General features: G+C 41.9%; 1 protein-coding gene and 1 non-coding gene across 2 annotated transcripts; one reads left to right on the forward strand and one right to left on the reverse strand.

Annotated features, from left to right (window-relative positions):
• The first annotated feature begins 7,847 nt into the window (after positions 1–7,847).
• On the forward strand, positions 7,848–7,954 carry LOC115674238 (small nucleolar RNA R71). The gene has a single exon (XR_004004915.1). It is a non-coding gene; the product is annotated as a small nucleolar RNA R71 (small nucleolar RNA).
• A 27,639-nt stretch (positions 7,955–35,593) lies between these two features.
• LOC130134503 (vegetative cell wall protein gp1-like) lies at positions 35,594–41,897 on the reverse strand. Its single transcript, XM_056316397.1, has 2 exons — positions 41,630–41,897; positions 35,594–36,615 (listed from the first exon to the last, which is right to left on the reverse strand). The coding sequence occupies exons 1-2, from the start codon at positions 41,895–41,897 to the stop codon at positions 35,594–35,596; spliced, it is 1,290 nt and encodes a 429-aa protein (XP_056172372.1).
• Positions 41,898–72,089: the final 30,192 nt, after the last annotated feature.

Genomic DNA, 72,089 nt, shown 5'->3' on the forward strand with positions numbered 1-72,089 from the left:
GGCGTGTGATTTGAGGCAAGGTAAGTACATTATGTGAAATTTGTTACGTGGATAGTTAGATTGCATGTTTAGACTCGTCTGGGTACGCATTGGCCTATATGGGGTTTAGGGTGTCTGGTTATTGAGAAGTGTTCTCATGGTTGTTTAATCAAACCATTTCAGATCCGCGACCGTGATTAATTGGAGACGCTGCAAGGATAATCTCGGGGATCGAGGACGGGTCAAGTACCCTATATTTTGAGTGCCCCTTTTTGTAGAGTAGTTAAGTTTACGAACCACGGTCTCTTTTGATGAAAGTGGTTCTGTCGTTTGTGGCCTAACTGGCAGTTGTCTTTTGTGAACATTGTATGTATCTGCCAAGTGTATGAATTGCAAGTATAGATTTGTGCTATTGCTATCCCTTCGTCATTATTAATTGTCTGGGTTGTTTCATTTCGTTTCCGCGTGTGCCTAATCTCTGATGTTTGGGTTGGGTCGGCGACATGCCTGGGATGTCGCATTCAATGATCGACTATCGAGGGATGTCGCGCGCCCGTGAGAGTTCAGGGCGTGACATTGATAATTTTTAAAAACGAAATTTTATAAACTAAAGGTAGATAATCAATCAGGTAAAATATGTTAGAGCATCCGATTTCACCATAACCACTAGATATGAATTTCGGATTATTATGCATACAAGAACAATATCAAACATGTGATAGCGGAATTTCCTAGTCTATTTACTATCCTATCTCTAGGTATAGCAAACCTACTCAGTTTATCAATTCACTATATTTCTATGTGAATTTAAATAAACATAAGCGCATTAAAATCTGTGAATATTCCCGATTTACAATAAATCTTTTGGACCACCTTATCACCGAAAGCTACACAAATAACATGGTATATTTCTATCCACATTTAATTCATGGTTATATATTATAAGGAGTAATTGCATATTATTACTTCTCAGTCTCAAACATGCACATCAGATCATTCAAGTGGTGGCCAATCACCTAAACGCATTAAGCATAATAATATATAACTCACATGAATGAAATTGCTTGCAAAGCATAAAAAGCATGAAATTCATATCATCATGGTTAGGCTACATCGTAGCTCTAACAAAGAAAATTAGAACATAATAGAAGAAGAAACGACAATAGAAATTAAACCAAACATCATGAATCAAAGAACAAGGATTCTATCACCACTTTTGTCTTCTCTTCAAAATACTTGAAAAACTCTCAGAACACTGAAAATAAAAATGATCTAAAAAGAAAAAAAAAACTCCATGTTCCCCCAAGTTATCCTATTTATATAATAACATCCAAGACTCCTCTCACAAGGCAATTGCTTCTTTTTTGCATAAAATTAGGGAAAAAATCGCAGAATTCCCAATGTGATATCTATCTTCTAACTCTTCTCTGGGTCGCATATTCCTTTCCTTCTTTTTGCCATATTTTCCTTATTTTCTCCATATCTCAATATTCTGCATAAACAAGGAAAAATTAAGTAAATAAAAGGAAATCCAAATATATTCAAACAAATATTGCATTATTTATTGCCTAGAGTAGATAAAATAACTCTATTTTTATAGAGTTATCAAACCCCAAACTTAACATTTTGCTAGTCCTCGAGCAAAAGCAAGATATAAGACATACTCAAGCTAACCCCCTCCATGACTTCCTTCCATAATTGCTCGAAATCACAATTCAAAGAAAAACACAAATTTCATCCAAACATTGAAATAGATTCATAAGTTAAAACCGACTCTAACTATGTGATCCAAGTGTGTGTGTGAGTCCTCATCTTTTCGAATTATATGCAATCCAAATAAGTTCACATTGGTATGCAACCTTTCAAAACTCTTTATAATTATAACCAAATCTCATAGGTTTGCTTTTCATTCCTCTCTCCACTAATGTAAGCTAATCATCCAACCAAAAATCAATAGGACTTTTCTCAGGTTGTAATGTAAGGCTGGGTTAACAGTGAGATAATGGTAAATTTAAGCTCAAATCACCCATGAACACATTGATTTCTAGGATCTAATTAGAGCACATGCCACTATCCCCAATTTCACATCTTGAAAATAATCTTTCTGCCACTACGGATCATCATTCTTCCTCTCTTTTTTTTCTTTTCTTTTTCTCTTTTTTTTTTCATTGCTTTATGGTGGAGTTCCTCCCTAAGTCCCTCCTAATATAACGTGAATATTCCCAACCCATTGAGTATCCAAAAGGCTCACTCAATTGAAAGTTGGATAGGGAACCATAAAAGCAATTTTTTCTTTTTTTCTTTTTTTTGAAGAAGAAGATACACCCCAAACAACCATAGCAATCAAATTATTTCCATGCTCCACCCTTCCTCCAAAATTGCTATTATGCTCAAATAAACTTTTATCCTAAAAAAAATCAACATGTTCATGGGGCGTGGGACAATGATATAATTTGGCAAAAGGTAAGCTAAAAAGTACGTGGGTGCCAATAAAAGATTGGATAATAATTAAGGCTCAACGGGGTGACTATGGATAAATAAATAGGGTTGGCTTGAAAGGCTCAATCGGTCCAAAAATTGCCTAAATCATTTTCTCAGTTAGATGTAGCCTAGGATTTCGCCTCAAGAGAAAATCAAACAAATTCTAAGATTTGGGTGAGATCTAAGAAAATCACATACTTCACATGAATGTTCTCTAGATGTACACACTACTAAAAAATTAAGGACTTCTAGTGCTCAGTAAGTGGATCGACATCATCAGAATCAGAATTAACTCACATATCATTCGCAAGTTTGAACAAAATTTAAATTTTCCTAAGAATCGCAAAAATTCACAACAAGGAATGCAACAAAAAAAAATTCCAGATTTAGCAAAAAAATTTTGAGCAAAAATTTTGTCTCCCCCCAAACTTGAATGAAGCATTGTCCTCAATGCGAAAAACAAAAGAAACAAAAGAAAAATAGGAACAAGAAAACTCCCCTTGCTGTAGGATGTGTCTATGGATGGTCTTGATGACTAAACTCCAAAAAGGTGATCCTTCAAGTAAGAAAATTAACCTGGATAAAAATTATTAATCATGTTTTTTTTTTGAAAAAAAATGAACGTAAAAATTAATGAAGAAACATAATAAAAATGCTCGGGTTGCCTCCAAGAAGTGCTTGCTTTATAGTTTTCAGCTAAACTATCTCAGATGTCGCTATTCTGGAGGATGAAGTTCAATAGTGGTCTTCTGCTTGTTGTAACCACCTTCGAAGTAGGGCTTCAAACGTTGACCGTTCACCTTAAATGTGCCTTCGGTGTCATGTGTAACTTCAACTGCTCCGTATGGAAATACCTGTGTGACTGTATAAGGACCAAACCATCGAGAACGTAACTTTCCTGGAAAAAGTTTAAGACGAGAGTTATAAAGTAAAATTTTTTGGCCAATTTCGAACTCTCTTCTGAATATGTGTTTATCATGCCATCTTTTGGTACGCTCCTTGTACATCTTAGCATTTTCATAGGCCTCATTGCGAAATTCCTCCAATTCATTTAGTTGCAACAATCTTCTTTCACCTGCAGACTGCATGTCAAAATTCAGAAATTTCAATGCCCAATATGCTTTGTGCTCTAATTCCACCGGTAGATGACAAGCCTTCCCAAACACTAGCCTAAAAGGAGACATCCTAATTGGGGTTTTGAATGCTGTCCTATAGGCCCAAAGTGCATCATCAAGTTTCATTGACCAATCTTTCTTAGAGGCATTCACTGTTTTTTCTAAAATTCTCTTGATTTCCCTATTTGAAACCTCTACTTGACCACTAGTTTGAGGATGATAAGGGGTTGCAACCTTATGTGTGACTCCATACTTACTCAAAAGTGCTTCAAACTGTTTGTTGCAAAAGTGTGTCCCCCTATCACTTATGATTGCCCTAGGAGTGTCAAATCGCGTAAAAATATTTTTCTTCAAGAATTTGACAATAGCCTTAGCATCATTTTTTGGTAATGCTACAGCTTCTACCCACTTAGACACCTACTCTACAGCCACTAAAATGTATAAATTACCATAAGAAGATGTAAAGGGTCCCATGAAATCAATACACCAAACATCAAATAATTCACACACAATAATGTTGTTTAAAGGCATCTCATTTTTTCTAGAAATATTTCCAGTTCTCTGACACCGATCACATGAAGCTACAAAAGAGTAAGCATCTTTAAAAAGTGTGGGCCAATAAAATCCAGATTGTAAAACCTTAGCTGCAGTTTTGGTGGCACCAAAATGACCACCTGCCTCTCTGTCATGACAATGATGCAGAATATTTGCCTTTTCTTCATCTGGAACACATCTCCTTATGACCTGGTCTGCACATACCTTAAAAAGAAAAGGTTCTTCCCAAAAATAATTTTTAACATCAGAAAAGAATTTTTTCTTCTCTTGATATGACAATTCAGGAGGAAGAATATTACTTACCAAATAATTCACAAAATCAGCGTACCAAGGAATTTTTGTGGATTTGATGGAAAAAATTTTCTCATCAGGGAACTCTTCCATAATTGGACTTACCTCTTCCTTTAAATTCGGAATTCTTGACAAGTGATCTGCAACTAGATTTTCAGTCCCCTTCTTATCTTTGATTTCCAAATCAAATTCTTGCAGCAATAGAATCCACCTGATTAAACGTGATTTTGATTCTTTCTTTTCAAGCAGATACTTAAGAGCAGAGTGGTAAGAATAAACTATAACTTTTGAGCCAATTAAATAAGAACGAAATTTATCAAAAGCAAAAACTACTGCCAAAAGTTCCTTTTCTGTTGTTGAATAATTCAATTGTGCACCTGACAAGGTTCGACTGGCATAGTAAATGATTTGAAAAATTCCATTCTTCCTCTGTCCCAAAACAACTCCCACTGTAGAATCGCTAGCATCACACATTAGCTCAAAAGGTAAGTCCCATTCTGGTGCTGCCATAATTGGTGCTGATATTAACTTCTCCTTTAAAGTGTTAAAAGCCTGCACGCATTCATCAGTAAAATTAAATAGTGCATCTTTTACCAAAAGATTAGATAGGGGTCTAGCAATCTTAGAAAAATCTTTTATAAATCGCCCGTAGAATCCTGCATGCCCCAAAAATCCTCTGACAAGTTTCACAGATGTTGGTGGAGGCAATTTTGCAATAACCTCCACTTTGGCTTGATCGACTTCTATTCCAGTTCTAGAAATCTTATGCCCGAGCACTATTCCTTCCTGTACCATAAAATGACACTTCTCCCAATTTAAAACAAAGTTAGTCTCCTCACATCTTTGTAAGACCAAAGCCAAATTATTTAAACAAGAGTCAAATGATGAGCCAAAAACGGAAAAATCATCCATAAAAATCTCAATATATTTTTCAACCATATAAAAAAATATAGCCATCATGCATCTCTGAAAAGTAGCTGGTGCATTACAAAGACCAAAAGGCATTCTTCTAAAAGCAAAAGTACCATAGGGACAAGTGAAAGTAGTTTTTTCTTGATCTTGTGGTGCAATAGGAATCTGATTATACCCTGAATATCCATCAAGAAAGCAATAAAACTCATGTCCTGCAAGTTTTTCCAACATCTGATCAATAAATGGTAAAGGAAAATGATCTTTTCTAGTGGCATCATTCAATTTTCTGTAATCCATGCACACACGCCATCCAGTAACTGTCCTAGTAGGAATCAATTCATTATTGTCATTTTTCTGAACAGTCATACCTCCTTTCTTTGGCACAACTTGCACAGGACTTACCCAGGAACTATCAGAGATAGGATAGATAATCCCTGCATCAAGTAACTTAATTACCTCAGCTTTCACCACTTCTTGCATTTTCGGGTTCAAACGCCTCTGAGGTTGGATAGTGGGTTTATGTTGTTCCTCTATCAAAATTTTGTGCATGCAAATTGAAGGACTAATTCCCTTGATGTCAGCTATTTTCCATCCAATTGCACCTTTATGTTCTCTCAACACTCTGAGCAGTTTCTCCTCTATCAAATCTGTCAAAGAAGAAGATATAATTACTGGTAAAGAAGAAATTCCATCTAAATAAGCATATTTCAAATGAGAAGGTAAGGGTTTGAGTTCAAGAATAGGAGGCTCTTCAATTGATGGCTTAAGCTTCATTGTGTGTTGTCCCGACTCCTCAAATTTTGTTGGCTTATGCCTTGAATATGTTGGATTTGCCTCCATAAAATTTGCGTACTCCATTATCTCCTCATTCTCAATTTTTCTGTCTTTTGGTTGAACCAAACATGCTTCAAGTGGATCTTTAAAAATATTTTCTTGAAAAATATTATTCACCAACTTGTCAACTGTCTCAACTCTAAAACAAGAATTATCATCAGAGGGATATTTCATTGCTTTAAAAACATTGAAAGAAACAAGATCATCTTGAACTCTAAGAATCAACTTCCCCTATTGTACATCAATAAGAGCTCTTCCTGTTGCTAGAAAAGGACGACCTAAGATAAGTGGTACCTCAAAATCTTCCTCCATGTCAAGAACTATGAAATCTGCAGGAAAAATAAACTTGTCAACTTTTACCAATACATCTTCCACAATACCTCTCGGATATTTAATTGATCGATCAGCCAGTTGAAGCGACACTGTGGTTGCTTTTACTTCACCCAATCCTAATTTCCTAAAAACAGAGAAAGGCATCAAATTAATACATGCACCTAAATCGCACAATGCCTTTTCAAAGTAAGAATCTCCAATAGTGCAAGGAATTGTAAAACTCCCTGGATCTTTTAACTTCGGAGGTAATTTATTTTGTAGGATGGCCGAACATTCCTCATTCAACTTCACAGTTTCGTAATCCTCTAGCTTTCTTTTGTTTGCCAAAATGTCCTTCAAAAATTTTGCATAGCTAGGCATTTGCGCTAAAGCATTTGCAAAAGGAATATTAATGTGCAATTTTTTTTTAAAACATCAAGAAATTTAGAAAATTGCTTATCTATTTTGTGCTGCTGGAGTCGCTGAGGGAATGGAACTGGCGGCATGTATGGCTTGGGATTATCCGGAAAAAGTTTGCTCTTGCCTATCTCCTTTGGTTGTTTCTTGACCTCTTCTTCTTTGTCTCTGGAAATCTCTTGTTTGGTATCTTCTTCACCCACTTGTTTACCACTTCTCAGGGTTATAGCTTTTACATTTTCAATTGGATTTTTCTCTGTGTTGCTAGGCAAAGAACCATGTTGTCTCCCAGACATCATGTTTGCTAACTGCCCCACTTGCATCTCCAGATTTATGATTGAAGCCTCTTGGTTCTGAAATCTCACATCTGTGCTCTTGATGAAGTCCTGAGTAGTGTTGGCAAGTTTTGTGACTATATCTTCTAGACTGGACTTTGTCTCTTCTGGTTGTTTGAATCCCGGTGGCAATCTCGTCACATTTTGATTATTCCATGAAAAATTTGGATGATTGCGCCATCCCGAATTGTACGTATTGGAGTAGGGATTATTCTATGATCTGTTAAAATTCCCAACAAAGTTAGCATTTTCATTAGATTGAGCAAAAGTGTTATCTACCTGACATTCTGTGCTAACATGTCCTCCACCACAAAAATCGCATGTCATATTCTGGATTTTCATGCCTGAAACACTCATATTATCTATCTTTTTGTTGAGTGCTTCAATTTGCGCAGCGATTGCCGTGAAAGCATCCACCTCACGAACTCCGCTAGCTTTTCGCACCGGTACCCTCTCAGTAGGCCACTGATAACTATTGGATGCCATCTCCTCTAATAAGTTGTACGCTTCTTCTAGTGTTTTATTATTCAGAGTCCCCCCTGCAGCTGCATCAATCATAGAACGGAGATTTGTACTACACCCATTATAAAAAGTTTGTACCTGCATCCATACGGGTAATCCATGATGTGGGCATCTCCTAAGAAACTCCTTGAATCTTTCCCATGCTTCATGCAATGATTCATTATCCATCTGCATAAAATTAGTAATATCGTTACGCATTTTTGCAGATTTTGCACGTGGAAAGAACTTACCAAGAAATTTTTGGGCCATATCATTCCATGTAGTGATCGATCCTGCAGGAAGAGAAGAGAGCCAACCTTTAGCTTTGTCTCTAAGAGAATGGAAATAATCTCAATCTAATAGCATCATTTGAAACTCCATTATATTTAATTGTGTCACAGATTTCAAGAAAAGCATCGATGTGAGCGTTTGGATCATCGCTTGGTAGCCCACTAAATTGCACTGATTGTTGAAGCATCTGAATCAGTGATGGCTTGATCCCAAAGTTGTTTGCTTGAATTGCAGGTCTCCTGATACTTGATGTGGTGCCCTCAACTGTTGGGGCAGCATAATCTTTCAAGAGTCTACGTTGATTTCTACCATCATCAACTCCCTCCATCTTTTTAATGTGATTTCTCTGTTCTCTCAGTCGCCTTTTAAATGTGCGTTCGATTTCTGGATCAAACTCAGTAAGTTTTCCTTTTTGGCTACGTGTCATGCACCAATGTATACTCTGAAACAAAATAAGATAAAAGCTAGATTAAACTTAGAATTATCCGGTATCAATATTAATTGGTATTAAATAAACAATCCCCGGCAACGATGTCAAAAACTTGTTCGTAAAATTCTGCACGTGTCAACGAACGTGTTGAACAAGTAATACAATGATGAGAAGAGTATCGTCCCACAGAGATTGATGATAATAAACCAACTAAATATTAAAAATAGACTAATTCTAAAATTTATATAACAGATCAAAATATAATTGAGAACAAATAAAAATTGACAATTTAAAAGGATAGCACGAAACAATAATTACATAACATCATAAAGCAGTCACTATTACAAAACGATAACCCAGGCTACCAATTTCAAACCACAATTTTAAAAAGGGGGCGGTGGTTGACAAGCTTATCTCCTCTACAAAAAGGTACTCAAAAGACAGGGTAATTTGATTTATCCTTCAATTCCTGTGGTACTCTGGCGGCATCTCCGAATCGATCACGGTCGCGGAGCTGAAAATGGTTATATAATAACCGTGAGAACGAGTCTCAATAAGCAACACCCTAAACCCCACGTAGGCCAATGCGTATCCAGACAAGTTTTAACATGCAATCTAACCGATAACATATATATAATTCACATCAATGGACTTACCTCGCCATCCAATCACATGCCCACACTGCACATTAGTCAAATCATGATAATGAAATAATATCCCGATAATATAACACAATCATTCGAGAGCCATCCACACTCGCACCCAACCAATCCAACCAAACATCCACACGTACCATCAATCAATCCAATCGAACATCCACACGTACTTTAAGCCAATCCAACCAATCACATTTCGCACACCTGTCCAACCAACCATCTCACGACCCGTGCCACTGCGCCTCAGGTCCATTCTCACAGCCCGTGCCAATGCACCTCAGGCTCAGCCCTCAGATCAATCCGGGCTCTGTCCCTCACTGGACATCTCGCACTTTCTCACGACCCGCGTAAACAAGCCTTGGGTCTGACTTTCCTTTCACGGACCACCGTCAACACGTCTCAAGTCCGTTCTCACAAGCACACAAGCCACACAATTCAATCAATTTTCAATGACCGCCGTCAACACGTCCCAAGTCAAACTTTCCTTTCACGGACCACCGTCAACACGTCTCAAGTCCGTTCTCACAGGCACACAAGCCATACAATTCAATCAATTTCCAATGGCCGCCGTCAACACGTCCCAGGTCAAACTTTCCTTTCACGGACTACCGTCAACAAGTCTCAAGTCCGTTCTCATAGGCACACAAGCCACACAATTCAATTTGTCATTCTCACACGTCATAATAATCAAATTCCAATCATGAGTTCACCAAACAAGCCCACCCATCGGACATTCAAGTCGGCCCAATCAAATGTCAACTTCACCCACAAACGCCACGACAAATCGATCATTGCACCCACATAATTTAGCCACTAAACATGTCACATAATCACCACAATTCAATCTACCAATTAACCACATTTATAATTTGGCCCTAACCCACGTTTAACCCCTAAACCGGTACTAATCACACCCTAAACAAGACTAAAAATACCCATTATACTAAGTAAGGTTTAGGAAGTCACTTACCTAAATTTGGCCCGGGAAAAATCGGCACGAGCCTAAAATGGCCTAGGTGAACAGTACTAGGCTAGGCACGGGCGCGGGCCAAACGAGCGCGCTGACCGGCCAACACGGGTACGGCGGCCGAACGGTACGCCTGGTGCACGGGCGTGGTGGCCGAGCGGCGCGCCTGAGGTGCACGGGCGAGCTGGACGGGCGACGTGCCTGGGCGACAGGCCGGCTGGACGGGCGATGTGCCTGGGCTGTTCGGCCACGGCTGGGCAGCGGCCTGGGCTGGCTAGCCCGTGGCTAGCTGGCTGGCCTGTTAGGACGGAGGGAAAGGGGAGCTTGGGGAAGGAGGAACACAGGGGAAAAGGGGGTCGGCGGCTGGGATGGCAGGGCCGGCGACGTCGCAGGCGGCGGTGACAACAGCGATAGTTGGGGCGTGCGACGGTCGCGGAGACGAGCTCACTGCTCGCGCGAATAGGGGGAGGGGAAGAGGTCAGCCTGGTCGGGGGGGCCGGCTGGTCAGACGGTGCGGCAGGGCGACGCGGCGGCAACTCGCGGCAGCGGCGGCGAACGGCGTGCGGGCCTTGGCGGTGAGCTAAGGGCTGGGACGGGCAGCGGTCGTGCGATGGAAGAAGCAGAGGCTCGGCCGAGAGGGACGAACGAGCGGCTGAGCAGAAGCAGGAGTCGCGGCCAAGAAGGGAAGAAGAGGAAGAAGAAGAAGAAGAAAGGAAAAAGAAGGAGAGAGAGAGAAGGGGGGATAGGTCTGCTTGCATGCAGAGAGAGAGGAGGGGACGTGAGGGATGAGAGAGAGAGAGAGAGAGAGAGAAAGGACAGGCGCAGGGGGGAAACGTGTGCGACAAAGAGGAGAGATAGAGAAAGAGAGAGAAAAGTCAACGTACTCGATCATGATCCAACGGTCATGATTCGAACCCAAAAACGATTTAACGGCCTACGAAAATCCCAATTATAAATTAGGAAAAAGGGCCAAAAGAAAATAACTCAAAACACACTACGAGGGAGGTCTATTAGTTCAAATCCACACCCGATCAAAAATCCACTTTTCACATATCCCGGGCAATATCGAGGCTAGCCACAATAATATCGACACCGTCCAATTAAATTCATCCCGGAACTCCGAGAAATTCGACACCAAAGTTTGGGCTCTAAATAACAGCCAAATTCGATTGAGTGCGATTCTAGCGAAATCTCAAATTTAAAAATAACCCGAGAGTGATCAGTTCTGGGCGAGATTTTACTGTAAGCACACTGACGAAATACACGTTTTATAAATCCCAAAAATGGGCCGAAATTTGGAATGGTCTGGGAGAGACCCTTACACGGAAATACCTCCTTAGCGCGCAAATCCCGAAAGCCCCGAAAAAGTGTGGTACGACACACGCTTTCTTTGAAAATGTATTAAGTATCAAAATTCCCTAAATGGGATAATTTGACAAAAGGCTTTGAAAAATTTCAAAAAAAAAAGTTTAGATCAAATCGAATGGAAAGACCTTCAAATGATAAAAGGTCAGCCGTATCCAAACACATCCCATGTACACTCAAAGTCAAAGTGAAGGAGTGAGTGAGAAAAAAAAAACTCATCTAAAGGAAATAGGAGATGTTCACAATGATTACATGGATTGAAATGATGAAAGGCAGTCATTTCACTATCCCAAACACATGCTTATTCCTTGCAAACCAAATTTTAGCCGAAACAGTGGAGAAGTTTTTTAAAAACAACCCTGTTAAGAACCACTCCACATTGGGGCAAACCAGGAGGTTTGTGGTTGACAGCTATGGAGAATAGGATCAAGAAAGATTCTATTGCATACTTTTACATCAATCTTTCTGTGATAACTTCAGATGAAGTCATATGGAAGCTCAAGGCATCCCAAGAGGAAGAAGAGCACTTCATTTCTTATACCCAAACACATTACCTTTGGCAAAGCCCAATTGAGCCTGAATATTCATTTCAGAATCCTAAATTAGTGGTCATCTGTTCACACTATAGCATGAGCATATGATCCAACTTGAATAGACAAGAAACCAAAAAAAGCATGACACGGAGTCCTTAAAACTCAAACAGGTCAAAAGCTAAAAGATTAGAGGATGCAAAAGAATCAGGAGCATGAAAAAGCAGTGTGCCTGATAAAAGCAAGGCCAAATGCCCAAGAAAAATGAGAAAGAAAAAAAGGGTTCAAAAGAAAGCTCGAAATGACAAAAAAAGTCATGATAAAGCAAAGCCAAGATTGTGAGAGATCATAAATCACAACAAGTAGGTCTAAGGGTAAAAGAGAAATCATGATAAAAATTTAGAGGACTCTGATGTTCATAAAAAGAAAGATTCCTAGTAGACAAAAGAAAAAGGGTGGTGATGCCAAGAAGATCACCAATTTCATAAGAAGCCTGAATTCAAACAAATGAGCCTTTTGAGCCTACCCAATACCAACAATACAACCCCTCCCCAAAGACTCTTCAGATTGGGATGTTGAGAAGTAAAAATGTGACTTTATGACAAGAAGTCATCGCTCAAAGGAGTGTATGCAACAATATCTTGTCTTATCTTAGAGGTTCTTAACTTGTAGACCCGAAGTCAGATATGATGAAATCCTTTTTCTTGGCCTCAAAATGCCTATCCTTCGAATAGCTATTGACCAAGCCAACATTATAACCTTTTGAAAGACCTTATCGGTTTAATTGGATTGTATACATTGCGAACATCTCCGAACACCTGAGGATTGGTTAAGAGAGATAAAATTGAGGAATATGAGACAATTCTCATTTCAATCAGATAAAGAAAAGACCAAGTTCATAGATTGACACAAATCTTTTTTAATGAAGGTCTTCCAAATGATCATTTCAAGCATTTTTTGAAAGATTGCAAGCACTTTGTTCAAATAATTCCTTGAAAAGGAAATTTGATTGTCTGAAATGCATTAATACAAAGAATGCATGTTTCCAGACCATGTTTCAAAAGTTTTTTGTCAACTTAAAACCAAGTTTTCAAACAGTTTGTGGTAAATTAAAAAAAAACACACACTTCAAACAGTTTTTGATTAATTTCAAAACCACTTTTCAAAATAATTTTTGGTCAACTAAAAACCATATAAAGGTTAGTGAAACCTTAAAATCACATAACTCATGGTCAAGGCACTCATTGTTTGAAGCCTTCTCAATTCCTGCTAGCGAAGAGTCACCAGGTGAATCATCAAGACCTCAGGAGAGGAGCCACTAGGCAAATTTCCAAAGTCCTACTGGCGAGGAGCCATTAAGCAAATTTCTAAAGTCCTACTGGTGAGGAACCACTAGGCAAATTCCCAAGGTCCTATTAACGAGGAGTCACTAGGTAAATTTTCAAATTCCTACTGGTGAGGAACAACTAGGCAAATTCCCAAAAGTCCTACTGACGAGGAGTCGCTAGGCAATTTCTAAAGTCCTACTGGCGAGGAGCCACTAGGCAAATTTCCAAAGTCCTACTGGCAAGGAGCCACTAGGCAAATTTCCAAAGTCCTACTCGTGAGGAACCACTAGGTAAATTCTCAAAAGTCCTACTGATGAGGAGCCACTAAGAAATTTCCAAAGTCCTACTGACGACGAGTCACTAGGCAATTTCAAAAGTCCTACTGGTAAGGAACCACTAGGCAAATTCCCAAAAGTCCTACTGACGAGGAGTCACTAGACAATTTCCAAAGTCCTACTGGTGAGGAACCACTATGTAAATTCCCAAAAGTCCTACTGACGAGGAGCCACTAGGCAAATTTCCAAAGTCCTATTGACGAGGAGTCACTAGCCAATTTTGAAAGTCCTACTGGTGAGGAACCGCTAGGCAAATTCCCAAAAGTCCTACTGACGAGGAGCCACTAGGCAAATTCCCAAAGTCCTATGATGAGGAGTCACTAGGCAATTTCCAAAGTCCTATTGGCGAGGAGCCGTTAGGTCCTACTAACGAGGAGTCACTAGGTAAATTTTCAAAGTCCTACTGGTGAGGAACAACTAGGCAAATTCCCAAAAGTCCTACTGACGAGGAGTCGCTAGGCAAATTTCTAAAGTCCTACTGGTGAGGAACCACTAGGCAAATTTCCAAAGTCCTACTAATGATGAGTCACTAGGCAAATTTTTAAAGACCTACTGGTGAGGAACCACTAGGCAAATTTCTCAAGTCCTACTAGTGAGGAATCACTAGGCAAATTTCTAAAGTCCTACCGGTGAGGAACCACTAGGCAAATTTCCAAAGTTCTACTGACGAGGAGTCATTAGGCAAATTTCCAAAGACCTACTGGTGAGTAACCACTAGGCAAATTTCTGAAGTCCTACTGGTAAGGAACCACTAGGCAAATTTTCAAAGTCCTACTGACGAGGAGTCACTAGGCAATTTCTAAAGTTTTATTGACGAGGAGTCACTAGGCAATTTCTAAAGTTTTACTGACGAGGAGTCACTAGGCAAATTTTAAAATCCTACTGGTGAGGAACCTTTAGGCAAATTTCAAAATCCTCAGGCGAGGAGCCTTAGGTGTTTATGGTTTGTGGGTTCATCCTTAAACCACGAAATCAGAATAATCATCGTAATCATCACCGCCATCAATTCATACTCTTGGATAAGCAACAAAAAGACGCTCACAATGATAACTCTATAAAAATAGAGTTATTTTATCTACTCTAGGCAATAAATAATGCAATATTTGTTAGAATATATTTGGATTTCCTTTTATTTACTTAATTTTTCCTTGTTTATGCAGAATATTGAGATATGGAGAAAATAATGAAAATATGGCAAAAAGAAGGAAAGGAATATGCGACCCAGAGAAGAGTTAGAAGATGGATATCACATTGGGAATTCTGCGATTTATTCCCTAATTTTATGCGAAAAAGAAGCAATTACCTTGTGAGAGGAGTCTTGGATGTTATCATATAAATAGGATAACTTGGGGGAACATGGAATTTTTTTTTTGTTTTTAGATCGTTTTTATTTTCAGTGTTCTGAAAGTTTTTCAAGTATTTTGAAGAGAAGACAAAAGTGGTGATAGAATCCTTGCTCTTTGATTCACGATGTTTGGTTTAATTTCTATTGTCGTTTCTTCTTCTATTATGTTCTAATTTTCTTTGTTAGAGCTACGATGTAGCCTAACCATGATGATATGAATTTCATGCTTTTTATGCTTTGCAAGTAATTTCATTCATGTGAGTTATATATTATTGTGCTTAATGCGTTTAGGTGATTGGCCACCACTTGAATGATCTGATGTGCATGTTTGAGACTGAGAAGTAATAATATGCAATTGCTCCCGATAATATATAATAATGAATTAAATGTGGATAGAAATATACCATGTTATTTGTATAGCTTTCGGTGATAAGGTGGTCCAAAAGATTCATTGTAAACCGGGAATATTCACAGATTTTAATGCGCTTATGTTTATTTAAATTCACATAGAAATATAGTGAATTGATAAACTGAGTAGGTTTGCTATACCTAGAGATAGGATAGTAAATAGACTAGGAAATTCCGCTATCACATGTTTGATATTGTTCTTGTATGCATAATAATCCGAAATTCATATCTAGTGGTTATGGTGAAAATGGATGCTCTAATATATTTTACCTGATTGATTATCTACCTTTAGTTTATAAAATTTCGTTTTTAATCATGTTAGTTGTCTGGGTTATTTTATTTCGCTTTCGCTTACGTAGTTCGTTTGGGTCGGCGATGCGTCCTGGGACGTCGCGTTCAATATGACCTACGGAGGGGTGTCGCGAGCCCGTGAGAGTTCGGGGCGTGACACCCCTGTTGATTTGGTATCAGAGCAAGGTTAGCTCGATCCAAGTTGGTCGAAGCTTGGAGTGATAAGGAGTGATGACTTTGGGGTAGCTAATTAGGGAGACTCGTGTGCCATGCGTACCCCAGACTGTGTGATTGTGGTTGCTGAGTGATTTTATGCACTAATATGTGAGGTGCAGATGCGTCAGGACTTGAGGTAAGTGCACGAACTCTATTGGTTGTGATTGGCTGTTGGTTGTGATTGGCTGCCTGCTTAGTGAATTGTTGTTGTGATTCACTGCCTAGGGCTTTAGACTGGTATAGTTGGCCTAGGTCTCTAATTCCTGAGTGGAATTATAGTAGGTAGGTGGATGTGAGATCCAGTGAGAATGAGCGGTCGAGGTCGAGGTCGAGGTTGTGTAGGTCCGCAAGTTGAAGTTGTGGGGAATCCCAAATGGGATGAGATTTTGAGGGCACTCGAGGGAGTTGGAATTTTAATGGGAAGACAGACTGATGAGCGAAATGCTACTGTCGCTGCTGCTGCTGAGGCCGCTGTTGCCGCCACCAATAGAAGTAACGGGAATCGTAGGCATAATGGAAATGTTGGGAATCAATGTCACGGGCAAGTTAATGCAGTCAGATATATGCGTCAGCTGGTTGGAAAATTTTTGAAATTTAAACCTGCAAGGTTCGATGGGAAGAGGTGACCCTGAGGCTACATTACTTTGGATAGAGGACTTAGAAAAAAGGCTTTTGAGGTATTCGGGTGCACTGATGAGGAGAAAGTGACCCTGGCTGTATATTAACTCCAAGGAAATGCAAGTGATTGGTAAGAGGACCCCCAAAGTAGGATATTTCGAAGGGCATAATTCCAAGCTTGGGTGTCGTTGTTGAGGCATTCAATGAGAAGTACATTCAGAGAGTGCGCGAGGACAGAAAATGACATAGTTTCTTCGGCTTCGCTAAAATCGGATGTCAGTCGATCAGTACGAGGTCGAGTTTGTAAGGTTGCCTAAGTACGCACTAAGGATGGTCAAGGACCATGTGGATAGGATAAGGAGGTTTCGGAATGGATTGGAACCGGAATTCCGCAATCAGTTAATACTTTTGAGTCTTAAGGGATTACAATGAGTTGTATGAGAGAGCTCGATGGTTGACACGGATATGAGTGAAAGAGCTGCCGCTTCTGGATCGCGGTACGCACCGGCTAGGGACAATAGGAACTTTGGAAAGAAGCCTATCACAGAGAATCGAAGATTTGTCCCTCTAGTAAGAAAGAACTTTGGGAAGCCGAATTACTACTCCAATACCGCATGTCGGTCTTGTGGAAAGAGGCACGGGAATGGCCCCTACCCAGGTGGACCTGGAGCGTATTTTGGATGTGGCCAACATGGTCACCAAGTGAGAAACTGCCCGAATCGATAAGCTAGACCGTTAATACAGCAACAACAACCGCAAATAGGACATTAAGCGGGAGCTGTCCCACAGAATAACCAGATTAACCGCAGGCACAAGGAAAGATGTACGCGGTGGTTGGGAAGGAATCAGAGGATTTGTCTTGAGAGTCTGGATGGGTTATGTGATGATAGTAGGTGCAACAAGAGAAGATTTTGAAATTAAACCTTGAATGGTCATGTAAGACTTATAATCACTTATGGTGAGTAGGCGCAATCAATTGAGGATTTCTAAATTACTGATGACATTTTGGACGGGTTGAGAAGGATGTGTGTTGCTTGGAAATTTCGGATTCTGTAAAGAACTGGGGTAATTTTTTTTGGGAGACTGTGGATTGAAATTGGATGGATTGAGTTTTGTCTTTGAGGTATAGAAAAATAATTATTTTGTGGTTGACTAGTTGGTTGAGGAACCAAGGCTAAAGGATATAGCCGAGGTGTGTAATCTTCCCGATGTCTTTCCTCAGGAATTGCCGGGATTGCTACCTGATAGAGAAGTGGAGTTTCTAATTGAGTTAGCCCCTGGTACAGAACCGATCTCAAAAGCACCCTACAGAATGTCGCTGTCAAAACTAAAGGCATTAAATGTCCAAATGCAGGAATTATTGGATAAAGGTTTTATTCGTCCGAGTGCGTCTCCATGGGGAGCACCAGTATTATTCGTGAGGAAGAAGGATGGGTCGTTAAGATTGTGTATTGACTACAGACAATTGAATCAAGTGACCAGTAAGAATAAGTACCCGTTGTCAAGGATAGATGACTTGTTTGATCAGTTACAAGGGACATCAGTGTTTTCTAAGACCGACTTGAGGACCGGTTATTACCAATTGAGGATTAAGAAGGAGGATATACCGAAGACGACATTTAGGACAAGATGTGGGCACTATGAGTTTACGGTGATGCCATTTGGATTGACTAACGCCCCTGCTGCCTTTATGGATTTAATGAATCGGGTGTTCAAGGAATTTTTGGATCAGTTGGTAATTGTGTTTATAGATGATATCCGGGTATACTCGAAGAGTCCCGTTGAGCATGAGTTACATTTGGAAAAGGTTCTACGGAATTTAAGGGAACATGCACTCTACGCTAAGTTCAGTAAGTGCGAGTTTTGGCTTCGTCGAGTGGCATTATTAGTACATGTGATATCCGAGGAAGGAATTGCAGTGGACCCGACAAAGATCGAAGCTGTCATGAATTGGCCGAGGCCGACAACGGTAACCGAGGTTCGGAGTTTCTTGGGTTTAGCGGGTTATTACCGACTTTTCGTGGAAAGGTTTTCGGCATTGGCAATGCCGCTGACGCGGTTACTAAAGAAGGAAACGAGGTTAGAATGGACGGATAAGTGCGAAAGGATTTTTCAGGAGTTAAAGCAGAGGTTGACGACCGCGCCAGTATTAACAATCCTGTCAAGACCGGGAGGTTATGAGATCTACAGTGACGCGTCGCTAAGAGGACTCGGATGCGTGTTGATGCAATATGGAAGAGTGGTGGCTTACACATCGCGACAGTTGAGACCGCATGGGATGAATTACCCGACGCATGACTTGGAATTGGCCGCGATCATTTTCGCCCTTAAAATTTGGAGACACTACCTGTGTGGGGAGAAATTTCAGATTTATACGAACCATCAAAGTTTAAGGTACTTGTTCTCCCAAAAGGAACTGAACATGAGACAGCGTCGTTAGATGGAACTCCTTAAGGACTACGACTGCGAGATTATGTATCATCCTGGAAAAGCTAATAAAGTAGTGGATGCACTGAGCTGGAAATCGAGCATCGCGCATATGATGGTCAAGGAGTGGACTATGTTGGAGGGAGTTCGGGATTCAGAATTTAAGTTTGAAGTGAGTCATGTCTCGAGTCTGCTTACAGCATTGAGGATTGTACCGGAAATCCAGATTAAGATTAAGGCTTTACAATCGACGGACCCGGAGATTCAGAAGATTTTGGGTATGGATGTCACAAAAAGGAAATCGGATTTTCAGGTATCCAAGGATGGGATTCTGATGTTCCGTGGACGGTTGTGTGTACCCAGTGATGCAGAATTGAAGGAAGAAATTTTGTCAGAAGCTCACTGAAGCAATTATAGTATTCACCCGGGTAGTACGAAGATGTATCAGAACATACGGCAGCATTATTGGTGGAACGGCATGAAAGGGGATGTAGCCAAGCATGTGGCTAAGTGTTTAACATGCCAACAAGTGAAGGCGCAATATTGCAAGCCGGGTGGAATGTTGCAGCCATTGGAAATCCCCGAGTGGAAATGGGAACACATCACGATGGACTGTCATGGGATTACCGAGAAGTCAAAGGGGTCATGATTCGATTTGGGTGATAGTCGACCGATTGACAAAATCAGCACATTTTCTGCCAGTGCGAAAGGACTTCGCCTTGGAAAGGTATGCCGAGATTTACGTGCGACAAATAGTCCGTCTGCACGGAGTGCCAGTGACAATCACTTCAGACCGTGATCCTAAATTTACTGCCGCCTTTTGGAAAAGTCTTCATACGGCATTAGGAACGAAGTTACAGTTTAGCACGACCTATCATCCCCAAACGGATGGTCAGTCTGAAAGGACGATTAAGACTTTAGAAGACATGCTGCGAGCATGTGTATTGGATGTTAAAGGTAGTTGGGAGGAACAGTTGCATTTGGTTGAATTTGCCTACAACAATAGCTACCAGCAGAGTATCAGAATGGCACCATTTGAAGCACTATATGGCAGAGCTCGCAGAACACCGGTTTGTTGGGATGAAGTTGGTGAGAGGAGCATCATGGGTCCCGAGTTAGTTCAGCAGTCAATCGAAACGGTCAAGGTGATTCGGGATAGGCTTAAGACTGCTCAGAGCTGCCAAAAGAATTATGCAGACCGGAGACGTAGGCCTTTGGAATTTCAAGTGGGGGACCACGTTTTCTTCAAGGTGTCGCCTATGAGAGGATTGTTACGGTTTGGTAAGAAAGGGAAGTTGAGCCCGAGGTACGTGGATCCATTCGAGATCTTAGAAAGAATTGGCACCTTGGCCTATCGTCTCGCGCTACCGCCAAATTTATCTCAAGTGCATAATGTATTCCACGTGTCTATGTTAAGGAAGTATGAACCGGATCCGACCCACGTGCTAAATTATGAAGAAATAGATGTGGACGACATAGTGTCGTACGTGGAAAAGCCAGTAAGGATCGAGGATAGAATGGAACGAGTGTTGCAGAACAAGACAATTCCGATGGTCAAAGTAATTTGGGAGCACCATGGAACTGAAGGTGTGACGTGGGAAAGCAAAGAGTTGATGCGACACCAATACCCCTATTTGTTCGAATAGTTGGGTTGGATTGTAAATTTCGAGGACGAAATTTTTGTAAGGGGAGAAGAGTTGTGACATTCCGAATTTCGGCCCATTTTTGAGATTTATAAAACGTGTATTTCGTCAATGTGCTTATAGTAAAATCTCGCCCAGAACTGATCACTCATGGGTTATTTTTAAATTTGAGATTTCGCTAGAATCGCACTCGATCGAATTTGGCCGTTATTTAGAGCTCAAACTTTGGTATCGAATTTTTCGGAGTTCCGGGACGAATTTAATTGGACGGTGTCAATATTATTGTGGCCAGCCTCGATATTGCCCGGGATATGTGAAAAGTGGATTTTTGACCGGGTGCGGATTTGGACTAGCAGACCTCCTTCGTAGTGTGTTTTGGGTTATTTTCTTTTGGCCCTTTTTCCTAATTTATAATTGGGATTTTCGTAGGCCGTTAGATCGTTTTTGGGTTTGAATTATGAACGTTGCATCGTGATCGAGTACATTGACTTTTCTCTCTCTTTCTCTCTCTCTCCTCTCTGCCGCGCACGTTTCCCCCCTGCGCCTGTCCTTTCTCTCTCTCTCTCTCTCTCTCTCTCTCTTCCTTCACGTCCCCTCCTCTCTCTCTCTCTCTCTTCCCTCACGTCCCCTCCTCTCTCTCTGCATGCAAGCAGACCTGACCCCCCTTCTCTCTCTCCTCCTTTTTCCTTTCTTCTTCTTCTTCTTCTTCATCTTCTTCCCTTCTTGGCAGCGACACCTGCTTCCACTCAGCCGCTCGTTCGTCCCTCTCGGCCGTGCTTCTGCTTCTTCCTTCGCACGACCGTTGCCCGTCCCAGCCCTCAGTTCACCGCTCAGGCCCGTACGCCGTTCGCCGCCGCTACCGCGAGTCGCCGCCGCGTCGCCCTGCCGCACCTTCTAACCAGCCGGCTCCCCTTCCCCCTCCCCCCGACCTGGCTGACCTCCTCCCCTCCCCTTGTTTGTGCGAGCAGTGAGCTCGTCCCCGCGACCACCGCACGCCCAACTATCGCCGTTGTCACTGCCGCCTGCGACGTCGCCGGCCCTGCCATCCCCGCCGCCGACCCCCTTTTCCCCTGTGTTCCTCCTTCCCCGAGCTCCCCTTTCCCTCTGTCCCAGCCGGCAAGCCAGCCAACCGCCAGCCAGCCAGCCCAGGCCGCTGCCCAGCCGTGGTCGAATAACCAGGCCGCTGCCCAGCCGTGGCCGGACAGCCCAGGCACGTCGCCCATCCAGCCGGCCCGTCACCCAGGCACGTCGCCCGTCCAGCTCGCCCGTGCGCCCCAGGCGCGCCGCTCAGCCACCGCACCCGTGCACCAGGCGCACCGTTCGGCCGCCGTGCCCGTGTTGGCTGGTCAATGCGCCCGTTTGGCCCGCGTCCGTGCCTAGCCCAGCACTGTTCACCCGTGCCATTTTAGGCCCGTGCCGATTTTTCCCAGGCCAAATTTAGGTAAGTGACTTCCTAAACCTTACTTAGTATAATGGGTATTTTTAGACTTGTTTAGGGTGTGATTAGTACCGGTTTAGGGGTTAAACGTGGGTTAGGGCCAAATTATAAATGTGGTTAATTGGTAGATTGAATTGTGGTGATTATGTGGCATGTTTAGTGGCTAAATTATGTGGGTGTAATGATCGATTTGTCGTGGCGTTTGTGGGTGAAGTTGACATTTGATTGGACCGACTTGAATGTCGGATGGGTGGGCTTGTTTGGTGAACTCATGATTGGAATTTGATTATTATGACGTGTGAGAATGACAAATTGAATTGTGTGGCTTGTGTGCCTGTGAGAACGGACTTGAGACGTGTTGACGGTGGTCCGTGAAAGAAAATTTTGACCTGGGACGTGTTGACGGCGGTCATTGGAAATTGATTGAATTGTGTGGCTTATGTGCTTGTGAGAACGGACTTGAGACGTGTTGACGGTGGTCCGTGAAAGGAAAGTCAGACCTGAGGCGTGTTTTCGCGGGTCGTGAGAAAGTGCAAGATGTCCAGTGAGGGACAGAGCCCAGATTGATCTGAGGGCTGAGCCTGAGGTGCCTTGGCACGGGCTGTGAGAATGGACCTGAGGCGCAGTGGCACGGGTCGTGAGATGGTTGGTTGGGCAGGTGTGCGAAATGTGATTGGTTGGATTGGCTTAAAGTACTTGTGGATGTTCGATTGGATTGATTGATGGTACGTGTAGATGTTTGGTTGGATTGGTTGGGTGCGAGTGTGGATGGCGCTCGAATGATTGTGTTATATTATCGGGATATTATTTCATTATCATGATTTGACTAATGTGCAGTTTGGGCATGTGATTGGATGGCGAGGTATGTCCATTGATGTGAATTATATATATGTTATCGGTTAGATTGCATGTTAAAACTTGTCTGAGTACGCATTGGCCGACGTGGGGTTTAAGGTGTTGCTTGTTGAGACTCGTTTTCACGGTTATTATATAACCATTTTCAGCTCCGTGACTGTAATCGATTCGGAGATGCCGCCAGAGTACCACAGGGATTGAAGGATAGATCAAATTACCCTGTCTTTTGAGTACCTTTTATTAAAGGAGATAAGCTTGTCAACCACCGCCCCCTTTTTAAAATTCTGTTTAAAATTGGTAGCCTGGGTTATCGTTTTGTAATAGTGACTGCTTTATGATGTTATGCAATTATTGTTTCGTGCTATCCTTTTGTCATCATGTTAGTTGTCTGGGTTGTTTTATTTCGCTTCCGCTTACGTAGTTCGTTTGGGTCGGCGACGCGTCCTGGGACGTCGCGTTCAATACGACCTTCGGAGGGGTGTCGCGAACCCGTGAGAGTTCGAGGCGTGACACCTCATGTGACAGCGGATGGTAATTTCCTATTTAGTCTAAGTTTGTGATTTTGGATTCGCCACTAGTTATTATTGGTAGGTAGACTAGAAACCTAATCAAGGTACAAGAGAAATACCACGATTCTACGAACCAGAGATTCTGAGTACGGCGACTTGGTTACGTTATTAATCCCAAATCGAGATCTCTAACGCCCTTTTGGTACCTAAGAACGATAAGATGTCTAACGTGTCATGTAAATTTCTGAGGCTTACCCACTAATTCTATCCATTCTAATCGCAGGGAAAACGAATCAAGTATAAAATGTACAATCAATGTCAATCAGATTAATCAGTCCTAAATGGTCTCTAAAAATGAAAATCAATCAAAACATGCAAACCCTAATGAAGATCTAGAAGCTTATTCATTTCATGATTTACATTTTTTAGGATTTTAGGGTTTTTTAGGGGTTATAACCCTTGAATTTGAAATTTTCTAAAAATGCCACTTGGGCACTTCAAAAAATTCAAATTTCACTTTCTAAGGTTGGCCACAGTGTTTTTGGACCATTATGTGAATTTTTCAAATTTTTGAAATTTTTTATTTTTGGAAATTTCATTAATCGAGAATTGATTTTTATGATTTTCTAAAAAAATTTATGAATTTTCCAATTTTTCAATTTTTTATTGATTTTCTAAATTTTTCACATTTTTTATTTGTATTTCCTGAATTTTTTAAATTTTTATGAATTTTATGAATTTTCTTTTGAATTTTTATGAATTTTCTATTTTTTTATTTTTCTGTGAAATTTTTTATTTTTTATGAAATTTTTCGAATTTTTAAAAAAATTTATATTTTTCTGATTTTTCACATCTTTTTTATGTTTTTATGAATTTTTATGAAATTTTTAGATTTTTTTTAGATTTATTATTATTTATTTATTTTTATTTTTTTAAAAAATTTCCCGCCGAAGTGGTGGACCGGATCGGCCCGGTTCGGCTGAACCAAACTGGGCGTCGCCAGAGCCGGCGCCGGTTGTCTTCCCCAGCGAACACAACACCCAAAAACGGCGCCGTTAAACCATTCTTCTCTTAGGCATTTCCTTGAACAATTGGTGTGCGTAATTCTATGTTGAACGTTTTCGAGGTCACCGGTTCGGGCCCGTCGCCGACGACCTTTCGGCGACTATCTCACCATTCTGATTGCACCATTGTAATGTACATACGTTCTATTTTCAATCTATCCTATTCGGAACACCAGCGGTCATTCACCGGCCGGCGAAAAACCCGGTCAAAAAAACCTAACTTGCAACAATTCTAGATTAATTCCTCAAAACTTCAAGTCTTGATTCTACTCGCCCTAGCCGTCTAATTCGGTTCTAATCACTAGCATCAAACAAGGTTGAAGGAGGCTAACTTGACAGGCCTATGGCTACAGTGATGCTCCGGTGAGGACCTCCGAGCTTCGGAGAAGTGGTTTTCATGCATGACCGACTCAGTTTGCGTATTTTTAATGATCCAAATGCAATCTTCTTCGTTCGATGATCATAAGAAATTTTCGAACTGATCCGCGCCTATAGAGTTGTTCCTTGACACTTGAACTTCCACCAGGTGGTCTCGGCCTCGCCGGAAGAGCTCTGGATTGATCGGAAAAGTCTCGGTTTCAGACCTTCAAGACCAGCCGAATCGACTGGAACAATGGAAGGGAAGTTTCAGCCAAACCCCGATTCGCCGATGCTCCGCCGTCTAGGGCGGCGCTGGACGCTCGGGTGGGAACCTCAGACCCTCTCTCTCTAACTTTTCCTCTTTGGTTTCGCCTGTTTCTCTCTCCTCTCTCTCTGGCATTTCACCGAACACTTCTTCTCCTTTCTTCAGTTTTTTTATTGATAAAAAATCCCGCCCAAATTCAGTTAGAACCGACTTCCGATCGGTTATAACCAATCTCCGACGACAGCTATAAATTCTCCAGCTGTCGTTCAGGTCAAACACGTGTCTATTTGACTGGAGAAGATTGGCGAAGTGGCGGGCTTGAAACGTTTTTTCCTGGGTTTTAATGTGACTCGGGTGAGTCGGGCGGAGAAGGTGACCGACCCGGGTCAAGTCGGGTTGACCCGTTCAACCCGGCAGACCCGGGTTAGTCCAAATTCGCCAATTAAGCTCAATCTTGACCTAATTTTCAAAATTAAACCCCAAAATCGAATTCCTCATCACATTCCGAACCCAAATATGTGATTTTCCCCAATTTTTGTTATAATTGTGTCTAAGATTTTCACATTTTTGTATTCGGGTTAATAGGGTTTTATTCAATTTGATGTCCTAATGACCTGATTAGGCAAAATTGATGCCAAAATTGAATTACCCACATCTGATTAACCCTAGAAATGATAGTCTCATGGTTCGACAATTTCATATTGGGCACGATTTCCAATTTGGGCTCAAAATTCTTAATTTTCAATTAAATTTTGGGGTTTTTTGATTTCTTTAACAAATTGTGCAATTGGACCGACCATTATGTAATTCAAGGTCCCATAATCATTTGTTGTGAAGACACTATGACTTAAAAATGACTAGAAAAATTTAATTGCATTTTTTGTTCAATTCGGGTTTAATTTTGCCCAATTTTGGGAAAAACATATACCCGATTGAGATTTTTCAAAATTGATGATGTATTCAAGAAATTGGATTTAAAATAAGACTAATAAATATTTTTATGGAATTTTCTGATTCCATTTGCTATTTTCTTGATTTTCTCACTTATTTTGACTAAAAGAAATTAAGGAAAAAAGCAGGAAAATGCTAAAAAATTATTTTTTTGTTTAGAAATAGGTTTCTAGGCTTGGCCAAGATTCCTAATCCTAATTTTGAGATTTTTGAAAATATGGAAAAAATGAGCTAAAAATCAGGTGTCAACAGCTGCCCCCTCTTTGGGATTGAGCTCGTTAGAGGTTGATCTCAAAGACAAGGTTCTCTTTTCAGAACATATTTTGAAAGGTTCTTAATGATTGAGGGAGAGAAACTTACCTGTTTGTGAGCATCTCTTTGTTACTTATCCAAGGGCGTGAACTGATGGTGGTGATGATTATGATGGTTATTCTGATTTCGTGGTTTAAGGACGAACCCACGAACCATGAACACCTGAGGCTCCTTGCTTGAGGATTTGGAAATTTGCCTAGTGGTTCCTCACCAGTAGGACTTTGAATTTGCCTAGGGGCTCTTCGCCTGTAGGATTTTGAATTTGCCTAGGGGCTCCTCGCCCGTAAGACTTCGGATTTGCCTAGTGGTTCTTCACCAGTAGGACTTTGAATTTGCCTAGGGGCTCCTCGCCTGTAGGACTTGAATTTGCCTAGGGGCTTCTCGCCTGTAAGACTTTGAATATGCCTAGGGGCTCCTCGCCAGTATTACTTGAATTTGCCTAGTGGTTTCTCACCAGTAAGACTTGAATTTACCTAGGGGCTCCTCGCCTGTAGGACTTGAATTTGCCTAGGGGCTCCTCGCCTGTAGGACTTGAATTTGCCTAGTGGTTCCTCACCAGTAGGACTTTGAATTTTCCTAGGGGCTCCTCGCCTATAGGACTTTAATTTGCCTAGGGGCTCCTCGCCTGTAGGACTTTGAATTTGCCTAGTGGTTCCTCGCCAGTAGGACTTGAATTTGCCTAGGGGCTCCTCGCCTGTAGGACTTTGGGAAGACTTCAAACAATGAATGCCTTGACCGTGAGTTATGTGATTTTGAGGTTTCACTAAGCTTTGTATGGTTTTTTAGTTGACCAAAAACTATTTTGAAAAGTAGTTTTGAAATTAATCAAAACTGTTTGAAGCGTGATTTTTTTTTAGCTTACCACAAACTGTTTGATAACTTGGTTTTAAGTTGACCAAAAACTTTTGAAACCTGGTCTGGAAATATGCATTCTTTGCATTAATGCATTTCAGGCAATCAAATTTCCTTTTTCCAGGAATTATTTGAACAAAATGCTTGCAATCTTTCAAGAAATGCTTGAAATGATCGTTTGGAAGACCTTCATTTGAAATGCTTGGTCTTTTCTTCATTTGATTGAAATGGGATTTGTCTGATATCCCTCAATTTTATCTCTCTTAACCAATCCTTAGGTGTTCGGAGATGTTCGCAATGTATACAATCCAATTGATCCGATAAGGTCTTTCAAAAGATTGTAATATTGGATTGGTCAATGGCTATTCAAAGGATAGGCATTCTGAGGCCAAGAAAAAGGATTTCATCATATCTGACTTCGGGTCTTCAAGTTAAGAACCTCGAGGATATGACAATATATTATTGCATACACTTCTTTGAGTGATGACTTCTTGTCATAAGTCATGTTTCTACTCTCAACATCTCAATCTGAAGAGTCTTTGGAGAGAGGTTGTATTGTTGGTATTGGGTAGGCTCAAAAGGCTCATTTATTTGAATTCAGGATTTTTATGAAATTGGTGATCTTCTTGGCAGCACCACCTTTTCTTTTTTTGCTCATTATGAGTCTTTCTTTTATGAACATCAGAGTCCCCTAAACATTCATTACAATCTCTTTGGTTTTGCTCATTCTCACTTGTTATGATCTATGATCTCTCATGATCTTGACTTTGCTTTGTCATGACCTTTTTTGTCATTTCGAGCTTTCTTTTGAACTCTCTTTTTCTTTCTCATTTTCCTTGGGCATTTGGCATTGCTTTTACCAGGCACACTGCTTTTTTATGCCCCGGATTCTTTTGTTTTTGACCTTCTTGAATTCTAAGGACTTTGTGTCCTGCCCTTTTGTTTTTTATCTATTAAAGTGGATCATATGCTCATGCTCCAGTGTGAAGAAATGATCACCAATTTAGGGTTCTGAAATGAATATTCAAGCTCAATTGGGCTTTGCCAAAGGTAATGTGTTTGGGTATAAGAAATGAAGTGCTCTTCTTCCTCTTGGGATGTCTTGAGCTTCCATATGACTTCATCTGAAGTTATCACAGAAAGATTGATGCGAGAGTATGCAATAAAATCTTTCTTGATCCTATTCTCCATAGTTGTCAATCACAAACTTCCTGATTTGCCCCAATGTAGGGTGGTTCTTAACAGGGTTGTTTTCGAAAAACTTCTCCACTGTTTCGGCTCAAATTTGGTTTGCAAGAGATAAGCATGTGTTTGGGATAGTAAAATGACTGCCTTTCATCATTTCAATCCATTTAATCATTGCGAACATCCCCTATTTCCTTCGGATAAGTTTTTCTCACTCACTCCTTTACTTTGGTTTTGAGTGTATAGGGGACGTGATTGGATATGGCTTACCTTTCATCATTTAAAAGTCTTTTCATTCGATTTGATCCAAACTTTTTTCTATGAAATTTTTCAATGCCTTTTGTCAAATTATCCCTTTTAGGGAATTTTGATGCTTAGTGCATTTTCAATAAAAGCATGTTTCAAAACTTTTGATTGAAACATTTATGAGGTATTTTCCTTTTCAAAACAATCTGTTTTGTTTTGTTCAATTTAGTGTTATTCTGCTTGGGGAAGAAAAAGTTTGATTTTTCTCTTAGAAAGGCAACCTCTTTAGCACATGCCCTCACGATTTAGGGATACATGTCTGATCAACTTACCAAGATCCCTCTTGTTTGCGTGTTTTTACTTTGATTCCATTGGAGATTTTTCTTTTGTTGCTCTCTTTTATTTGTTTCCCCGGGGATGATAAAAAGGAAAGCACATTAGAGGATATCAATGGAAAATAGAATTGGAAGTGAAACTTCCCTCTATTATTTGATAACTCCATTGGGGATTCTGAAATCATCAACTGGTTCGAATTCTTTTTGCTTTCTTCTGCAAAACAGATAAACATGTTCATGAAATGCATGATATGCATGATAGCATGATATGCACATGTTCTAAAGTGACCCGAATCTTTTCTTGAATGTTCGTCTTCATTTCATGGGTAGAAAATCTTGACAGCATCTGCATTTAAAGGATAGGCCAATTCTGTTCCTGTTATATCTACAAGAATCAGTGCTCCTCCAGGAAGAACTTTCTTGACAATGTATGGACCCTCATAATTCGGAGTGAATTTTCCACGAGGATCTGAATTGTTGAAGATGACTTTCTTCACCACTAAATTTTCTATTTTGAAATTCTTCGGTTTCACTTTTCGATTAAAGGATTTAGCCACTCTTCTTTGATAGGCTTGCCCATGGCATATAGCTCTTAATCTCTTTTCATCGATCATGTTGAGCCGTTCATATCTTTGTTGAATCCATTCAGCTTCTGAAAGCTTCAATTGGGATAGTATCCTTAATGAAGGAATTTCTGCTTCAATAGGTAGCACTGCTTCCATTCCATAACCAAGAAAAATGGGGTTGCTCCAGTTGATGTTCGAATTGAAGTTCGGTATGCCATCAAAGCATACGGTAACCTTTCGTGCCAATCATGATAATTTTCGGCTATCTTGGCTAATATCTTCTTGATATTCTTATTTGCCGCTTCAACTGCTCTATTCATTTGTGGACGATATGGAGATGAGTTCAGATGTCTGATGTGGTAGTGTTCGAGTAAATCATCCACAATTTTGTTATTTAGATTTGAGCCATTGTCTGTAATTATTGCTTCTGGAACTCCGTATCTAGCAATGATGTCCCGCCTAATGAATCTTGCAACATTCTTGGCAGTAACATTCGTGTAGGAGTTCACTTCAATCCATTTAGTGAAATAGTTAATAGCGACTAGGATAAACCGGTGCCCATTTGAGGCCTTGGGGTTGATGGACCAATTAATCAATGCCGCACATTGAAAATGGCCATGGTTCAGACATTTGATGTAGCTCGTTTGGCGGTGCATTGATTTTGTCTTCATAAACTTGACATTGATGACAACATCTCATGTGTTGGATGCAATCTGTTTCCATTGTCATCCAATAATATCCCAATCTCATAATCTTTCGGGCTAGAAGATGTCCATTCATGTGCGGTCCACATTCACCCTCATGAATTTCTTTCGTGATCTGTTCAGCTTCTGTAGCATCCACACATCTTAGTAGGGTTGAATCAAATAATTTCTTGCAGAGGATTTGACCACTGAAAAAGAATTTGTTGGCTATCTTCTTTATAAACTTCCTGTTATCTGGTTGGCTTTCTTCAGGAAATTCTCCCGGTTAAAGATATCTTTTGATGTCATGATACCATAATTCATTGTCAAATTCTGCCTGAACCATCATGCAATGAGCTGGTTGTTCAAGAATATTGATTCTCAATGATTTTATATCCATACCATCTTCAGCTAGTAGTAAGGATGACAAAGTTGCAAGAGCATCTACAAAATGATTCTGAGTTCTTGGGAGATAATCGAATGTTACTTCTTTAAAGATTTCTATCATCTCTTCTAAGTATATGTGATAAGGAATTAGCTTGACATCTCGAGTTTGCCATTCACCAGTTGTTTGCAATATGATGAGCATAGAATTTCCATATACTTGCAACCTTTTTACCTTCATTGAAAGGGCTAATTGTAAGCCAAGAATGTATTCTTCGTATTCAGCGACGTTATTGGTGCATGGAAATACCAATTTCGCAGATACTGGATAGTGTTAGCCTTCTGGGGAGATCAGTATTGCCCCAGTTCCTGATCAAATAAGTTGGTTGCACCATCAAAATACATGGTCCATTTATCGTCGACCAGTGTTAATATATGATTATCAAGTTGTTCTTTAGGATTGGCAATATTCTGCAAAATTTTTGCCAACATGTCTGCTATTGCTCGTCTTTTGACTGACTTTTGGGATGAACTTTTGATGTCGAATTCAGATAACAAGACTTGCCACTTTGCTAATTTCCCGACCAAGGAGGATTTCTTAAGAAGGTACTTGATCGGATCATTCTCAGTCACTAGCAAAATTTGGTGATTAAGGGTGTACTGTCTTAATCTGTGTAATACCCAAATCAATGCAATGCACGTCTTCTCGACTGCCGGGTAATTTATTTATGATGTTGTGAACTTCTTGCTCAAGTAATAAATGGCTTGTTCTTTACTATCATTTGGTCTTCTTTGTACAAGCACCGCTCCTAACGACTCATAGTGAATCGTCAAATATAAGATCAGCGGAACTCCAGGGATTGGTGGTACCAACATTGGTGGGCATACCAGATATTCTTTGATCTTATCAAAGGCTTGTTGACATTCCGCATCCCACTTCACTTTGGCATTTTTCTTCAACAATTTGAAGAATGGTTTAGCAGTCTCAGAAAGCTGATATATGAAACGGGCAATGTAATTTAATCGCCCCAACAAGCTTCTCACTTCTTTTACCATAGAAGGAGTCTTTAAGTCGTATATTGCCTTGATTTTGGAAGGATCTATTTCGATGCCTCTGCTACTGACCACAAATCCTAATAGTTTGCCAGATTTTGCCCCAAATATACACTTGTTGGGGTTCAGTCGCAACTTGTACTTTCTAAGTCTTTCGAACAATCTGCGAAGCACCTCAACATGATCTTCTCCTTGTTTGGATTTTGCAATCATGTCGTCCACATATACCTCAATTTCTTTGTGCATCATGTCATGGAACAAAGTTACCATTGCCCTTTGATATGTGGCACCAGCATTTTTCAAACCGAAAGGCATGACCTTGTAACAAAATGTGCCCCATGGTGTTATGAATGACGTTTTCGCCTTATCCTCTTTCTTCATGAGGATTTGATTATATCCTGAAAAACCATCCATGAATGAAAATATTTCGAATCCAGCAGTGCTATCCACTAATACATCGATATGTGGAAGCGGGAAATCATCCTTAGGGCTTGCTTTATTTAGGTCGCGATAATCAACGCACACCCGTACTCGACCATCTTTCTTCATTACCGGTACTATGTTGGCAACCCATTCTGGATATGGTACTACTTCAATGAAACCGATTTTGAGCAATTTCATCACTTCTTCTTCTATTTTCTTTGCTAAGTCCGGCCTCGTTCGCCTCAGTTTTTGCTTCTTTGATGGAATACTTGGATCAATTGGCAAGGCATGTTCAACTATGCTTGGATCAAGGCCTGGCATGTCAGCATAAGACCATGCGAATATATTTTGATATTCTTTGAGCAAATCTGTGATTCTTTCTGCTTCTACCGAGGAAAGACTTTCTCCAATCTTAACTTCTTTGGGATTTTCTTTGTTGCCCATATTAATAGTGATTGTTTTCTCTATTGTAAGTGGTTTCGATTCTTCATGACGAATCCATTCCTCATTCTCGTTATCCTCTTCAATATCGCAAGTAATCTCCTCGGAAAGATTTGGGCCACATATGAACCTATTATGGATATGCGAATGCGAATGCCTGACATGTAACAAACATGATTAGTAATTGCATACAAAGTAAGTAACGCACGTGGTCCTATGAAAAACCTTTTAGAAATTCATTTCGAAAGAACATAAAGACAGAGCTAGTCCTCATATCATTAGACTTTCTTGCTCTTAAAATCATTTTGGCAATGAGGAACAATATAGAAACCAAAAACCTCAAGCCTCACCAATGAGGATAATGTTCATCATAGGTTTGGTTTTGTTTCTACATGTCCTTAACAAAATATTTGATCACTTTTATTAAATTGAAAAACGTGATTACATCTATATCAACAGGAATGCAAATTGCAACTGAACTAAAATTGCAAATGAAATCACAAGAAATTTGAAATTGTAATCAACAAAATGTAATGGAAAAAGCTTGTAACAAAAGTTCAAGAGAATCTTCCTACTCCAGTACATAGGTATCTTTTGCCTTAGTTATGATAACGTTGATAGTATTCTCTTCGAATAAACTTGGCAGAACAGATTCTTCCTCTGCATGTAAGTCTTCTTCTTGAAGTAATTTGGAAGGTCCAGGAAAAGTTTCCTTGACGTGGATCTGATGATAGGGAAGCTCTTTAGCTTTACCCTTCCTTATGGATGGATTAATGAGGCGATCACATCGGCCTCTATAACCTCCATGGTTCCTTTGACCTCGGCCTTGGCCTCCATGGTGATCCTTAGAGTTATCTGGAATATAACCTACTCCGTGCTTCATTCTTGTGGCAAGAGGAGTGATAGGTTCCTTGATTCCTTGGGATTTCGATCTAAGACCATTATCGGGAGTGAATCCATACTGGCATAACACCTTTCCAGATATAATGGATGATGTTGAGAACTCCGGGGGTTTTATGATGCAACCGGCAGGAATTTGCACCATTGAGATCATTTCAAAGGAATGATAACTTGGTTCTTCTTTCACTTCGGGTTCGACATACGGTATTGCACTCTCCTTATAAGTGGCGAAATCCATCTCCCCGTGTACGGTGATCATCTTGCCATTAATGACGAACCTGACCTTTTGATGGAGACTTGAAGGAATGGCACCAGCCATATAAATCCAAGGTCTTCCGAGTAATAAGTTGAAAGTCCTCGGAATATCCACTACTTGGAAGTCAATTAGAAAAGGTACAGGGCCTATGTTTACCTTGAGCTCGATATCGCCAATAACGTCTTTCTTCATTCCCTCAAACGAGCGCACGGTGACTTAGAAGGTTTGATGAGCTCTTCGCTAATCCCCAAGCGATGCAGTGTGCTTAGTGGACACAAATTAAGTGCGGAACCATTATCGATCAGCACCCGTGACACCTCTTTGCCCCGGCATTTGACAGCAATATATAAAGCCTTATTATGGGAATGCCCGTCAATTGGGAAATCTTCATCGGAGAAGGCAATTTGATCTTTCAGAAGAATAGTGCCAACAAAGTCTTCCAACTGTACTTCATTAATTGTCTCTGGGACGTGCACTTCATTAAGAAGCTTCATAAGCACTATTTTGTGGCTTTCTGAAGTCTTGAAGAGGTCCAATAGAGAATGTCACGCCCCGAACTCTCACGGGCTCGCGACATCCCTCGATGGTCGATCATTGAATGCGATGTCCCAGGCATGTTGCCGACCCAACCCAAACATCAGAGATTAGGCATGCGCGGAAACAAAATGAAACAACCCAGACAATTAATAATGACGAAGGGGTAGCATTAGCACAAATAAATACTTGCAATTCATACACTTGGCAGATACATACAACGTTCACAAAAGACAACTGCCAGCTAGGTCACAAACGACAGAACCACTTTCATCAAAAGAGACCATGGTTCGTAAACTTAACTACTCTACAAAAAGGGGCACTCAAAATACAGGGTACTGGACCCGTTCTCGATCCCCGAGATTATCCTAGCAGCGTCTCCAATCAATCACGATCGCGGATTTGAAATGGTTTGGTTAAACAACCATGAGAACACTTCTCAATAAGCAGACACCCTAAATCCCACGTAGGCCAATGCGTACCCAGACGAGTCTAAACATGCAATCTAACTATCCACATAACAAATTTCACATAATGTACTTTCCTTGCCTCAAATCACACGCCAACTCTGCACATTAGTCAAATCATGCTAATTCAATAATATCCCGAGAATATAACACAATCACTCGAGCGCCATCCATACTTGCACTCAACCAATCTAACCAAACATCCACATGTACATCCAACCAATTCAACCAAACATCCACATATTCATCCAGCCAATACAACCACTCACATTACGCACACGTGTCCAACCAACTATCCACGACCCGCGTCAACGCGCCTCAGGTCCATTCTCACAGCCCGCGTAAACACGCCTCAGGCCCAATCACACGACCCGCGTAAACACGCCTCAGGTCCATTCTCACAGCCCGCGTAAACACTCCTCAGGCTCAACATCTTCCAAAGACTCGCGTAAACACTCCTCGGGCTCAACATCTTCCAAAGACTCGCGTAAACACGCCTCAGGTCTAACCTTACTTTCACAGCCAGCGTAAACACGCCTTACGCTGGCAGCCCTCTGATCAATCCGGGCTTTGTCCAATGACCCGCGTAAACACGCCTCAGGTCCAACTTTCCTTCCAAGCACACAAGCCACAACACAATTCGACATTCTCACAAGTCGTACAATTCAAATTCAAGTCATGCTCACCACATGATCTCACCAACCCGACATTCAAGTCGGCCACAATCAAATATCAATTCCACTCACAAACGCCACGACAACCAGCTAATCCATCTCAATCAGCCACTCGATATATATAACAATATAATCCACTACGAGCCACATCCAACTAGCAATTCTACCCCAAGCTCAATCCCTAAACCGGTACTAATTAATCCCTAGACAAGTCTAATAATACCCAATGTACTAGGTAGGGTTTAGGGAGTCACTTACCTAGGTTCCAAGCCAATGGGGACCAAGGATGGGCAAAATGACCGATCGGATCGGCGTCGGGCTCGGTATGGCGGTCGGCACAACGGTCGGCCACTGGCAAAATTCTCTGCGCGGCCCACGGCCACGGGCTCGGCGCTCGGCACAGTCCTCGGGCACGGGCTCGGCGCTCGACACGGTCCTCGGCACGGCCCTCGTCCACGGGTAAAATGCTCGGCCGCGGCAGGGCAAGGCGACGGGCACAGCGACGGGCACGACGGGCGACGGGCCACGGCCGGGCGAGCGGCCAGGTGAGTAGGCTTTCGGTAACGACCGGGGCATCGGCTCAGCTGGGTGGTTGGGCGGACGGAGACGCGGCTGGAGAGTAGCTGGCGCGCGGCCGGGCTGGTGAGCGAGCTGGCCGGCAAGCGGGGCTGGTGAGCGAGCTGGCCGGCAAGCGAGCTGGGCGGGGAGCGGCCGGCGAGCTGCTGGGCGAGTCGGCGACGACGGCAACGGCGAGCTGAGCGGCGGAGACGGTGGCTGACGGGAATTGGGTTGGTGGTGGTGGGAGCAGCGGCGGCCGGCGCAGCGACTGGGCGGTGCTAGGCCGCGGAGGGCGCGGCGGCGAGCTACTGCTTGCACAAGAAGCAGTCGGCCAGGGGGCAAGGGAGCGGTTGGACAGACGATGACAACAACGGCGAAGGGCGGCCGAACGTCAGGCCGGACGCACGAGCGCAGAGGTGGGAGGTCGGTGAGGCAAAACAGAGGGAGGGGGAAGTGTGCGGCCGTCGGGGTGGTGGTGGTATGGTAGGGGTGACGGCAGCGGTCGGGGGCAGCGACGGGCGAGCCTGGGTAGACGACGCGCGGTGGCGGGGCTAGCAATGGCTGGGTGAAGGGCGGCGTCTGCTTGTTCGGGCGGAGACGACACCTGCGTGCAGCTCGGGTGGGCCGGCAAGGGAGGCCGAGCGGCGACGGGCGGTGGCACGGCTCGACTAGGGCGGAGCCGGGGTGGTACGGCGGCAGGACGACAAGCGGCGACCGTAGGTCTGGTCAGAGGGCAGTAAGAAGAAGTAGAGCGAGAAGCCAGAAGCATTCGCGGCGGGAGGAGGAAGGAGGAAGAAGGAGAAGGAAAGAGGAAGAAAGAAAGAAGAAAAGAAAAGAAAAGAAGGAGAAGAGAAAAGGGATGGCAGGTCTGCATGGCAGGGGCATGGGCGGATGGGACGCATGCAAGGGGAACGTGCGGGCAGCTAGGGCGCGCAGATGAGACAGAGTGAGAGAGAGAGAGAGAGAGAGAGAGAGAGAGAGAGAGAGAGAGAGAGAGAGAGTCTACGGTAATGATCGCGATCCAATGGTCTACATTTGAATCTGAAAACGATCTAACGGCTCACAAAAATCCTAATTATAAACTAAGGAAAAACCAACGGACACTAAATAAAATAAACCCAGAGGGAGGTTTACTAGTCAAAATCCGAACCCGGTCCAAATTTTCACTTTCCGACTAATCTGGGCAATTTCGAGGCTGACCACAATAATATCGACACCGTCCAATTTAATTCGTCACGAAACTATGAAAAATTCGATACCAAAGTTCGTGCTCTAAATAACGGCCAAATTTGATCGAATGCGATTCTAGCAAAATCTCAATTTTAAAAACAATAATCGAGAGTGATGAGTTCCCGGGCGAGATTTTACTATAAGCACACTGACAAATTACACGTTTTATAAATCCCAAAAATGGGTCGAAATTCAGAATGTCACAACTCTTCCCCCTTATAAAAATTTCGTCCTCGAAATTTACAATTCATCCCAATTACTCAAACAAATGGGGGTATTGCTGTCGCATCAACTCTTCACTTTCCCATGTCGCACCTTCGGTTCCATGATGTTCCCAAATCACCTTCACCATTGGAATTGTCTTGTTTCGCAACACTCGTTCCATTCTGTCATCAATCCTGACCGGCCTTTCCACGTACGACACTCTGTCGTCTACTTCTATTTATTGATAATTCAGCACGTGGGTCGGATCCGGTTCATATTTCCTTAGCATAGACACGTGGAATATGTTGTGAACTTGGGACAAATTTGGCGGTAGTGCGAGACGGTAGGCTAGAGTACCGATTCACTCTAAAACCTCGAATGGACCCACATACCTCGGGCTCAACTTTCCTTTCTTGCCAAACCGTGATAATCCTATCATCGGTGACACTTTGAGGAAAATGTGGTCCCCCACTTGAAATTCCAAGGGCCTACGTCTCCGGTCTGCATAATTCTTTTGGCGACTTTGAGCGGTCATCAGTCTATCCCAAATCACCTTGACTGTCTCAACCGACTGTTGCACTAACTCTGGACCCGTGATGCTCCTCTCACCAACTTCATCCCAACACACCGGCGTTCTACAAGCTCTGCCATACAACGCTTCAAAAGGTGCCATTATGATACTCTGCTGATAGCTATTATTATAGGCAAACTCAACCAAAGGCAACTGTTCTTCCCAACTGCCCCTAAAATCTAATACACATGCTCGTAGCATATCTTCCAAAGTCTGAATCGTCTTCTCAGACTGGCCATCCATTTGCGGATGATAGGCCGTGCTAAACTGTAACTTTGTTCCTAATGCCGTGTGAAGACTTTTCCAAAAAACGGCAGTAAACTTGGGATCACGGTCCGAGGTGATCGTCACTGGCACTCCATGTAGACGAACTATCTGTTGCACGTACAGCTCTGCGTACCTTTCTAACGCAAAGTCCTTTCGTACTGCTAGAAGATATGCCGACTTTGTCAATCGATCTACTATAACCCAAATTGAATCATGGCCCCTCTGGCCTCTCGGTAATCCCATAACAAAGTCCATCGTGATGTGTTCCCATTTTCATTCGGGAATTTCCAATGGCTGCAATAATCCTCCCGACTTACAATGTTGCGCCTTCACTTGTTGGCATGTTAGACACTTAGCCTCGTGCTTGGCCACATCCACTTTCATGCCGTTCCACCAATAATGTTGTTGCAGGTTCTGATATATTTTCGTACTACCCAGGTGAATACTATAATTGCTACGATGAGCTTCTGTCAAAATTTCCTCTTTTAGTTCCGCATCATCGGGCACACACAACCGTCCACGAAACTTCATAATCCCATCCTTAGATACCTGAAAGTCCGGTTTCCTTTTTGTGACGTCCAATTCCAGAATCTTCTGGATCTCTGGGTCCGTCAACTGTAAAGCCTTAATCTTAGTTTGGATCTCCGGTTCAATCCTCAATGCGGCAAGTAGACTTGAAACATGGCTCACTTCAAACTTAAACTCCGAATCCCGGACTCCCTCCAACAAGGTCCATTCCTTGACCATCATATGCACTATGCTCGACTTCCGACTTAGTGCATCCGCTACCTTATTAGCCTTTCTAGGGTGATACAAAATATCGCAGTTGTAGTCCTTAAGGAGTTCCATCCAACGACGCTGTCTCACATTAAGTTCTTTTTGGGAAAACAAATATCTTAGGCTTTGGTGGTCCTTATAAATCTGAAACTTCTCCCCATACAAGTAGTGCCTCTAAATCTTAAGGGCGAAAATGATCGCGGCCAATTCCAAGTCATGTGTTGGGTAATTCATCTCATGCGGTCTCAACTGTCGCGATGCGTAAGCCACCACTCTTCCATATTGCATCAACACGCATCTGAGTCCTCTTAGCGATGCGTCACTGTAGATCTCATAACCTCCCGGTCCTGACGGAATTGTCAATACTGGCGCGGTCGTCAACCTCTGCTTTAACTCCTAAAAACTCCTTTCGTACTTATCCGTCCATTCAAACCTCATTTCCTTCTTTAGTAACCGCGTCAGCGGCATTGCCAATGCTGAAAATCTTTCCACGAAACATCGGTAATAACCCGCTAAACCCAAGAAACTCCGAACCTCGGTTACCGTTGTCAGCCTCGGCCAATTCATGACAGCTTCAATCTTTGTCGGGTCCACTGCAATTCCTTCTCCGGATATCACATGTCCTAAAAATGCCACTCGACGAAGCCAAAACTCGCACTTACTGAACTTAGGGTAGAGTGCATGTTCCCTTAAAGTCCGTAGAACCTTTTCCAAATGTAACTCATGCTCAGCGGGACTCTTCGAGTATACCAGGATATCATCTATAAACACAATTACAAACTGATCCAGAAATTTCTTGAACACCCGATTCATTAAATCCATAAAGGCAGCAGGGGTGTTAGTTAATCCAAACGGCATCACCGTAAACTCATAGTGCCCATATCTCGTCCTGAATGCCGTCTTCGGCACATCCTCTTTCTTAATCCTCAATTGGTGATAGCCAGTCCTCAAGTCGATCTTTGAAAATATCGACGCCCCCTGTAACTGATCAAATAGGTCATCTATCCTTGGCAACGGGTACTTATTCTTAATGGTCATCTGATTCAGCTGTCTGTAATCAATGTACAACCTCAACGACCTATCCTTCTTCCTCACGAATAATACTGGTGCTCCCCATAGAGACGCACTCGGACGAATAAAACCTTTATTCAATAATTCCTGCATTTGGACATTTAATTCATTCAGTTCTGACAGCGACATTCTGTAGGGTGCTTTTGAGATCGGTTCTGTACCAGGGGCCAACTCAATTACAAACTCCACTTCCCTATCAGGTGGCAATCTCGGCAATTCCTGAGGAAAGACATCGGGGAAATCGCTCACCACGGCTATATCCTCTAGCCTCGGCTCTTCAGCCGTTGAATCAACTACAGTAGCTTGAAATCCTTGACACCCGGCATCCAACAGCTTAGTTACCTCGAGCGACGAAATCCAAGGGATCGAGTTTCCTCCTCGGTTTCCCACAAACTCGAATCTAGGATGTCCAACCGGATTAAATTGGATCACCCTATTACTACAGTCCATTACGGCCTTTTTCTTAACAAGCCAGTTCATACCAACAATCACATCAAAATCATGCATAGCTAAGGCCATCAAATCTATCCTTTCTTCCCTATCACCAATCATTATCTTACAATCAGGGCATCCAAACGTAATCAGCACTTTATCATTCAACGGAGTAGTAACACACTGCATAACTTCAAGCGATTTCGGCTCAATCCCAGATAATTCAATAAACTGCTTAGATATGAACAAATGCGACGCCCCCGGATCAAATAAAGTATATGCAACATGATCACAGAGAGAGACCGTACCTGTGACCACGCCAGGCGCGTCCTTAGCTTCCCTCCTTGCCATTGCATATACTCGCCCTTGGGCCGGCGGCTTATTCTGATTAGCCGGCTGGATGACTCCAAACTGATTTCCATTCCGGGACGGCGGTGGCGGCAGCACTGGCGGCCTAGCCTGTTTGTTGTTGGGGCAGTTCCTGATCTAATGGCCCCTTCCACCACATTTAAAACACGCTCCGCCTCTATTCAGGCAAGGTCCATTACCATGTCTCTCTCCACGCAACCGACATGGGCCGTTTTGATAACGATTCGACTTCCCGAAATTCTTCCTAACGGGAGGGACAAAGCGACTATTTCCCACCATGGGCCCCTTCCCGAAGTGGCGGTTGTCCCTAGCCGGGGCATACCGCGATCCCGAAGCGGCAGCCCGCTCGATCATATCTCGCTCAATTGCCTAAGCCCGATCATATATCTCATTATAGCCCCTCAAGTTCAATGATATCATTTGGCTGCGGAGGTCCGGCTTCAGCACACCTTGAAACCTCCGGGCTTTGTCCAAGGGGTCCTCTACCATCCTTGGGGCAAACTTTGATAGTCTTGCAAACTCGGCCTCATACTAGTCCACCGACATCTGACCCTGGCGAAGTCTCATAAATTCTGCCAACTTCTGCTCTTGGGCACTTTCCGAGAAATACTTACCAATGAAGGTCTCGGTAAAAATAGTCTAAGTTGGGGCAGTACCAGCGGGGAACACTTGACTTCTGGTGGCTCTCCACCAATCGCTTGCATTAACCTGAAGCTGGTAGACTACCAGGGTTACTTTCTCCTCTTCAGTGCACCCCAGCACTTCGAAAGCTTTCTCTAGCTCTTCCACCCATCGAGGTGCAGCCTCCATATCACCTCTCCCATCAAACCTTGGGGGTTTCAACTTCAGAAACTGCTCAATCAGCTTAGACATCGGCCTATTTACATTTACTTGACCTTGACCTGGGTTCCCAGCATTCCCATTATTCCCATGGTTTCCGTTATTTCCATTGGCCCCATTGGCAGCGGCAACAACGGCCTCAGCAGCAGCAGCGACAGTGGCATTTCGCTCTTCGGTCTGTCTACCCATTAAAATTCCCACTTCCTGAAGTACCGTCAGAATTCCATCCACTCTAGGATCCATTGCAACTCCAGCTTGCGGGGCAACGCGACCTCGACCTCGACCTCGACCTCTACCTCTTCCATGGCCACTCATCCTCACTGGTTTCTCACACCCACCTACCTGCTATAATTCTACACAGGAATTAGAGACCTAGGCCAACTATACCAGTCTAAAGCCCTAGGCAGTGAATCACACAACAATTCACTAAACAGGTAGTCAATCACAACCAACACTCGATCACAACCAACAGGGTTCGCATACTTACATCAAGTCCTAACGCACATGCACTTCACATGTTAGTGCAAAACATCACTCAGCAATCACAATCAAACAGTCTGGGGTACGCATGGCACACAAGTCTCCCTAACTGGTTACCGCAAAGTCATCGCTCCTTATCACTCCAGGCTTCGACCAACTTGGATCGAGCTGACCTCGCTCTGATACCAAATCAACGGGGATGTCACGCCCCGAACTCTCACGGGCTCGCGACATCCCTCGATGGTCGATCATTGAATGTGACGTCCTAGGCATGTCGCCGACCCAACCCAAACATCAGAGATTAGGCACGCGCGGAAACAAAATGAAACAACCCAGACAATTAATAATGACGAAGGGGTAGCAATAGCACAAATCAATACTTGCAATTCATACACTTGGCAGATACATACAACGTTCACAAAAGACAACTGCCAGCTAGGCCACAAATGACAGAACCACTTTCATCAAAAGAGACCGTGGTTCGTAAACTTAACTACTCTTCATAAAGGGGCACTCAAAATATAGGGTACTTGACCCGTCCTCGATCCCCGAGATTATCCTTGCAACGTCTCCAATCAATCACGGTCGCGGATCTGAAATGGTTTGGTTAAACAACTATGAGAACACTTCTCAATAAGCAGACACCTCAAACCCCACATAGGCTAATGCGTACCCAGACGAGTCTAAACATGCAATCTAACTATCCACATAACAAATTTCACATAATGTACTTACCTTGCCTCAAATCACACGCCAACTCTGCACATTAGTCAAATCATGGTAATTCAATAATATCCCGAGAATATAACACAATCACTCGAGCGCCATCCACACTTGCACTCAACCAATCCAACCAAACATCCACACGTACATTCAACCAATTCAACCAAACATCCACATATTCATCCAGCCAATCCAACCCCTCATATTACGCACACGTGTCCAACCAATTATCCACGACCCGCGTCAACGCGCCTCAGGTCCATTCTCACAGCCCGCGTAAACACGCCTTAGGCCCAATCACACGACCCGCGTAAACACGCCTCAGGTCCATTCTCACAGCCCGCGTAAACACGCCTCAGGCTTAACATCTTCCAATGACCCGCGTAAACACACCTCATGTCTAACTTTACTTTCACAGCCCGCGTAAATACGCCTCAGGCTGGCAGCCCTCCGATCAATCTGGGCTTTGTCCAATGACCCGCGTAAACACGCCTTAGGTCCAACTTTCCTTCCAAGCACACACGCCACAACACAATTCGCCATTCTCACAAGTCGTACAATTCAAATTCAAGTCATGCTCACCACGTGATCTCACCAACCCGACATTCAAGTCGGCCACAATCAAATATCAATTTCACTCACAAACGCCACGACAACCAGCTAATCCATCTCAATTAGCCACTCGATATATATAACAATATAATCCACTACGAGCCACATCCAACTAGCAATTCTACCCCAAGCTCAATCCCTAAACCGGTACTAATTAACCCCAAGACAAGTCTAATAATACCCAATGTACTAGGTAGGGTTTAGGGAGTCACTTACCTAGGTTCCAAGCCAATGGGGACCAAGTAAGGATGGGCAAAATGACCGGTCGGATCGACGTCGGGCTCGGCGCGGCGGTCGGCACAACGGTCGGCCACGGGCAAAATTCTCAACGCCGCCCACGGCCACGGGCTCGGCGCTCGGCACGGTCCTCGACCACGGGCTCGGCACGGTCCTCGGCATGGCCCTCGGCCACGGTAGGGCACGGCGACGGACGACGGGCACAGCGATGGGCACGACGGGCGACGAGCCACGGCTGGGCGAGCGGCCAGGTGAGTAGGCTTTTGGCCACGACCGAGGCAGCGGCTCGGCTGGGCGGACGGGGAAACGGCTAGAGAGCAGCTGGCGCGCGGCTGGGCTGGCGAGCGAGCTGGCCGGCAAGCGAGCTAGGCGGGGAGCGGCCGTCAAGCTGCTGGGCGAGCCGGCAACGACGGCGAAAGCGAGCTGAGCGGCGGAGACGGTGGCTGAGGGGAGTTGGGTTGGTAGTGGTGGGAGCAGCGGCGGCCGGCGCGGTGACTGGGTGGTGCGGCGGGCGCGGCGGCGAGCTGCTGCTCGCACGAGAAGAAGTCGGCCAGGGGGCAAGGGAGCGGCTGGATGGACGACGACAACGACGGCGAAGGGCGGCCGGACATCAGGCCGGACGCACGAGCGCGGAGGTGGAAGCTCGGTGAGGCAAAACAAAGGGAGAGGGAAGTGTGCGGCTGTCGAGGTGGCGGTGGTGCGGCAGGGGTGACTGTGGAGGTCGGGGGCGGCGACGGGCGAGCCGGGGTGGACGACGCGCGGCGGCGGGGCGAGCAGCGGCTGGGCGAAGGGCGGCGTCAGCTGGTTCGAGCAGAAACGGTACCCACGTGCAGCTCGGGTTAGCTGACAAGGGAGACCGAGCGGCGACAGGCAGTGGCACGGCTCGACTAGGGCGGAGCCGGGGTGGCACGATGGTGGGACGACAAACAGCGGCCGCAGGTCTGGTCAGATGGCAGCAAGAAGAAGCAGGAGCCAGAAGCCAGAAGCAGCCACGGTGGGAGGGGGAAGGAGGAAGAAGGAGAAGGAAAGAAGAAGAAAGAAAGAAGAAAAAAAAGAAAAGAAGGAGACAAGAGACGGGATGGCATGTGTGCATGGCAGGGGCATGGGCAGATGGGACGCATGCAAGGGGAACGTGCGGGCAGGTAGGGCGCGCAGAGGAGAGAGAGAGGGAGAGAGAGAGAGAAAGTCTACGGTAATGATCACGATCCAACGGTCCACATTCGAATCCGAAAACGATCTAATGGCTCACAAAAATCCTAATTATAAACTAAGGAAAAACCAACGGACACTAAATAAAATAAACCCAGAGGGAGGTCTACTAGTCAAAATCCGCACCCGGTCCAAATTTTCACTTTCCGACTAATCTGGGTAATTTCGAGGCTGGCCACAATAATATCGACACCGTCCAATTTAATTCGTCGCGAAACTCTGAAAACTTCGACACCAAAGTTCGTGCTCTAAATAACGGCCAAATTCGATCGAATGCGATTCTAGAGAAATCTCAATTTTAAAAACAATAACCGAGAGTGATGAGTTCCCGGGCAAGATTTTATTATAAGCACACTGACGAATTACACATTTTATAAATCCCAAAAATGGGTCGAAATTCGAAATGTCACAGAGATATCTGTGCTGGCATCTTCCGTAGTTGTTCAATTACTTCAAATTCACTCGTCTTCATGACCGAAAGCAACTATTTGACATCTTCTTCACTTACTCCTTTCTTTGCGTGCTCATCTTCTTTCGGGACATTGTATCTTCCTGATCGGGTTATGGCTTCAACTTCTTTAGGAGAGTAATCCCAAGGTACACACTTAGTATCAAACTTTTCTTTTGGAGGGAGAGTGATAATCACAGGCTGTGTTTCTTCTTCTTCGATCCTTAGCTGATCAATGGGAAGTTGGATAGTGATTGGTTTGACAGGCCTTCCTCCTCCTTATATTTATCTACCTCATCAAGCTTGATCAGAAATGTTGTAATCATGGATACCATGCTTCTATTGGCTTCATCAGTACCCATTCCACCCCAGCCATCAGGTGTGATTATTTCATTCTTGAATATCCACAGAGGGGGTGTATGTTTGACACGGTAATTATACCGGCCACTATCTTGACCCAGAAAATCGACAACTTCACCTTGTCTTCGTGCTTTTCGAACAAATCGCCTATCACCTCGGTGAGTCTTTTTCTTCTCTTTCTCTTCCCGGTCCTCATTCTCCTCGAGATTTAGTTGACTGATCGGGACCTCGTCCATTCCACCCCATCCGTCCGGTACAATGTGTTCATTTTTTAACGTCCATGGTGGTGGAGTATATTTGACACGGTAATTGTATTTATCGCTGTCTTGACCGAGTAAGTCTACGGTTTCACCTTCAACGGATGATTTCTGGGTGAAACGCCTTTCACCTTGTTGGACTTTTTCTTTCTCCTTTTCATCCACATCTGTTTCATCTTGGAGCATTTCCTTTTTAGACATGGCTTTCTCCTCAGGACTGATTTCATCATCCATACCACCCCAGCTATCAGCACAATTATTTCATTTTTGAATGCCCATGCCGGTGGGGTATTTTTCACTTGGAAGTTATACCTTCCGGAGTCTTCTCCCAAGTTGTCTACAATCTCGCCTTTTAGGAGCGCTTCTCGACGAAAGAGGGCATCTCCTAATCGAGAAGCTTTAATCTTGACCTCATATTCATCTTCACTGTCAGACTTGATCACTGTTTCTTCATCCTTGATCATGTTTACCGTATTGTGCTCGGGAAGAGGATTTTGATGTACATTTGGCTCGGGCTCTTGGAAGTTCAATATCTTCTTGTCGATGAGCTGTTGAACCTTGTACTTTAGAGTGGGACAATTATCTACATCATGTCCCCTTTGTCCCATGTGATAGGTGTAGGTTTTTGACTCATCGTACCAAGAAAATCTTGCAGGATTGTCTCTCGGTACTTCTTTGGCTAGCGAATGCCTTTCTAGAAGCATTGGTAATAGCTTTGATAAAGGTCGGGACAACGGTGTGTATTGCCTCACGGGCCTTTTATTTGGCTCGAACTGCCTTGGGTTTTTCCAAGCAACATTCGATTGCATTGGAAATGATGCTTGATGAGTACTTGGGCTAGACACCATAGCCATTTCTCGGATGAGCACTTTGTCTTTTTTCCCGGGGTAAGGCCTTCGTGCTGCTGTTTCTTGATCCTTCTTCTCTTGCAATCCCCATTCAATTCTCTCAACAACCTTTACTAACATGGTGAATGTTTGACAGCCTAATACATGAAGCTTGTCATAATACTCAGTTGGCAATGATTTTAGAAAGAGCTCAATGAGCTCGTCTTCACTTATGGCGGGCTTTAATTGTGAGGCAACAGCTTTTCATCTCTGAGCATAAGCTCTGAACCCTTCATTCTTCCATTTCTCAATTCTGACGATATCTTCTCTAGTTGGGAGCACTTCAACATTAAACTTGTACTGACGAAGAAATTCTCCAGCCAAATGATCCCATTCAGTGAAGTCTTCTATGTCGAGGGCTGTGTACCATGCAAGGGCCGCCCCTCTCAAACTATCTTGAAATGTGCTAATAAGAAGTGACGTGTTGTCTGAATATCTTGCCATCTTACGGAGATAATACTTCAAATGACTTTTGGGATAACCAGTGCCATCATACTTGCTCACGAACTCTGGTTCCTTATAGTTTTCTGGAACAACCAACTTTGCGTACGGCGAGAACTTGTCGAATCTTTGAAGCTCATAGCCTTGACTTGCTAAGCATTCTTCAATTTTGGCCAATCTCTTAGCCTTTTCTTCATCCTTTGTTTTGGATGTCTTCTTGATTTGATCATCCTCATCTAAATTTACCACCTCAGGCGTAGTCTTTGGAGGATTCTCTTGAACCGGTTCTTTGTTTCTGACTGGGTCTTCGATTGGTGTTTCGGTTGCGTTTGAAGTTCCCACATTCGGAGTAGCAGGATAAGATCCTCGAGATGCGAGAATAAAAGCCTTCATTTCTGCCATCATTGCAACCATTTGGGTTATTTAGTTCTCAACTTCAGCTAGTCGAGCACGAGTTTCTTTTTCCACCATTCTAACTTGTAAGCGAGTCCGAAGTCTTTTACCTTCCGTTGCTAAACAACCTACTTTGTAAAAAAAAAAAACCCGATATTAGCATAGCAAAATGATCATGAAACCCTACATTCTTTTAATTGTATGGTTTCATGAGATTGTCAAGGATAAGAAATTCCATACAAGTCTTAGCCTTGTATAAAATTCTTCATCAATGTCTTTCTCAAAGAATCATACAATTCAAAGAATTACAATCCATGGTGATTCCTTTATGTTTTGAAATCGTGTTCTGAAATTATTCATGCATGTTTAGAAAGTAATCATCTCATCATTGCATATAAAATTTGAAATTGTTTGACATTATGATTTTAAACTCAAATGCGAATCTAAATCATCCAATCCTAGGCTTCTTGCCAGCTAAGACAACTTCCGCCTTTCGGTATTCTTCCCATTCCTTGGCTCGAGATTCCCATTCTTCTACATCGATCACGACCTCTTTAGGGACATAGGGTTCCGCTCTAGGCATGCTTGGAATAATGTATTCTGGGACATATTCATCCACAGAATCTGGTACCACGCTCAACGGAACATATGGCTCGACATCAATTGGACGGTTATTTTCTATCCATTTGATGTATTCTTTGGAGGCCATGCAAATCTTCATATCTTCTTCCAAGCTTTTTGGCCACTCAATTATTTGTTCAAGTGGGTTATCCAAAGATAGGATGATCTTGTGAATTTTGGCTTGAAGACTATTCTTCTCCTCTTCAGGTATAGTTCCACTTGGGATATCAAAGGTGAATTCTTCGGGATTCCATACTGGTGGAACTTGCTGAAGTATCCCGAATTGTCTAATAACCCTTAGAGGGCAATAAGCTGCTCCTCCACTCAAACCAAGCAATGGTACCGCATTTCCCTCTCGGCTTGTGATCTTTGCCTTGCTAATCTTTGGCCAATTGATCCGCCATTAGATTTGATCAGGAGTTAGGGCTCTAAAGAAATTGGCCCATTCTAAGAAAGATTGTTTGGGTAATTTGCTTTGGAGACAAATGTATCGTTCAATTGGATTTATCGCTGAACAAATTTCGCGAATGTTCATGAAATGGCACCAAGGTCGAATGTGTGAGATGAACCAAAATGACAAAAGACCAGTAGAAGCTTGAAAGATACCCCTCCCACGATTTTGGTATGTGTTTAAGGAAATGACGATTTGGACAAGAAGCATATTAGAGAAGTCCTATTTAAGACATGCTTGTCTTGCGATCACAACGACTAAAGGGTCTAATCCCGTTCTGGACACGGGAAATAGAATAAAGCTGAAGAAAGCTAGAATAAATACCCGAGGTGAAGTGTTTCCCATTTCCCTAGAAAGTTTTGAAAAGTTGTCTACTAGGAAGGATAATGGAAATCTACTCGTGTTTGATTTGATTAACTTTTCAATTTTGGAAGTTTTGAGATTAAGGAATTCAACTAAAAGGCTCACAGGATTAAGTCCAACGGGTGGCTCTACGACCCTAGGTTTAGAATTAATTCCAATGGCGGCTTGATATTCTTATAATGTTGGTACCAATTCATGCTCTCCAAGTTGGAATGTGGCGGTGGAAACTTCCCAAAAATGCGCCAAAGCTTGGACTAAGCTGATTTGATGTTCCACATGCATTAGCTCGAGAAGGTATCCAAGCCTTTCTTGGATATAAGTTTGGTTGTCCTTGGACATGCCTTTCCACCAAGCAACAAGTTCCTTCCGAGGAATGGGAATTACTTGGATGTCTAGTTTTCCCATTGAGCCTAATCATGCAAACAGATTTGTTATTAATCACCATGGATTACAAATCAATTTTAATGCCTCCATTTCAATCATATGTCCTTTTGAGGTAAAACGGAGGTAAAATACACTTGCAAGCCTCGAAAGTAATGCATATGTCATTTTGAGTCCGTTTAAACCTTAAAAGAGCATATAGTTGAGATCATGGACAAATTCAATGTGTGATGTAAATGCCCATTCTGTCATACTCCATTTAGACCATAAAGTCCTAAACTATGGTTTACAACTCCGAATACAATGAAATGAACAAATAAGCATTTGAATTACATGGAAAATCCACCATGGACCTATACATTTCATCTAAAAATGAAAGAATGGTCAAATGGAGTATGACGCCCGAATCATGCATTCCAAAATGAAAGGGCATTTAGACCAAGCATTGAATGTCATTTAGGCATTTTTTGAAAATGTGCAAACTAACATGCATAATGACTATTTTTATGGAATTTTCTGATTCCATTTACTATTTTTCTTGATTTTCTCACTTATTTTGACTAAAAGAAATTAAGGAAAAAAGCAGGAAAATGCTAAAATATTATTTTTTTGGTTTAGAAATAGGTTTCTAGGCTTAGCCAAGATTCCTAATCCTAATTTTGAGATTTTTGAAAATATGAAAAAAAATGAGCTAAAAATCAGGTGTCAACAGCGTGTTTCAAAACTTTTGATTTGAAACATTTCTAAGGTATTTTCTTTTCAAAACAATCTATTTTGTTTTGCTCAATCTTAGTGTTATTCCGCTTAAGGAAGAAGAAGTTCGATTTTCTCTTAGAAAGGCAACTTCTTTAACACCTGCACTCACGATTTAGGGATACCTGTCTGATCAACTTACCAAGATCCCTCTTGTTTGCATGTTTTGCTTTGGTTCCACTAGGGATTCTTCTTTTGTTGCTCCCTTTTCTTTGTCTCTCTGGGGATGATAAAAAAAAAAGAAGAAAAGCACATTAGGGAATCTCAATGGAAAAATTGAATTGGAAGTGATACTTCCCTCTATTATTTGACAACTTCGTTGGGGATTCTGAAACCATTGACTGGTTTGGACTCCTTTTGCTTTCTTCTGCAAAACAGATAAACATGTTCATGAAATGCGTGGTATGCATGATATGCATGATATGCACATGTTCTAAAGTGACCTAAATCTCTTCTGGAATTTCATGGGTAGAAAATCTTGACAACATCTGCATTTACAGGATAGGCCAATTCTGTTCCAGCCATATCTACAAGAATCAATGCTCCTCTAGGAAGGACTTTCTTGACAATATATGGACCTTCATAATTCGGAGTGAATTTACCACGAGGATCTGAATTATTGATGATGACTTTCTTCACTACTAAATCCCCTGTTTTGAAATGCCTTGATTTTACTTTTCGGTTAAAGGATTTGGCCATTCTTCTCTGATAGGCTTGCCCATGGCATATAGCTCTTAATCTATTTTCATCGATCATGTTGAGTTGTTCATATATTTGCTGAATCCACTCAGCTTCTGAAAGCTTCAATTGGGATAATATCCTTAATGAAGGAATTTCTGCTTCAACAGGTAGAACTGCTTCCATTCCATAAACCAAGGAAAACGGGGTTGCTCCAGTTGATGTTCCAATTGAAGTTCGGTATGCCATCAGAGCATACGGCAACCTTTCGTGCCAATCACGATGATTTTCAGCTGTCTTGGCCAATATCTTCTTGATATTCTTCTTTGCCGCTTCAAATGCTCCATTCATTTGTGGACGATATGGGGATGAGTTCAGATGTCGGATGTGGAAGTGTTCGAGTAAATCATCCACAATCTTGTTGTTTAGATTTGAGCCGTTGTCCGTAATTATTGCTTCTGGAACCCCATACCTAGCAATGATGTCCCGCCTAATGAATCTTGCAACATTCTTGGTAGTAACATTCGTGTAGGAGTTTGCTTCAATCCATTTGGTGAAATAGTCAATAGCAACCAGGACAAACTGATGCCCATTTGAGGCCTTGGGTTTGATTGGACCAATCATATCAATGCCCCACATTGAAAATGGTCATGGCTCAGACATTTGATGTAGCTCATTTGGCAGTGCATTAATTCTGTCTCCATAAACTTGACATTGATGACAACATCTCACATGTTGGATGCAATCTGTTTCCATTGTCATCCAATAATATCCTAACCTCATAATCTTTCGGGCTAGAAGATGTCCATTCATGTGCGGTCCACATTCACCCTCATGAATCTCTTTCATGATATGTTCAGCTTTTGTAGCATCCACACATCTTAGTAGGGTTGAATCAAATGATTTCTTGTAAAGGGTTTGACCACTGAGGAAGAATTTGTTGGCTATCTTCCTTATAAATTTTCTGTCACCTGGTTGGCTTCCTTTAGGAAATTCTCCCGATTGAATATACCTTTTGATGTCATGAAACCATGCTTCGTTGTCAAACTCTGCCTGGACCATCATGCAATGAGCTGGTTGTTTCAAGAATATTAATTCTCAATGGTTTTATATCCATACCATCTTCAGCTTGTAGTAAGGATGACAAAGTTACAAGAGCATATGCAAAATGATTCTGAGCTCTTGAGAGATAATCGAATGTTACTTTTTCGAATTTTTCTATCATCTCTTCTAAGTATCTGTGATAAGGAATCAGTTTGGCATCTCGAGTTTTCCATTCACTAGTTGTTTGCAATATGATGAGCATAGAATCTCCATATACTTGCAACCTCTTTACTTTCATTGAGAAGGCTAATTGCAAGCCGAGAATGCATGCTTCGTATTCAGTGACGTTATTGGTGCATGAAAATACTAGTTTCGTAGATACCGGATAGTGTTGGCCTTCTGGGAAGATCAGTACTACCCCAGTTCCTGATCCAGATAAGTTGGTTGCACCATCAAAATACATGGTCCATTTATTGTCGACCACTGTTAATATATGATCATCAAGTTGTTCTTCAGGATTGGCGATATTCTGCGAATTTTCCGCCAACATGTCTGCTATTGCTCGTCCTTTGACTGCCTTTTAGGATGAACTTCTGATGTCAAATTCAGATAGCAAGACTTGCCACTTTGCTAATTTCCCGATCAATGAGGATTTCTCAAGAAGGTACTTGATCGGATCATTCTCAGTCACTAGCAAAATTTGATGATGGAGGGTGTATTGCCTTAATCTGTGTAACACCCAAATCAACGCAACGCATGTCTTTTCGACTGCCGGGTAATTCATTTATGATGTTGTGAACTTCTTGCTCAAGTAATAAATGGCTTGTTCTTTACTATCATTTGGCCTTCTTTGTACAAGCACCGCTCCTAATGACTCATAGTGAATCGTCAAATATAAGATCAGCGGAACCCCAGGGATTGGTGGTACCAGCACTGGTGGGCATACGAGATATTCTTTGATCTTGTTAAAGGCTTGTTGACATTACGCATCCCACTTCACTTTGGCATTTTTCTTCAACAATTTGAAGAATGGTTTAACAGTCTTAGAAAGCTGATAGATGAAACAAGCAATGTAGTTTAATCACCCCAATAGGCTTCTCACTTCTTTTACCGTAGAAGGAGTCTTTAAGTCGTATATTGCCTTGATCTTGGAGGGACCTATTTCGATACCCCTGCTACTGACCACAAATCCTAGCAATTTGCCAGATTTTGCCCCAAATACACACTTGTTAGGGTTTAGTCGCAACTTGTATTTTTTGAGTCTTTTGAACAACTTGCGAAGCACTTCAACATGATCTTCTCCTTGTTTGGATTTTGCGATCATGTCGTCCACATATACTTCGATTTCTTTATGCATCATGTCATGGAACAAAGTTACCATTGCCCTTTGATATGTGGCGCCAGCAATTTTCAAACCGAAAGGCATCACCTTGTAATAAAATGTGCCCCATGGTGTTATGAAGGATGTCTTCGCCTTATCCTCTTTCTTCATGAGGATTTGATTATATCATGAGAAACCATCCATGAATGAAAATGTTTCGAACCTAGCAGTGCTATCCACTAATACATCGATATGTGGAAGCGGGAAATCATCCTTAGGGCTTTCTTTATTTAGATCACGATAATCAACGCACACCCGTACTCGACCATCTTTCTTCATTACGGGTACTATGTTGGCAACCCATTCTGGATATGGCACTACTTCGATGAAACCGACTTTGAGCAATTTCATAACTTCTTCTTCTATCTTCTTTGCCAAATCTAGCTTCGTTCACCTAAGTTTTTGCTTCTTTGGCGGAATACTTGGATCGATTGGCAAAGCATGTTCAACTATGCTCGGATCAAGGCCTAGCATGTCAGCATAAGACCATGCGAATATATCTTGATATTCTCTTAGCAAATCTATGATTCTTTCTGCTTCTGCTGAGGGAAGACTTTCTCCAATCTTAATTTCCTTGGAATTCTCTTTATCACCCAGATTAACAGTGATCATTTTCTCTAATGTGAGTGACTTTGATTTTTCATGACGAATCCATTCCTTTCTGACCCATTCCTCATCCTCGTTATCTTCTTCAATATCGCAAGCGATCTCCTCAGAAAGATTTGGGCCACATAAGAACCTATTATGGATATGCAAATGCTCATACCTGACATGTAACAAACATGATTAATAATTACATACAAAGTAAAATAATGCATGTGGTCTTCTGAAAAACCTTTTGGGAATTCATTTTGAAATTTATTTTGGAAAAATTTAAAGACAGAGTTAGTCCTCATATCATCAAACTTCCTTGCTCTTAAAAATCATTTTCGCAATGAGGAGCAATATAGAAACCCAAAACATCAAGCCTCACGAATGAGGACAACGTTCATCATAGGCTTGGTTTCGTTTCTATATGTCCTTAACAAAACATTTGACCACTTTTGTTGAATTGAAAGACGTGATTACATCTATATCAACAGGAATGTAAATTGCAACTGAACTAAAATTGCAAATAAAATCACAAGAAATTTGAAACTGTAAACAACAAAATGCAATGGAAAAGATTGGTAGTAAAAGTTCAAGAGAATCTTCCTACTCCAGTGCGTAGGTATCTTCTGCTTCGGTTATGATGATGTTGATGATATTCTCTTCGAATAAACCAGGCAAAACAGATTCTTTTTCTTCATGTAAGTCTTCTTCTTGAAGTAGCTTAGAATGTCTAGGAAAAGTTTCTTTGATGTGAATCTAATTATAGGGAAGCTCTTTAGCTTTACCCTTCCATACGGATGGATTAATGATGCAATCACCTCGGCTTCCATAGCCTCCATAGTTCTTTCGACCTCGGCCTTGGCCTCCATGGTGATCTTTAGAGCTATCTGGAATATAACCTACTCCGTGTTTCATTCTTGTGGCAAGCAGAGTGATAGGTTCCTTGATTCCTTGGGATTTCAATCCAAGACCATTACCGGGAGTAAATCCATACTGGCATAGCACCCTTCCAGACATAATGGATGATGTTGAGAACTCTAGGGATTTTATGATGCAACCGGCAGGGATTTGCACCATTGAGATCATTTCAAAGGAATGGTAGCTTGGTTCTTCTTTCACTTCGGGTTCGACATACGGTATTGCACTCTTTTTGTAAGTGGTGAAATCCATCTCCCCATGTACGGTGATCATCTTTCCATTAATGACGAACCTGACCTTCTGATGGAGACTTGAAGGAATAGCACCAGCCATATGAATCTAAGGTCTTTCGAGTAACAAGTTGAAAGTTCTCGGAATATCCACTACTTGGAAGTCAATTAGGAAAGGCATAGGGCCTATGTTCACCTCGAGCTCAATATTGCCAATAACGCCTTTCTTCATTACATCAAATGAGCGCACAGTTATCTTAGAAGGTTTGATGAGCTCTTTGCTAATCCCCAAGCGATGCAGTGTGCTTAGTGGACACAAATTAAGTGCGGAACCATTATCGACCAGCACACGTGATACCTCTTTGCCCCGGCATTTGACGGCAATATATAGAGCCTTATTATGGGAACGCCCGTTGATTGGGAAATCTTCATCGGAGAAGGCAATTTGATCTTTCAGAAGAATAGTACCAACAAAGTCTTCCAATTGTACTTCATTAATTGTCTCCGGGATGTGTACTTCATTGAGAAGCTTCATAAGTACCATTTTGTGGCTTTCTGAAGTCTTGAAGAGATCCAATAGAGAAATCTGTGCTAGCATCTTTCTTAGCTGTTCAATTACCTCAAATTCGCTCGTCTTCATGACTGAAACCAATTGTTTGACATCTTCATCGATTACTTCTTTCTTTTCATGCTCACCTTCTTTCGGGACATAGCATCTCCCTGATCGAGTTATGACATCAATTTCTTTAGGAGAGTAATCCCAAGGTACACGCTTAGTATCAAACTTTTCTTTTGGAGGGAGAGTGATGATCACAGGCTGTGTTTCTTCTCCTTTAATCTTTAGTTGATCAATGGGAAGTTGGATAGTGATTGGTTCGACAGGACCTTCTTCCTCCTTATATTTATCTACCTCATCAAGCTTGATCAGAAATGGTGTAATCATGGATACCATGCTTCTATTGGCTTCGTTAGCATTCATTCCACCCTAGCCATCAGGTGTGATCATTTCATTCTTGAATGTCCACGGAGGGGGTGTATATTTGACACGGTAATTATACCAGCCACTATCTTGATCTAGAAAAAATCAACAACTTCACCTTGTCTCAGTGCTTTGCGAGCAAATCGCCTATCACCTTGGCGAGCCTTTTTCTTCTTTTTCTCTTCTCGATCTTCATTCTCTTCGAGATTTAGTTGGCTGATCAGGACCTCGTCCATGCCACCCCATCCATCAGGTACAATGTCTTCATTTTTAAACGCCCATGGTAGTGGAGTATATTTGACACGGTAATTGTATCTACCGCTATCTTGACCGAGCAAGTCTACGGTTTCTCCTTCCCTAGATGATTTCTGGGTGAAATGCCTTTCACCCTGTCGGACTTTTTCTTTGTCCTTTTCATCCTCATCTATTTCATCTTGGAGCATTTCTTTCTTAGATGGAGCTTTCTCCTCAGTACCGATTTCGTCATCCATACCACCCCAGCCATCAGACACAATTACTTCATTTTTGAATGCCCATGGCGGTGGGGTATATTTCACTTGGAAGTTATACCTTCCGGAGTTTTCTCCCAAGTTGTCTACAATCTCGCCTTTTAGGAGCGCTTCTCAATGAAAGCGGGCATCTCCTAATCGAAAAGCTTTAATCTTGACTTCATATTCATCTTCATCGTCAGGCTTGATTATTATTTCATCTTTGATCATGTTTATTGTATTGTGCTCAGGAAGAGGATTTTGATGTACATTTGGCTCGGGCTCTTGGAAGTTCAATATCTTCTTGTCAATGAGTGTTGACACCTAATTTTTAGCCGACGCGTCATTAAAAGCAGAAAATTCGAGATTATGGTTTCCGATCGCGACGGAACCCGTTTCTTGAACAAAAAGTGTCGTTTTTTAATTTTGTTTGTTGGCCTAGCTTCTGTAAACAATTTTCTATTCATTTCATGCAAAAACCCGAAAAGTCAAAAGGTTGACTTTCGAGTTGACTTTTTGGTCAACCCTTTGACCAAAAGTCAACCCCGGGTCAAATTGGGGCTTTTCGCATAAAAAGATTCCTTTCAAGTCCAATTTCACTTTAGAAGTGGAAATTCCAGAAAATTCAAAGATTTGATCATAAAATCAAACTCCTAGTGAAAAGTCAACTAGGGTTTGACTTTTGGTCAAACCTTTGACAAAAAAAAATCGAAAAATACAAAAGTCCAAAAATCATCTTATTTTACATTCAATTTGCCTTTGGCATGTGAAATTTTACAAAAATCGGTTTAGAATCAACTTTTTCCCAATTTGCGGAATTTGGTTCAAATCGGCCAAAAATGAAATTACTTCATTTCTAGTCATTTTTTAGGTTAGTTTTCGTCACGACATTTGATCTAGAGGTCATCTTATATTCAATTTTGGAACCAATTTTGTGATTCCAAGCCAAATGCAAAAACCCCCAATTTTGGCCCTAATCAGTGATTTGGATCGATTCTTCATGATTTGCGCAATTGAGGCACGAATGAGCCTAATTTCTTATATCAAATCCAAAGTCAAAATCAATTTTGGAATATTCACATGAATTTGAGTCAATTTGATCAATTTAGTGATCCAATGATTAAGAAGTCTAAGAGTAATTGGTCCAATTAGTGTAATTCAACTTGACCCACTCTAGACTAATATTCAATTTGATGAATTGAGATTCAATTTGGCTAATTGGACTTCAATTAAATTTGTCAGTCTAGTTTGGCGATGCAATTATCCAAATTTAAGAACAATTGAGCTAAACAAGTTAAATTGGATCAATTTGTGCATGAATTTCAAATCGGTTCAATCCAATTTGATCGAATTCAATATTAATGGGGTCAATTAATCATGATAGAGATCAAATTGTACAAAATTGGAACAAATGGAATCAAAGATTGAACCAGTTCAATCAGCCAAATTCGGGGCTAACCGGCTCAACCCGGTTTGATTCAAATTGAACCGGTCTGATCGGACTGACCATTTTCCGATCGAAAATCCGGCGATCGACGGTCCATTCCGACTAGCCAAGGCTGGCTACATCCTTTTGAGCCCAAAAATGACAAAAATGCCCTTAATTGAAAATTACGAAAATGCCCCTAAGTGAAATTACTAAAATGCCCTTCTTTAAGGATTAAGCAAATTAATTAGGAGATAAGAAAATCAATCATGGCCATCCATTTAGAATTGATCATGTCCATCCATGATGCCATGTCACCAATCCTTAGTCCTTAAAGAATATTCTTAATCATTAAGGATTCATTTTAGGCCATTGGATTAATCTAAGGGCTAAGATTCAAAGTTGAGGGGAGTATATAGTCTTTTTTCCCTCCAAAAATTGGGGGGGACTCTCATTTTCAGATCTGATTTCTCTCTCCTCACACACTCTCTCTCTCTCTCTCTCTAAGCTCACGTATTCCTCTCTCTCTCGCCCTCTCTCCTCTCTCTCTCTCTCTAAGCTCACGTATTCCTCTCTCTCTCGCCCTCTCTCGGTCGCCGGTCATCCCGCCTCCTCGCCGGCCATTTTTCGGCGAATCACCGCCTCACCGTCGTCCCCCACGGTGAGACAAAGCCGGTCGCAAGTTCAGCCAACCTTGCTGGTGGCCGGAGCTCCTCATTCCGGCGAGATTCTTCCCACGGCAGCATCACCGGCATTGCTGCCGGTGATTTGATCAGCCGGTTCAAGCAGCTGAACCGGCCGATCGGCATTCCCACCGGCGATCCCGAACCTCCAACAGCGTTCCTCGGCGTCTTCATATGGCTGTGGTGGCTGGCTTCTCGTTGAACAGCCACCGGATCGTTTATTTTGACTTGATTTTCCGTTACTAGTTCACTAGTGCGAGATCGAATCGATTCTCACTATAGTTTGTGCAATCTCTTCTCATAGGTTGTCGAGCTTTCCGAGATTTCTCCGCTCTGTTCTTGATCTGAATACGGAGGCCGGATTGCTCGATTTCGGGTCGGAGCATCGTTAAACAAGGTAAGTAAACTTGGATGTTGTTCTGCAAATTCGTGTACAGAGAAACCTGTATGTTTGAGATGCCGATTTCAGCTCGTTAATGTCGAAATCTTGCGAAGTGATGAACTAGAGAATCGTAAAACACGTCTTAAGCTTCGATTTGATATATTGCATGCCTCAATTGGATTTAGTTTGCTATGTCAAAACTCTTTCGAAAGTTAGGTTCAGAATCTGGAATGTGATGTCCAAGTTTGTTCTGATGTATTCCTGATTGACGTTGTGCTGTTTGATGATTTTTCTGATTTTCTATAATCATTTTTTGAAAAAAATTTCTCATGAAAGTCGTAAAGTACATCTTAATCTGTTCATCATAAAATTTTCATAAAATTCCAAGCATGTTAGCATGGTACGATCTGCAACGTCATCTATGCATGAATCTGGTGACAGGCTGGTTTCTGACTGACCTTCGTGTGTTCTTCGATTTTCATAAATTCGTGTGTTCAAAATATGAAAACATTTTCTTCACGAAAGTTCACACTGAGATCGAGATCTTTCCATTGATACTAATTTCATCAAAATCTGAGTTCATTAGAATTTTCAAAAGGAATTTTTATGATCGAATCAGTATCTGTGTTCAGATCTGATTTTCATTCCTTTGAAATTCAAAAGATGTTTCTCCGAATTTGATAAAATTAGAGTCCTCCTTTGCAAAAAATCAAATTAAAAAGCTGTTCATTGAGGTCTCATTATGTTGACTGAAAATTTTGAGGGCCTAATAGCAATTTTTGGAGGATCAATTTGCTTAAAATTTCATAAAAGGTCTTCTCGGGTAAAAATTTGATTCGCAGTTGAGTCCTTTATGAAGACCGAATTTTATAAAAATTGGGAGGACTTTTTAGCCAAAACTCAAAACATAAAATTTGTTGTACACGGAGAATCCTAACTCCCTAAAATTTTTCACGTGATTTCGATAAGGTTTGTTATTTTTCCCGCCATTATTTTGAAATCCATAACAGAACCGGGTCCAGCCTGTCACCGAGGGTAAATTTGACATTTTCGGAAAAATCGGTGAGGATTTAGAAAAAATGGTCTTCTTAACTTTTGATCCTCATATTATAATATTTCTAATGACACCTGAATCACTTCATTTGGACATCATTAGGTTAGTTAATCACATCTGAACAGAAGCAATCCGAATTAGATAATAACTGAACAAGTGGTCTCCTTATGAAGCCCACTTCTCATTGTTTGATTGGCTTCGAAATAAGGCCCATGGGCTTGAATGCATGCTTATTTCATTGCTATGCATGTGTTTGTTAGATGAATGTTAGGCCCGGTGCATGTTCGGTGGGTAGTCCATTGTGGTCACTTAGAACCCGACTTTACGGGTTAATTGATATGAGTTGCCGTTCTGTGAATGCAAATGGTAGCCCATTATCATTAACCATTGATTAAATAATATTAGATGATTAGGTGGGTGGTGAATCGAAATGTATGAAAAACAAAGGCCGATCCCGAGGCCCGTGCTTGATTAGTGAATTGGTTGCACCATTGTTTTTCTTTGGTTATTCTTTTGGACATTGTTTGTCATGAATGTATGTTGTGAATGCAAACACCGACACCCGAGAGACGGTCCATGGGTGGATAATCCAAAGTTGTAAAAGACCAAGACGATTGACCGATGTCCAATCCGGTCTCAATTTGTATTCATTTAATGATGGCGATAGACCGATGTCCGATCCGGTTTCAATTTGTATTCAATTCATTCATCCCCGATCATGTCTCGGGTTTTCAATTTGTGTTGTAATAAACACCCGACGAGTTGCGGGTTTTTACTTTTTCGCACTTAGAATTAGCTCGTCTTTTCAATACTTTGAGTGTTTACTTTACGTAATGCCTTTTAATACAATCGTTTCTTTCTTTCTTTTCTAGACTAAGATAGGATTAGTTTAGAATCTTAAATGAAAACACAAAAAGCAAGATGCATGATCACATTGTGGACTAAAACTTTGACATGAAAATGGTAAAGAATAAATGCATGACAATTTAGATAACAACCATGTTAAGTTTAGCGGTACCGAAAGGGCGTTAATAGAAATATTAACGTAAGCTAGTCCCCGAACCTTTGATCTCTGGTTTTCGTGGAAACCAATACGAAATTTCCACGTATTGGTTAGGTATTCTAGCCGACCTCCGACCTAGGCTAGTGGCGATTCCCAAAAAAGATAAAATTAATCCGCTGTCACGCGAGGTATGAATTAGGGAAGATTCACGTTCATGAATAATGGACTATACGGATGAACCATCTTTTATGATGTACCGTATGGACCGTTTCATGAACACTTACCTCTAAACCCGCTTCACCGAGTTCAGCCCTCGTGAGGTAGGTCGCGACAGGCTTGGCGACTCCGCTGGGGACTAGGTTACAAACCTAAGTAGATTAAAGCCATAATAAACTTGTTGGTTGTTATCTCACTTGTCTACATTTTGTAGCATCGGCTGCATGTCAAAGTCGCGTGGAAAATAAGGTTAGTCCACTAACCATGTGTTAAATGATTTTGTAGGTGGGAGATATAAGGGGTGGAGTGAATGCAAACCCTTTGTTTTGTAGATGGCGTTCGGATGAATGTCGAATGTATGAGATTATTTTGAAGTGTTGTTTGCTTTAGATTTAAATGCATGTTTACTTGCTTTAGCACGACACAATGCACCCACGTCCCGCAGTCTAAAACCCCGGATCGCTTTAGGGCACTTTTAGGAGGTATTAAGAGTGGAATCCGCATGTGAATGCATGTGGTAATCCATTCTTCAATATCGCTCATCTTGATTAGTAAGAAGTGCACCGACCGACGTTAGTAGCGGTGGGTAAACTCTTCTTATCTAATTAAGATGAGGACCTTAAACCTTTAGAATGCTACCCTTAGATGTCAAACCTCACATGTCCCCATGCGATGTGTCGATGTGTTTGCCATTTTCTCTTCGTGGTAAGGTTGATTGTATTGTTCTACAATTTCAATTACGTCATTTCAATTCCACGTTATATTTCTTTTTATAAACGCGTGGTGATTAATCTCGATACCCCAAATTAGGTTTAGTCAAAATGGATATGTCGGAGATTCGAATCATCCCCGTACCTAGAGCTCTCGTGACCATGGAGGAAAGTCTCGAGTCAAAGCACAAGGATTACGTGGAAAAGAGGATCGGATATCTTCCCGCACTCTTATACATCGAGCCTCGTATCGCCATGATCAAAGCATTGTCCCATTTTTGGAACTTAAAGACATCCACTTTTGTGTTTGGTCGAAATGAGTTGACCCCTACAATTGAGGAGTACGATATTGCCATTGGAAGAGTCGGGTCTTTTGGTCTAGTTAGTCCTCCGATAGATATAGATCCAATAACTCTTTTGAGCCAATTCTTAGGAGTTGACATTCTCCAAATCAAAGGCGTTCTTAGAGGAAATTCCAATGCACTCTCCTTCGCATTCTTAGAACGACATTTTTCTAGCTTGCCAAAAGAAGCGGGTAATCAAATTTCTCGAGTCTTTCTCTTAGCATTCTTTGGTTTTGTGGTTTTTCCATTCACCAAAAAGACCATGGATCCTTTGGTAATTCATATTGTCAATCAAGTGTGTATGTTCAAAAGATTTTCCAATATGATCCTAGGTGAGACCTTCGTATCACTCAATAGGTTCAAACAAAACAGAAATGGTGTCTTTAGAGCCCCAATAGGTTTACTCCAAATTTAGTTGGTCTCTCATCTCAAAGACTTCGGTTTGAGCTTGAAAATCATAGATGTGTCCAAAGATTGTCATCCTATCTCGCTCTTCCGAGAAAAGGAAGAAATCTTTCCTTATTGGTCATTCTCAACTTGGTTTAATTTTTTCAAGAACCTTGTTCCAAATCAAATCCAATGGCATGTTCGTTGGCTTGGAAATCCCGAGGTGCGACTTAATAACGAATCCGACAACCCAATCCCACTTTTGGGTCTAACGGGGTCTACGTCATATTACCCTTTTAGGGTGATCCGTCAATATCGAGCGCTTCAAAAGATTTCGCCATTCCTCAAGTTGGGGTTATATCATTTTGACTATCGCAAAGATGTCATCCAAATGGACCAAATGGCAGATTTGAAAGAAATGATCAGGTCTATCATTGATATGTGGTACAAATGCCACCTGGAGCCGATTCTCATTACCGATGAGTCAGAATTGGAAGGGGAAATAAAGATACATCACGCATTGCTGGAGTACATACACCGTCGTCTCGAGCCCAAGCTTAAAGTGGATCTCCCTAATGTCCCCGAGAAGCCAACTCAACAGCAAGCTATAGCTGCAAGAACTCTTAGGGAAAAGGATGAGGCTTTAACCGAGGTTGAACGTTTGACCCAAGAAAACAAACGAATTCTCCTCGCACCTAAGGAAGATCCGTTAGGATTTTGGCTATATTCCATGAGGAAATCTCCTTTCATGTAATTTTCGTTTTTATAGATTTGATGTACAGGGTTTCCTTTTTACTCATTTTAGTAATGATGTAATAGGATTCTCTTCTTGTTTTTAGATTGATGTATAGGGATTATATTTCACGAATTTTGTTGTTAATAGTGAAATTTCCCTTTTGTGTACTTTCTTTTTCGAGATTCCAATGGAATATAGATGGGGCATCTTGATTAATCATCGCGTGTTACCCCTTCAATTGTATAATTTCTTGTGAAGAAATTGTGATAAGAGATTATTCACATGATATTGGGATCATCATAATATTTCTTATCTCTATTTCATCCAAAGAAAATATAAAATTGAAGGGTTTTATATTTTCGTTTCAATTCATTTTCCGCATACTAACTTGATTTCTGTTTTTGTTTTTTAAAAGGTACTAAAATACGGCTGAGTTGCGTCCTATTATACGCACCCGTCGCCAAGCAAGGATGGAAAACGAGGACACTCGTACCCGCGTTATTACTATTGAGAATTAGATGGCACAAATGATGGCGCTCTTAACTGATCTTGCAAATCAAGTAAAGAACTTCACGCCTGTGGCTCCTGCTGCTGCAGCTTCTACTCTTAATGCACCTGCTAACACACCGGTGATAGATCCTGTCTACAAAGGACCTACTGAAGAAGTCCCCGCTAATGCTATTCCCGCTGTCATTGATTTGAAAGCTCCACCTAAGGAGTCGCCTGCTGTTCACTTGGATGAAGAGAGTGCGAGACGTCTCGCAAAATTGGAAGAACGCTTGTGTATGTTGCCAGGTTACCAACTCTAAGGCTTTGATAAGCTGTCGCCTTTTACAAAGGTGAAAGTCCTTGATTTTTACAAGGAGCCCGAATTCTCGAGGAAGTACGATGGAACTGGGTGCTCTAAGACCCACTTGAAATATTATTTGAATAAGATGGCTCGTTACTCCGATAACACTCCGCTGTTGATCAACAATTTTCAAGATAGTTTGGCTGATTCCGCTTTAACGTGGTTCATCGAGTTAGATTTGGAGAAAATTTGCACCTGGGAAGACCTCGCAGATGAATTCCTCCAACAATACAAGTTTAATACTGAAATTGCTCCAACCCGTGAAGAGCTGGTCCGAGTTGATAAAAGGAGAAATGAAACTTTTAAAGCGTATGCCCAACGGTGGAGAACTACCGCGTCCCAAGTCAAACCTCCGCTGTCCGAGAAAGAGATCATGCAACTGTTTCTTCGAGCTCTACCTCGAGAATACTTCGATAAGATGTTTAATAACACTTGCATCAATTTCCCCGCAATGGTTGAACTGGGAGAACGTATCGAAGGAATCATGCGAGAGGGTCGATTATCCGAGATGACGACTCGCGGATTTACCTCAAAGAAGGAAAAGGAGCCAATGGTGAAGGTTGCCTATATTCAAAATCCTAATACTCAAAAGCCATTAAACTCACCAGTTCAAAGGTCCGTTATGGAAGTAAGGGGCTCTTCCCGAAATTTTGACCGAAAAGGAAAGGCTCCACAAAGACAATTTTCTCCATTGCCAAGACCTATGTCTCAGTTACTGCCGATGTTGATTGAACAAAGACTCGTAGCAAAAGAAATCCCGAGAGACAACCCACCAAAGTTTGTTGGGTTTGATTTATCAAAATACTGCGTGTACCACATGGGTGAGAAGGGCCATGATGTGGACAACTGTTATACTCTCAAGGTCAAGATTCAGAACCTGCTGGATAAGAAGATCTTATCATTTAAAGATGCTACACCAAATGTTCAACAAAATCCACTCCCCAATCATACCGAAGCCGTTAATGTGATATTTGGAGACGAGAATGAGAAACCCTTCTTGTTCGACATGGTGAAGTTGGAAGAGCTATTGACCGTAGCTAGATGTCAACCGAAAGAAGGAAATGTATCTCGAGAGGAGAAAATGTATTGCCTAGCCAAGATGGCTGCTTTAGGCATAATTCAGCCTCTTCAAGAAAAGAAACCCGAAGGGTCCATCGAGACCGCTGTAATTGATTTGTCATCCGAAAAATTCTCTTGCAAGTTCGCAGGTGAAGTCTCATGCTCTAAGCCAAAAGATGATGGATACGAGCCAGATGTTGATGAACCATGGAGTGACATATATTCCGATGGTGATTTGGAATGTGAGAGCAAGAAAGCCCGTCGAGGTCGTGAATTTATGAAGAAGGCCCACGAGAAAGACACTGTTCTAACTGAATGGAACGATGAAGATAATAGAGAGGTTCTTTCCAACGCTGATTCGGAATTCGAACGCCATACCTCCCATTGGGATTGAGAGTTCGTTAGTAAGGCAATCGAAAAGGGCGAAATTGTTGATACTCTCGGACAGCCGAGTGGTAAATATGACTTCATGGTAAAATACACTCCTCCTCCAAGCGCTTTTATCGACCCTAAGACTATCGTCCCAAGTGGATGGGGGTCCGAATTTGAAGATGATGGCATGGTAGCCGTGATTGATCCTGTTGTGATTGAATTGAATGATACTTGTGAAATCCAAGCGCATGTTGTGGAACCTGTGATTATAGATTTAATGGCTGATGGCTTTGAGGGTATAAAGATCTCCAATGAGGACTTTGAGCCTGTTGTGATCGAGCTGCCACAGAAGAAAGATGAGAATTTGAAGGCAAGAATACCCCCTGTTTATGACCCCAAGGCAGTTCCTTGGAATTATGAGTCTAATGAGATAGATGCTGTTACTCGGTCAGGCCGATGTTTTCCATTTCGTGAAGGTGTCGAGAAAAAGGCTGTAACCGAAGAAGAGGCAGAGCAACTCCTCAAAACCCTCAAAACGAGTGAAGCAGAAGTGATCGAGCAGTTAAGAAAAATGCCGGCTCAAATCTCATTACTTGAACTATTCAAGTCTTCTGAGAGACATAGGAATGCTCTCTTAAAAATTCTTAATGAAGTACATGTACCCGAGACAATCGGAGAGGTACAGTTGGAAGAGTTTGTAGGTGCTATCCTTCTTAAGGATCAAATTTCGTTTTCCGAAAAGGACTTGCCACCAGAAGGGCGAGCGCACTATAAAGCATTATACATCTCTGTTCAACACTTCGATACAAGGATATCGAGAGTACTCATTGATAACGGTTCAGCTCTCAATATCTGTCCGTTAGCAACCTTGCGCCGTCTAGGTGTGGGTATGGATAATGTTCGTCCTTCAATACTCCAGTCAGAGCCTTTGATGGCATGAAAAAGGAAGCTCTAGGAGAAATTGACTTACAGCTGATGATTGGTCCAGTCATGTTCACTCAGAAATTTCAAGTGCTCGACATCCCAAGTAACTTCAGTTTGTTGCTGGGACGACCTTGGATTCACGCTGCGGGTGTTATACCCTCAAGTTTACATCAGATGATCCGCTTTGTTGTATGTGGCAAGATTATACCTGTCCATTGTGAGAAGGATACCGAAACCTTCAACAATACTGCAATTCCTTATGTTGAGCCAAAAGTAAAAGGAGAATCAAGCTACCATTCATTCGAGTTAGTGTCAGTATCTTATGTGTCCGCAGGAACTATTATGAGAAAGCCTCACTATTCAAAGGCGGCCCTTATGTCTAGCAAAGTGTTGATCGAACATGGATTCACTGTTGGCAAAGGATTGGGAAAGCTATCCCAAGGCATCCTCACACCCATTGAGGTGATTAAGAGAAAGAAACGAGAAGGCCTAGGTTACCAAGACGATCAACAGGATCAAGGTAATCAGAAAAGCCCGAGCATCAAAGAAAAGAGTTATCGACGTGTGCTCCCTCCTCCGTTGAAAGATTTCTTCCCTGGACCGCCAAAGTTTCTCCAAGATGAAGAAATAGATATCTATGGTATCGTCGACCTATTTGAAGAGAGTTCTGTGGGTGCCATTTCCGAAAGCTTTGAGGATGATCCACCTACCGATCCCGCTGTGTAAGGGATGTTCCCGTGTTCTACTTTGTTTTCAGTTGTAATTCATCTAATTCTCCTCTGCGAGGGACTTCCATTTGTTCATTTCATTTGTTTCGTTCATTTCATATGTTGTAATAATTCGGATCACGAACTTTAGATCCAAAACACTATATGACATTTACTGCATATCAATAAAAGCATTCTCATGTTTTGTTAATAGACGTACGAAAGTATACCAAACTAGCCCTATGATAATGCTTTGAGGCCTGGACTTTTGCATGATCTATAGTTTTCAAAATAATCTTTTGGAACAAGGATGTCCAATGATATGAGGACGAATTCCCCATGAAATTTTCGAAAATCTGGAATTCGAAAAGTTTTTTCATCACATCTTCATGCATTGCATTTCTTATCTTCATATACTAACCATTTTTTGTTGCATCTCAGGCATGACACTTTGCATAATCATGATAGTCATATGCATGGCTTGGATTCATGTCCAAAAAACTCTTACGAACCTGATTATTCTGATCCCGAAAACGAAGAAGATTCCCAGGTTATTGAAAGAGAATGGATCCGACATGAAGAATCTAAACCTCCCACTGAAGAACAAACTGTCATTATAAATTTGGGTGATTCTGAAAATCCCAAGGAAACAAAAATTGGGGCAGGTCTATCTCAAACAGATACTGATCGACTGATCAAACTCTTGAAGGTGTACCGGGATGTCTTTGCTTGGTCTTATGCTGATATGCCGGGTCTCGACCCCAACATTGTAGAGCACACATTACTGCTCGATCCTGCCATTCCGCCTAAGAAACAGAAGCTTAGGAGGACGAAGCCAAAACTATCTAAGAAGATCGAGGAAGAAGTCATGAAACTGTTAAAAGTTGATTTCATTGAAGTTACTCATTATGCCGATTGGATTGCTAATATTGTCCCAGTTATGAAGAAGGATGGGCGAGTTCGGGTATGTGTCGATTACCGCGACTTGAACAAAGCAAGTCCCAAAGATGATTTTCCATTACCACATATTGATGTCTTGGTCGATAGCACTGTAGGATTCGAATTATTTTCCTTCATGGATGGTTTCTCTGGCTATAACCAAATTCGAATGAAAGAAGAAGACAAGATGAAAACATCTTTCATCACCCCATGGGGAACATTCTGTTACAAGGTTATGCCCTTCGGCTTGAAGAACGCAGGGGCAACTTACCAAAGAGCCATGGTGACATTATTCCATGACATGATGCATAAAGAGATTGAAGTATATGTCGACGACATGATAGCTAAATCACGACAAGGTGAAGACCACATTGAAGTCTTGAGGAAACTGTTTGATCGACTTAGAAAGTTCAAGCTAAGGCTTAACCCCGCTAAATGCGTGTTTGGGGCAAAGTCTGGGAAGCTCCTCGGATTTATGGTTAGTAACAAGGGTATCGAGATTGATCCCTTGAAGGTGAAAGCCATTTGCGATTTGAAACCCCCTTTTACTGTCAAGGAGGTTCGAAGCTTGTTGGGAAGACTGAATTATGTTGCAAGATTTATTTCCCAATTATCTGAAACAGCCAAGCCATTCTTCAAGCTATTGAAAAAGAATGCCAAAGTTGAATGGAACGAAGATTGTCAAAAATCCTTTGAACAATTGAAGCAGTATCTTTCACAACCACTAGTTTTAGTACCGCCTACTTCGGGTATACCTTTGATCTTGTATCTTACCATTCACGATGAGTCTTTGGGAGCTAAGTTAGCACAGAAGAGATTGGAGGATGGAATGGAACGCGCTATTTACTACCTTAGCAAGAAATTTACTTCTGGTGAAGCTCGATACCCTGAAGTTGAGAAAGCATGTGCAGCCTTAATTTGGATATTACACAGATTACGGCAATACACTCTTCACCATCGTATCCTGCTTGTGAATGAAAATGATCCCATCAAGTATCTTTTGGAAAAGCCTGCACTAGTTGGAAGGCTCGCCAAATGGCAAATATTACTCTCTGAATTTGATATCGAGAGCATGTCTCAGAAGTCCATCAAAGGGCGAGCCATAGCTGACATGTTAGCTGAAAGTCCCTTAAAGTCAGACGACTAGGATGAAATTGATGAAAGAATCCATTTGGTGTCACAAGACAAGTGGACCATGTATTTTGATGGAGCTGTTAACCTCTCCGATTTTGGCACTGGAGCAGTCCTGATATCCCCAGCGGGTCAACATTATCTAGTAGCTGCAAAGTTGGTATTTCCTTGTACCAATAACATTTCACAATATGAAGCTTGCATTCTTGGTCTCCAATTAGCCATCGATATGAAGGTTAAGAGATTACAAGTTTATGGTGATTCCGCGCTTATCATTCTCCAAACAGGAGGGGAATGGCAAACTCGTGATTCAAAATTGATTCCTTACCACGAGTATCTTAAGGATTTGGTGGAAGAATTCGAAGAGATCTCATTTGATTATTTGCCAAGATCTCATAATCAATTTGCTGATGCCTTGGCAATATTATCCTCAATGTTACAAGTCACCGATGGTTTGAATATTGATCCTTTGCAAATCGAGGTTTTGAAAGAGCCTGCATATTGCATAATTATAGAAGAGGAACTCGATGGTCAACCATGGTACTATGACATTATGAATTATCTTCGAGAAGGAAAGTTTCCCCAAGGAAGTCGAGCTACTGATCGAAAATACTTGACCAAGTTAGCTTCCAAATTCTTTCTCAGCGGAGGAGCTTTATATAGAAGATCTTTTGATTCGGTCCTGTTGAAGTGTGTAGACACCAAAGAGGCCAATTTATTAATGAAAGAGATACATGAAGGAGAATGTGGTCCTCATATGAACGGCCATCTTCTAGCAAGGAAGATCATGAGGCTAGGTTATTACTGGCTAACCATGGAAGCCGATTGTATTCAACATGTTAGATGTTGCCATCAATGTCAAGTTTATGGAGACAAAATCAATGCTCCTCCAAATGAATTACATCAAATGTCCGAGGCATGGCCTTTTTCAATGTGGGGCATTGACATTATCGGACCAATTAATCCTAAGGCATCAAATGGACACCGCTTCATTTTAGTGGCTATCGATTACTTCAACAAATGGATTGAAGCCAATTCTTATGCCCACGTCACTGCGAAAAGTGTGGTAAAATTCATTCGTCGAGACATTATCGCTCGATATGGGGTTCCAGAAGCAATTATCACTGATAATGGGTCAAACCTGAACAACAAAGTAGTAGATGAGCTACTCAATAAGTTTCACATCCGCCACTTGAATTCTTCTCCTTACCGCCCACAAATGAATGGAGCTGTGGAAGCGGCAAACAAGAACATAAAGAAGATTCTGTCCAAGATGGCAGAGAATTACCGAGATTGGCATGAGCGGTTGCCGTACGCGTTAATGGCTTACCGAACTTCTATTCGCACTTCGACTGGGGCAACACCATTCTCATTAGTGTATGGAATGGAAGCAGTTTTACTTGTAGAAATGGAAATTCCTTCATTAAGGGTACTTTCACAAGTAAAGCTTGCTGAACCAGAATGGATTCAACAAAGATTTGAACAGCTTAATATGATTGATGAAAAAAGGGTAAAAGCCCTGTGCCATGGACAAAGTTACCAAAAACAAGTGGCTAAGTCATTCAACCGTAAGGTTCGACCCAGGCATTTTGAAGCCAATGACCTGGTTTTAAGGAAAGTCTTACCCATTATTCCAGATCGTGGGAAGTTCACCCCCAATTATGAAGCACCCTATGTCATCAAAAAGGTGTTACCCGGCGGAGCATTGATTCTTGTAGAAATGGATGGCTGAGAGTTGCAAAAACCTGTAAATGCTGATGCTGTCAAGAAATATTTTCCCTGAATAAAAAGCTTTTGAGCTGCTTTTGGATTGAATCCAAGTCACTTTAGGACATTTGCATCATGCATCTCATGCATACATAACATTTTTGCATATCTGTTCATTTTGCAGATACTCAGCTATTCCCCAAGGAGGCTATTCCAAATCCCAAGGAATTAACCTCAAGAAGGCAGCTACCCAAAAAAAAAAAAATCAATCTTCTCCCTAGAGCTTAAGAAGTAGATCCTTTTTGTGAGATTCTTTTCTGTCCAAAATGTTTTTCAAGTTTGAAATTTTATTAAAAAACATCCCCAGAGGAGTAAAAAAAAAAATCAAATGTTTTGATTTATCAAAATTCCCCACAGACGGGAGGTTTAACCAAATGATCATTTGAAAAAGCAAAAAAGGGATTTCTCAAAAATGCCGAATGGAAATGCCTAGGATGATAAAAGGCAAACCTTTGATCAAACACGTCCCTATATACATTTTGAGAAAATTGAGCGAAAAGACCGTGTCCTAGGACATAGCGTTCACATTGAATACATGGATTGAAATGATAAAAGGCATTTCACTTCTCTATCATAAACACTCATTTTATCCTTTGCTCGCCACTTTGAGCCAAATAGGGAGAATTTTCAAAATGCCCCTGTCAAGAACCACCCCACATTGGGGCAAGTTAGGAGGTTTTGGTTGATCATTTTTGGAGCAAAAAGATTGAGAAAGATTTTATTGCTTTCACTTGCATCAACCTTCTTGTGGTAATTTCAGATGGATCTTTATGGAAGCTCGAAACATCCCAAAGTGAAGAAGAGCATTCTTTTCCTCTAC

The sequence above is a fragment of the Syzygium oleosum genome, unplaced genomic scaffold (assembly GCF_021117445.2).
Source record: "Syzygium oleosum isolate NSW1041296 unplaced genomic scaffold, Sole_v2.1 Sole_v2.12, whole genome shotgun sequence".
In the NCBI taxonomy this organism is placed as follows: Eukaryota; Viridiplantae; Streptophyta; class Magnoliopsida; order Myrtales; family Myrtaceae; genus Syzygium; species Syzygium oleosum.

What these genes read in the sequence shown, in the direction of transcription:
- LOC130134503 (XM_056316397.1), bottom strand. Translation starts at nt 41,897, where the DNA reads ATGGATCCTAGAGTGGATGGAATTCTGACGGTACTTCAGGAAGTGGGA. An exon ending in CCCAAGGTTTGATGGGAGAG is followed by an intron (nt 36,616 to 41,629) that starts GTGATATGGAGG and finishes CCCTCTGACCAG; the next exon opens with ACCTACGGTCGCCGCTTGTC.